Here is a 60,948-nt window from a genome sequence, read left to right as displayed (position 1 = left end):
GTTTATAGGCGTGCAATTCTGTATAGGAATTGTAACGAGAGTTGAACATTTGATATCATTGTGTCCAGATATTAGAGCACTATCTTATCAAAGTGTACCACTCTCTGTGCTTTGGTTAACAATTAATTTTTTTGCAGGCACTTAGAATATTACTGGCTTTTCTTTCTGTCCCCCCCCCCCCTTGTTATTTTCTTAGAGGAGGAGGCGGAAAACTGTTTGATTACCTTTTGTATGCTCTTTGACTGCCATAAGTTTTATATTCTGATAGTTTGACATCATAAAGGGAATATGCCTCCAAAGCCGCTCAATAGGAAATCTACGGGGCATTCATCACCTAAAAGCTCAGGCCCAAGCAGCCCCTCAGCAAAAATAGATAGATTTCTAAAAGCTTCCCCACATAAGACAAGGCAAGCTCAGAAGTCACAGACATCCCAGGAAACCCCTGGTATTGTAGATAAAATAGACTTGAGGTCTGAGACGGAAGGGATAATGGGGGGAGAAAATAAGATGGATGTGATTGATAATAAACTGGCAGACATATTGGCTGGGGTCCAATTGTCTAATCAAGCATTAAGGGACCTCTCCCTAAAGGTTGCTTCGGTACAAACTGACATTTCTATCATAAAAGATGAAATGAATAAAATACGAGATAGAGTTAAGGAGCTGCAGGATGTTACTAAGGAAATGAAAAAGGACCTGGACGTGACCTCAGGGAAAGCCAATATTTTGGAATCTGAGAATAAAATACTGAAGGATAAATTGGCCTCCCTGGAGGACAGGTCCAGAAGAGCTAATTTAAGGTTGATAGGATTCCCGGAGGGGGCGGAGGGTGATGCGGCGGAGGAGTTTATACAGGGTTGGTTATTAGATAATATCGGAAAGGAAGCCTTTTCGCCCTCTTTTTGTGTGGAGAGGGCGCACAGGATTCCAGCTAGAAAACCGCCGCCAGGCGCCCCCCCCCCCCCCGAGGACAATGTTGGTTAGACAGACGGATTGAGATTTATCCTGATTTCTCTAAAAATACCCAAGATAAACGCAGGGCATTTCAAGAGGTGAAAAAACATCTTGCATCCGTAAAAATAAAATACTCTATGATGTACCCTGCAACTCTTAGATTAGTATATGATGGAAAGACTTTGTTTTTCCCCAAATTAGATGGATTGGTATCATGGATGGAGCAGGAGGGCATAGCTTTTTAAATTTAGAGCGCTTATGGGCAGTGAGGGCGGGGAGGGGGGAGTGCAAATAGATAGAGGCTATCAGGGAGGGATGTTACTCTCTGATGACCAGGATGGGGGATTGGGGGGTGGGAGGCTGGGAGGGGAGTCGTTGTCTTGGGGCATAACTATGGCGGACCGGCAGGAGAGGCAGTACTATTTAGGACTGACCTAGAATCAGGATAATCACAAATTAATGACAGATAGACTTTTTGTATGGAATGTCAGTGGCCTAGCGGACAGGACTAAAAGAGTAATTGTGGCTGATATCATAAACATCTCCCAGCGATTGTGTGCCTAGTCGAAACGCACCTAACTCCTGAGAAAGTGTTGTGTATGAAAAAAAGGTGGGCACAGGCTGAGTACCACTCCTGTCTCTCCTCTTTCTCCCGTGGGGTCAGTGTGTATATACATAACAAAGTACAGTATGAACCTATTGGACAAAGAATAGATAAGGAGGGCAGGTTTGTGTTTCTCCACTGCAGATGGTCCCAGACAATATGTACATTGGCGTTTGTTTATATCTCTCCACCCTTCTCTTTGTATGTTATCTCCCAACTCTTTGACTTTGTAAGCCAAAGGGATATCTGTCCAATTTTATTGCTAGGAGATTTTAATGAGGTTATGGACCGCGGTTTGGACAGGGTCTCTTCAGGATTTCGGAACAGTTCGGGAACAGGAGGAATATCGCCACTAGCCAATATATGTCAGGAAATGGCGGTAATAGATGTCTGGCGACACCTGTGTGGTGATGCAAGAGCATACTCCTGCTTTAGCCGATCCTGTACTGCCCTATCCAGGATAGATCTGGCCTTTACAACGGTTAACTTTATTGAAAGGATTGTTCGTATGAAATATGAGTCACATACGATATAAGATCACTCTTCAATTCTCCTAGTAAAAAAAGGTGGGAGGGAGTCGGAAGGCCTCGTACTTTTAGACTGAACCCTCCTCATTGGTTTAATATACTTCAGGAACAGGGAGATATAGGGAGGGAGTTGGAAGAATTCTGGAAACTTAATGTCGGGACTACTCACGAACATTATGTTTGGGATGCCTTTAAAGCCTTTATTCGAGGCATTTTTTACTCCAGAATTCAAAAAGCTAAAGCTTGCTATATTAAAAAGGAGACGGCCCTGGAACAGTGCGTACACGCCTTACAAGGGAGGATAGCCACGGACCAAAGACCAGAGGTACAGCGGGGACTACTTAAGGCAAGGGAGGAATATAATCAGCACTTGCACGATAAATGTGAACAAAAGAGCTTTTTTTCAGGGCAAAGACAGTTTTGTGAAGCGGGTAAGCCAGGCAGATTACTAGCCTCGTTAATACAAAATCAACAAACTATCACTGTAATCAAAAGTATTAAAACGTGCACAGGCAAGATATGCACAGATAGGGCGGATATTGAAAAAGAATTTGCCAGCTACTTCGCTACTTTATATAGGTCGGAATTAAATGGACTACAGGTTGATCATAAGATATTCCTGGATAGGATTAACCTGCCCGTCCTCTCCCAGGAGGACCGAATGATGCTGGAGACCCCTCTCCAACCTTTGGAGTTGAAAGAAGCACTGAAAGCAACTAGAGGTAATTCCTCTCCTGGGGCAGATGGCCTCGCTTTTGAATTATATCGGCGGCATAGTGAGGTGTTGTTACCTCACCTGCTCCAGGTATTAAATGTGTCTTGGAAAGAGGGTCGCCTGCCAGCATCAATGTCTGAAGCTATTATCACATTGGTCTTAAAAAAGGGAAAAAATGAGTCGGAGATGGGGTCATATAGACCCATCTCCTTCCTTAATACTGACTATAAAATCGGCGCTAAGGCGCTGGCTAATAGACTTACAAGGGTAATAGCTAAGATAATTCATACTGACCAAACAGGTTTTATACCAAGGCACTCAGCCCAGACTAATATCTGAAGAACTTTAATGAATATCCATCTGGGAGAGGGAGAGGACCGCTCTATTCTGTCTTTAGACGCCGCCAAGGCGTTTGACAGGGTGGAGTGGAACTTTCTGTGGGAAGTGATGCACAGGATGAATTTTGGCCCTAATTTTGTCCAGTGGGTTAAGTTGTTGTATGCATTACCTAGGGCAAGGATAAATGTGAACGGCTTTCTGTCAGATCCCTTGGAATTACAACGGGGCACTAGACAGGGCTGCCCATTATCCCCTCTTTTATTCGCTATTTTTTTGGAGCCCCTAGCATGTCGAATCATACAGGACACGTGTATCTTGGGCTTTGGGACCCAGGATGTACAGGATAAAATTAGTTTGTACGCTGATGACGTCCTTATATATTTAAGGAATGGATATCTGGCCTTGCCCTATGTGATGCAGATAATAAATGAATACGGCCTCTTCTCCGGATACAAAGTAAACTGGCAGAAATCAGCTTTACTCCCATTACATAGAATGCCCCTAGTTAATGTTATAGATGTTAGATGTTTATCGTTAACAGACTCACTGGAATACCTGGAAGTTCGGATTAGTCCCATGGTGAAAGAATATATTAAACTGAATATTATCCCATTGATAGATAAAATAAAAAACAAAATACATGTGTGGCAAAAGTTGACACTGGGACAGGCGGAAAGGATCACATTACTCAAAATGGTACTTCTCCCGCAGATACTATACCAACTGACCCCCTGCCCGATATGGATCGAAGATGCACATTTTAAAGCTCTGGAGAGGTCATTTAATGATTTAATTTGGGTCAGGAAAAGAGTGCGCATTAAACAGAATTATTTATGGTTAGCAGAGGAGAATGGTGGTCTGTCCCTCCCTTGCCTACGGGGCTATTATTTAGCCTCTCAAATACAGTGGTATATTTCAGCCCCTTTGCATATATTTTCTAAACTTAATAGAAACTACAGAGTATCTCAATCCAATATATTTAGTGTTTTAGAAACTGGAAGGGGGTTAGAGAAGTTCTTTGTTTTGTTTTTTCTCTTATATGAGTTTGGCATTCATGAAAAGAAAACCTCTTGAGACACTAATTGCCGTTGACTTATTGGCAACTGTGTCTCATCACCATCATTCACCTCGCGAAACACTAATTCCCGTTCCCCACCGTCATCTTCTTCTGACTGTGGATGCTCAAGAGTTTGGGAATCAGTGCACAAGATCTCCTCATGTCCCTCTTCAAGCGGGAGTGGCGAGAGGTCCAAATCAAGGAATGGCGATGAAAAGAGCTCCTCGGAATATCCGAGTGTGGGATTACTTGTTTGCCAAGACTCTCCACGGCGGGAGGAAGGAGGATCAGGGTGAGGATTCTGTTGACCAGACTCTTGGCTACTGAGACTGGACTTTGTGGAAGACAGGGTGGTGCTTAACCGACTGGAAGCATTATGTGCTGCAATCCAACCGAGCACCTGGTCGCACTGGTCTGACTTTGAGAGCGTTGTCCTGCGCCGCCCTGCAAACTGGGACATGAAGCTAGGTATCGTGGATGAGTGTGTTTCTTGTGCTCTGGTAGCAGGCACAGTTTCACTACGCCCAGGGCCACGGCTTCTGCGTGCACCATCAGCAGCACGGCCACATCCCCGTCCCTTACTGCTCGCCTTGAGCATATTAAATGGTATATTTATTCTTGCAAGTATGTCACACGTACATTAGCGCAGGTTTTTTAAGTGTATGCGCAATTAAATTTAACTGACTATCACAGATATTTAGAATGCACAAACGTTATACAGGAGATATAGCGCAGGAAATGTCGCTGTCACCAGCGGCAAATTTTTTTTACTGAATGTCACTGACATTTAGGATGGGCAAACGTTAAATGGGAGATGAAGCGCAGGTAATGTCGCTGTCAGCAGCGCCAAAACAATTGCGCTGAATGTCACAGATATTTAGGATGCGCAAACGTAACACAACAGATGTAGCAGAGGTTGTGTCACTGTCAGCAGCGGCCAAGCAATTGCACGCAATTTAGCGCAGGTTGCGCTAATAATATATATTGTAGCCAGATAAAACAATAGTCCTTAAAAGGACTTTTGGGTATCTAACACCTTTCAAGACTAAACCCTGCCTAAAAAAATAAACATAAGTTCCTGTCACTACACTATCTGTCCCTTCTGCTGCAGCTCGCCCTAAGACTGAGCCGAACTACATGTCATCGGGTGCTATATAGCACCCGATGACGTGTTTCAGCCAGTCAATCACTGTAATGCCAGTAACCAACATGGCTACGGCCTTACAGTGAGTGCCAGTACTTCCCCGGACGTTTATGGGCTGCGTAGCAGCCAACAAACATGTGGGGAGGAGACTCAAGCATCGCGCTTAAGCACACATGATGTTCGGCAGAGCACTGTGATGTGCCGAGCATTGCGATGCTCGAGTCAAAATTGTGTTCGGCAGAGCATGCTCGCCCAACACCTGTCCAGAGCTCCTGCACTCTACAGGAGGGAAGGAAGCTGCCAAATGCAACACATGGCAAGACCCTGGAATCCTGGGTGGGCAGTATGTAGGGGGAATCTGTCATAGCACTGACCCTTTTATACTCTATGGGGGAGATTTATGAAAACCGGTGTAAAATAGAACTGGCTTAGTCAGATTCCACCGTTCATTTTTCAAATGAATGTGAACAAGGTGGAATCTGATTGGTTGCTATATGCAACTAAGCCAGTTCTATTTTACACCGGTTTTCATGAATCTCTTGCTCTGTACCTTAATATCTGTGGTACTATATAATTATATGGTACATCGCCCGTCTCTTTAGTGGATTGTACTTGTATTGTTTCCTCCCTCTACAGAAATAACCTATGCATTGTACACATGACTTGTAATACAGGGGTACATAATAGAGGGCAGGTAGTCAGAGGTATATAATAGAGGGCAGGTAGTCAGAGGTATATAATGGAGGGCAGGTAGTCAGAGGTATATAATGGAGGACTGGTAGTCAGAGGTATATAATGGAGGGCAGGTAGTCAGAGGTATATAATAGAGAGCAGGTAGTCAGAGGTATATAATAGAGGACTGGTAGTCAGATGTATATAATGGAGGACTGGTAGTCAGGGGTATATAATATAGGACTGGTAGTCAGAGGTACAGTCATGTGAAAAAATTAGGACACCCTTTGAAAGCATGTGGTTTTTTGTAACATTTTTAATAAAAGGTTATTTCATCTCCGTTTCAACAATACAGAGAGATTAAAGTAATCCAACTAAACAAAGAAAACTGAAGAAAAGTCTTTTCAAGATCTTCTGTAAATGTCATTCTACAAAAATGCCTATTCTAACTGAGGAAAAAGATAGGACACCCTCACATGTATTCCCTCTTAAATTGGCTCAGATCTCACACAGGTATATCACACCAGGTGCACATAATTAGTAGATCGTTACTCTGCATGTTGAATGAGGCTTGCCCTATTTAAACCTCAGACATTTAGTTTGGTGTGCTCCTGACTGTTGAAGTGAGAGTGAGCACCATGGTGAGAGCAAAAGAGCTGTCAGAGGACTTCAGAAAAAAGATTGTAGCAGCCTATGAGTCTGGGAAGGGATTTAAAAAGATCTCAAAAGATTTTGAAATCAGCCATTCCACTGTCCGGAAGATAGTCTACAAGTGGAGGGCTTTCAAAACAACTGCCAACATGCCCAGGACTGGTCGCCCCAGCAAGTTCACCCCAAGAGCAGACCGCAAGATGCTAAAAGAGGTCTCCAAAAACCCTAAAGTGTCATCTCGAGAACTACAGCAGGCTCTGGCTACTGTTGATGTAGAAGTACATGCCTCTACAATCAGAAAGAGACTGTACAAGTTTAACTTGCATGGGAGGTGTGCAAGGAGGAAACCTTTGCTTTCCAAGAGAAACATCGAGGCCAGACTGACATTTGCCAGAGATAAAGTTGACAAAGACCAGGACTTCTGGAATAATGTTCTTTGGACAGATGAGTCCAAAATTGAATTATTTGGACACAACAGCAGAGGACATGTTTGGCGTAAACCAAACACAGCATTCCAAGAAAAGAACCTCATACCAACTGTGAAGCATGGAGGTGGAAGTGTCATGGTTTGGGGCTGCTTTGCTGCAGCAGGACCTGGTCGGCTCACCATCATAGAATCCACGATGAATTCTACTGTGTATCAGAAGGTGCTTGAAGAACATGTGAGACCATCAGTTAGAAAATTAAAGCTGAAGCGGAACTGGACCATGCAACATGACAATGACCCAAAACATACTAGTAAATCAACCAAAGATTGGCTGAAAAAGAAGAAATGGAGAGTCCTGGAATGGCCAAGTCAAAGTCCAGATTTGAATCCCATTGAGATGCTGTGGGGTGACTTGAAAAGGGCTGTACGTGCAAGAAACCCCTCAAACATCTCACAGCTGAAAAAGTTCTGCATTGAGGAGTGGGGTAAAATTTCCTCAGACCGATGTCGAAGACTGGTAGATGGCTACAAGAACCGTCTCACTGCAGTTATTTCAGCCAAAGGAGGTAACACTCGCTATTAGGGGCAAGGGTGTCCTATCTTTTTCCTCAGTTAGAATAGGCATTTTTGTAGAATGACATTTACAGAAGATCTTGAAAAGACTTTTCTTCAGTTTTCTTTGTTTAGTCGGATTACTTTAATCTCTCTGTATTGTTGAAACGGAGATGAAATAACCTTTTATTAAAAATGTTACAAAAAACCACATGCTTTCAAAGGGTGTCCTAATTTTTTCACATGACTGTATATAATGGAGGACTGGTAGCCAGAGGTATATAATATAGGACTGGTAGTCAGAGGTATATAATGGAGGACTGGTAGCCAGAGGTATATAATGGAGGACTGGTAGTCAGAGGTATATAATGGAGGACTGGTAGTCAGATGTATATCATGGAGGACTGGTAGTCAGAGGTACATAATAGAGGGCAGGTAGTCAGAGGTATATAATGGAGGACTGGAAGTCAAAGGTATATAATGGAGGACTGGTAGTCAGAGGTACATAATAGAGGGCAGGTAGTCAGAGGTATATAATGGAGGACTGGTAGTCAGAGGTATATAATAGAGGACTGGTAGTCAGAGGTATATAATGGAGGACTGGTAGTCAGAGGTATATAATAGAGGGCAGGTAGTCAGAGGTATATAATAGAGGACAGGTAGTCAGAGGTATATAATGGAGGACTGGTAGTCAGAGGTATATAATGGAGGACTGGTAGACAGAGGTATATAATAGAGGACTGGTAGTCAGAGGTACATAATAGAGGGCAGGTTGTCAGAGGTATATAATAGAGGACAGGTAGTCAAAGGTATATAATGGAGGACTAGTAGTCAGAGGTGCATAATAGAGGGCAGGTAGTCAGAGGTATATAATAGAGGACTGGTAGTCAGAGGTATATAATAGAGGACTGGTAGTCAGAGGTACATAATAGAGGGCAGGTTGTCAGAGGTATATAATAGAGGACAGGTAGTCAGATGTATATAATGGAGGACTGGTAGTCAGAGGTATATAATGGAGGGCAGGTAGTCAGAGGTATATAATGGAGGGCAGGTAGTCAGAGGTATATAATAGAGAGCAGGTAGTCAGAGGTATATAATAGAGGACTGGTAGTCAGATGTATATAATGGAGGACTGGTAGTCAGGGGTATATAATGGAGGACTGGTAGCCAGAGGTATATAATGGAGGACTGGTAGTCAGAGGTATATAATGGAGGACTGGTAGTCAGAGGTACATAATAGAGGGCAGGTAGTCAGAGGTATAGAATGGAGGACTGGAAGTTAAAGGTATATAATGGAGGACTGGTAGTCAGAGGTACATAATAGAGGGCAGGTAGTCAGAGGTATATAATGGAGGACTGGTAGTCAGAGGTATATAATAGAGGACAGGTAGTCAGAGGTATATAATGGAGGACTGGTAGTCAGAGGTATATAATGGAGGACTGGTAGACAGAGGTATATAATAGAGGACTGGTAGTCAGAGGTACATAATAGAGGGCAGGTTGTCAGAGGTATATAATAGAGGACAGGTAGTCAAAGGTATATAATGGAGGACTGGTAGTCAGAGGTGCATAATAGAGGGCAGGTAGTCAGAGGTATATAATAGAGGACTGGTAGTCAGAGGTATATAATAGAGGACTGGTAGTCAGAGGTACATAATAGAGGGCAGGTTGTCAGAGGTATATAATAGAGGACAGGTAGTCAGATGTATATAATGGAGGACTGGTAGTCAGAGGTATATCATGGAGGACTGGTAGTCACAGGTATATAAAAGAGGACTGGTAGTCAGAGGTATATTATGGAGGACTGGTAGACAGAGGTATATAATAGAGGGAAGGTAGTCAGAGGTATATAATGGAGGACTGGTAGTCAGAGGTATATAATAGAGGACTGGTAGTCAGAGGTATATAATAGAGGGAAGGTAGTCAGAGGTATATAATGGAGGACTGGTAGTCAGAGGTATATAATGGAGGACAGATAGTCAGAGGTATATAATGGAGGACTGGTAGTCAGAGGTATATAATGGAGGACTGGTAGTCAGAGGTATATAATGGAGGACTGGTAGTCAGAGGTATATAATGGAGGACTGGTAGTCAGAGGTATATAATAGAGGGCAGGTTGTCAGAGGTATATAATGGAGGACAGGTAGTCAGAGGTATATAATGGAGGACTGGTAGTCAGAGGTATATAATAGAGGGCAGGTAGTCAGAGGTATATAATGGAGGACAGGTAGTCAGAGGTATATAATAGAGGACTGGTAGTCAGAGGTATATAATAGAGGACTGGTAGTCAGAGGTATATAATGGAGGACTGGTAGTCAGAGGTATATAATGGAGGACTGGTAGTCAGAGGTATATAATGGAGGACTGGTAGTCAGAGGTATATAATAGAGGGCAGGTTGTCAGAGGTATATAATGGAGGACAGGTAGTCAGAGGTATATAATGGAGGACAGGTAGTCAGAGGTATATAATAGAGGACTGGTGATCAGAGGTATATAATGGAGGACTAGTAGTCAGAGGTATATAATGGAGGACTGGTAGTCAGAGGTATATAATGGAGGACAGGTAGTCAGAGGTATATAATAGAGGACAGGTAGTCAGAGGTATATAATAAAGGACTGGTAGTCAGAGGTATATAATAGAGGGCAGGTAGTCAGAGGTATATAATGGAGGACAGGTAGTCAGAGGTATATAATAGAGGACAGGTAGTCAGAGGTATATAATGGAGGACAGGTAGTCAGAGGTATATAATAGAGGACAGGTAGTCAGAGGTATATAATAAAGGACTGGTAGTCAGAGGTACATAATAGAGGGCAGGTTGTCAGAGGTATATAATAGAGGACAGGTAGTCAGAGGTATATAATAGAGGACAGGTAGACAGAGGTATATAATAGAGGACTGGTAGTCAGAGGTATATAATAGAGGGCAGGTAGTCAGAGGTATATAATAGAGGACAGGTAGTCAGAGGTATATAATGGAGGACTGGTAGTCAGAGGTATATAATAGAGGGCAGGTAGTCAGAGGAATATAATGGAGGACTGGTAGTCAGAGGTATATAATGGAGGACTGGTAGTCAGAGGTATATAATGGAGGACGGGTAGTCAGAGGTATATAATAGAGGACAGGTAGTAGGAGGTACATAATAGAGGACGGGTAGTCAGAGGTATATAATAGAGGGCAGGTAGTCAGAGGTATATAATGGAGGGCAGGTAGTCAGAGGAATATAATGGAGGACTGGTAGTCAGAGGTATATAATAGAGAGCAGGTAGTCAGAGGTATATAATAGAGGGCAGGTAGTCAGAGGTATGTAATGGAGGACGAGTAGTCAGAGGTATAGGTCTGGGTATAACAATACCAGTTACATATATTACATATGACAGGACAGCTCAGCTCCTCACAAACATTTGACCTTCACATCTCTAACACTGATAACACTCGGCTCCGCCTAATCAGAACGAAGCGCTGCACATAGCCCCGCCCCTCCGTGTCAGCTGACGTGCCGCCGGCGTCACGTGACACCAAGAGCTCGGCAGTAGGAAGCTCTGTGTGTGCTGTCAGCTGATAGAACCGGAGAGAGAAGATGGCGGGCGGTCTGGTACGTGGTAAGCTGATCGCGGTGATCGGTGATGAGGACACCTGCACCGGCTTCTTGCTCGGAGGGATCGGGGAGCTTAACAAGAACCGGAAGCCGAATTTCCTGGTGGTGGAGAAGGAGACGAGCGTAACGGAGATTGAGGAGACGTTCAGGTGAGAGGCGCTGCATATACCGTGGTGTGGTAGATGGAAGAGGTGTTATATCGTGACAGCGCGACCAGGGGACGATAGCAGCAGCAGCCTGGCGTGTTATCAGTTCAGGCCCCGATCAGCAGAGCTGTGAGGGGAAGTAGTGCAGGCATCAGGTGCACTGACAGCCACTTAAAGGGGTGCTCCCCCGATACACTATATGAAGGGGAACGGTCCTGTTACCCATTTAGCACTGTCAGGTCGTCTGATCATTTAAAGAGCAATTTAAGGGGGTGATCTCCAGTGACCAGAGCTTGTCCATGGTGGGAGATCCCATAATCTAGAGAGATACCAGTCACTGGCAGATTTACAGAGGTTTGGCGGGTGGGGGACACAGGATCAGTGGGGTCTCTGCTCACTATTATATATTTCCAGTTTGGCTGTACATAGACAACTCACTAGCAAACATGATCCATGCAGCTTACATTCTGGTCTATGCTGGGAAAGCTGCCTGTGACCAGTGACCCCCATTGACCGTCATTAGATGCCATATTGCCTCCTTCATGTGACACATTCTTGTGAAATAACACTTGGAACAGTCTATATGTTTAAACGTCAAGGAACTAATGAGATTAGTTTTAAAAAGAATGGTGTACTTTCCCTGGTGAGCCCCTCCATTCCAGCATCATCACTGCTGGGGCATAAGGGCTCATTTATCAAACTGGTGTAGAGTAGAACTGGCTTAGTTTTAGTTTTTAATTAGCAACCAATCAGATCCCACCTTTCATTTTTGACAGGAAAATGAAAGGTGGAATCTGATTGGTTGCTATGGGCAACTAAGCCAGTTCTACTTTACACCAGTCTCATAAATGACCCCAAAAGTGTTCTAGCTGCAGCAATGACAAGCTATATATCTTGGACCAGCACTCCAGCTATCCTGAAACTACAACTCTCAGAATCCTCCTTTCACTTCTGTGGGAATTAGAACAGCCAAGTATGTTTGCATGCTGGGAGTTGTAGTTTTACAGCAGCTGAAGCGCCAGAGGTTGCTGATCCCTGCTGTGTACTGTCCATGCCCACTGCTGCAGCCAGTCACTGGCCTCTGCTGTATGCAGCACAATACCGCTTAGGACAGTGATTGGTGTCAGTGGTCATGTACGGTATGCAGCATATTACCACTACATTCAGGACCAATAAAGCCAGTGGGGATGAGGGGTTCGGAAGGTAAGTTTAGCATTTGTTATAACCTATGTTTCCTGCTGCAGCCATTGTTGTAGGCGCGGTGCCATCAGACCTCCGGACTGCGGTGTTTCTGCTCTTCCCCTTTCTGATGGGTCACATGAGTTGTAACCACAGCCTGCAAGTTTGATTTTCTACCCTGACAAGGATCCTGTGTTTCTATTCATAGCAGAAAGCGTGTTTACTGAAAACAGAGTCCTCCTTGTTCAGGACATGTCTGCCCTGATCTGGACTGGAGTGTCCTTTACTTCATGACTTCCTCCATTGCTGGGACATGAAACCTTTCTCTCTGAACGCACACTGCTTTACTAATTTACATCGTATCATGACTGCCATGTGTACCGGCGGAGTGCAGGCTGCCAGGCATTGTAGTGAAGATCCTGCTCACTGTCTACCACCCAGCGGGTTCTTACTGGATCACACCATAGCTAGCATAGAAGGGCATTTATAAATGCTATAATACCAGTTTAATCTGGTTTCAGGGATGTGGTGGTGGGCTGTATACCCCATAGGCTTGCATTGTGGTAGGTAATGTAGCAGATGTCCGCTCCCTCTGTCTGGCCTTCCCCCCCCCCCCTCAGCCAGCCCCCCAATCTTCATCTGGAAGCTCCTCCTATGTATTTAATTCCCCCATGTTACTTAAAGGGGTATTCCCATCTCAGACAATGGGGGAATATCGCTAGGATATGCCCCCATTGTCTGATAGGTGCAGGTCCCACCGTTGGGACCCACACCTACAACGAGAACAAAGTGGGGAGCGCTGTGGCTGGAGGACCCCGGATTTCCCAGGGTCCGTCCACCACCAAGCGCTGCTCTCATAGAAGTGAATGGGAGGGCGGCTGCACCTATCAGACAATGGGGGCATATCCTAGTGATATGCCCTCATTGTCTGAGATGGGAAAACACCTTTAAAGGGAACCTGTCACCTGGATTTTGGGTATATAGCTGAGGACATGGGTTGCTAGATGGCCGCTAGCACATCCGCAATACCCAGTCCCCATAGCTCTGTGTGCTTTTATTGAGTAAAAAAAAACGATTTAAAACAGGACTCACATACAGGACTCATCTCGGGTTAATTTGCTTATGTATCAAATCAGTTTTTTTTACACCATAAAAGCACACACAGCTATGGGGACTGGGTATTGCGGATGTGCTAGCGGCCATCTAGCAACCCATGTCCTTGGCTCTATCCCAAAATCCCGGTGGCAGGTTCCCTTTAAAGGCTATGTACACCCTCTGAGGCAATTTTTATTTATGATTGTGTTTTATTTTTAATAAAGACCAAAATGAGTACAGTGCAATAATACAAAATAAATTGCCCCCACAGATATACATAACCTTTAAAGGGGTTGTCCTCTCCCTTATTATCGTCGATCAGTATCACATCAGTGGGGATCTGGCACACCTTGCCGATCATCTTTTGCGCAGTAGTGAATGGTGTTGCTTACCGCTGAGGTGAATAGGAGCAGCGCTGCACTAACCAGCTCCATCCACAGCACAGTGTACAGCGCTGTGTATTTCCTGCGCTGGAGCTACTCCTGAACAGATACTTGTTGGGGGTGCACAATCTTGGTGATCAGATATCCATGGCCTATTAGTATAACGTAGTGGACGGCCCCTTTAAAGTGGCAGTAGCCCACCCTTTCCAGGCCCCACAGTGCCTTTCCAGTACTGCAGCATGCTGATATTTCCTCTAGTCATAGGACTAGTATTATCGACTTAATTCACCTAATAACCGGTTTCTTGTTCCTCCCCTCTGTCCAGGGGTTTCCTACAGCGTGATGACATCGGAATTATACTGATTAACCAATTCATTGCTGAGATGATCCGGCATGCCATTGATGCGCACAACCTCTCCATCCCAGCCGTGCTTGAAATCCCATCGAAGGAGCACCCATATGATGCCAACAAGGACTCTATACTGCGCCGCGCCAAGGGCATGTTCACATCGGATGACTTGCGATAATTTGCCCATCCCCGTCTGGAGCCTTCCTATCATGGTGTTGTGTAACTCCCTATATGATTTTGTAGCCCGATAGGAAAATGTAATTTCCCATTTTATTTACCCTTTTTTTGTGTTTTATTTATTCCTGCTGTCCACTCCTGTATGTTACTTACTGTGTGACCAAATTATCTAACGCTTGTTCAGCAGCCGTCTAGTCTTGTTCCATTGGTGAATGTGATGCTCGGGTCATGATGGTAAAGATTGGTGGAGGAGATGCTCGTGTCAGTCCCATCACTGCGTCCATGTACTAAACCACACAGAGTGAAAGTGATGAGACCGATGGGCAGCACTTCACGTCTTGTCTAGTTATTTTAGGTTACACCCATTTGTCAAGGCTTTGATATCCATGTCCTTCATTCTAAGAGATGTTCATACTATGGAATTACCATATCAGTCAGATGCATCCCAGGATTAGATTGTGAAGACCCGTGACTCTAACAATCCAGCCAGTTCCTGAGGCTTGTTCTCGGTGTGCTTAAGTAACCACCTCACCCAAAAAACCCTATTGGGTCTCTGCTTTGGCCTAGGGCTACATGGCGACTAAAATGATTGCAATGTCACATTGTGACATCCCAAGTGATGGTTGGGAATGTGGTCACATTGTGACTTAGAACCAAATATATCTGGAATGCAACAGTTGCAAAAACTCCAAACCTGATGGATTTTTGGTCACAAGTTGCACACATTTCACTTGCGGCATGTCTGGATAAAAAAAAATAATATGTATACATTAGGTAAAGGGGACCTAAACCTTTGGGGAAACCACGACTGTTCGGCAGCGCTCCTCAGAGGGCTCAGCGCCATTGGGTTTAATCTGCTTTCCCTGCTTATAATATATGGATCCATACTCTGGACCCTGGAAAAGCGGTGCAGAGCGCTCTGAGAAGTGCTGCTGCCCAATTGTGTGTTAACCAAAGGTTTACATCTCCTTTATGTGATGCCCGTCTCGCAGCCGCACCTTCAAATAGTTGTGACACCACACACATTCCTGTGCCATCTTTAAAGGGATTATCCTGGAAAGGATATTTATGACCTATCCGCATCATATTGGCAGGTGTCCAAGTCTTGGCACCCATGGCGATCAGTTGTTTCAGGAAGCCGTGGTGCTCATTGGAGATCCGGTGAGCGCTGTGGCCTGCCGGCAGCTCACCAAGCTAAGAGTGCAACTCGGCCCCATTGATTTGGCTGCAACTAGGCCATGTGACTGATGTACGGTGACGTCACTGGCCTAGGAATAGGCCGCCACGCTCACATGGCGCCTGGCCTCTTCTAACGGCTGCTTGACGGGGGTCCTTGAGGATAGGTCGTGAATATCTTTTCCCTAATATCCCCCTCAAGAGCACTTTAGTGTTCGAAACCTGTAGGCCGTAATTCTTGTGCTTGTTCGTGTGAATTTTACCTAGGATATTTAATAAAGCTTCAGAACTTCAATTTCCCAGACGCTGGGTTCCTTTTGCCACTATTTACATATCACACACATGGTTTGGTTTTCGTGTAGACCTTGGCTTAGGACTGTGGTGGGAGATGCCGCTACCAGACCCATGTCATCTTCTGGTACGTCCGATTGACCGCTCGGAGGATCCTGACATTGGAGTATCTTTCTTAAGACCGATCCGACATGTCCGACTTTTTAGTCTGGCGGCTTTTGCCGTGCTGCGCCGGAGCTCCGCCCCCGTCCCCATTATAGTCAATGGGGACGGAGCGGCGGCACGGCGAAATAGCGGCAGGACGGATCCGACATGGTGAACAGCCTGTCAGATCCGTCCTGCCGCAAGTGTGAAAGTACCCTAAGTACATTGTGTCAGATGTTTCACTGCGTATGACTGTATAGCTGTTTCCATTGTTCAGAAAATAGTGTGAGGGACCACGCTGCATATTTCTATAGAAGTATATAACAGGAAGTGGGGTACCGGGACCGACTTGGTGTGCGGCAGCTCGCCTGAATGGGCTTTGACATTTCCTGCATACCTTCCTCAGGATTTTGTGATCTTGAGTCTCCTTGTGAACGTTTTCTTATTGTATAGTTTCAATAAAGACATCACCACCAAGAATGACTTTAGTCTGGTTCTTACTGGTTTGATCTTTACCAGAAGCTGCTGTTTGCCAGAAGGTTGGTTTTCACTGAAAACAAAGCTTGTGTATGAAATGTCCAGTGCAGTCTTGTCCACACAGATATACTGGAGGTTTATTGTCATTTATGAAGTACTTAAATTCTAAGATCATTTTTATCAGATTCACTACTTTTAACTACAACTCCCTCCAGGTGTATAAGGCTGAGTTCACACGTCAGTGTTTGGTCAGTGATTTTGAGCCAAAACCAGGAGCGACTCTAAACACAGAAAACGAGCAGATCTTTCCCTTATACCTTATGTCTGTGGAGGCTCCAATCCTAGTTTTGGCTCACAACCACTGATGGAGATCACTGAAGTGTAAACTAGGCCTAAGGCTACATGCACACGACCGTTGTGTGTTTTGCAGTCCGCAAATCACGGATGGTGTCTGTGTGCGTTCAGCAATTTGCGAAACGGCACGGACAGCCTTTAATATAACTGCCTATTCTTGTCCGCAAAGCGCGGACAAGAATAAGACAGGTTGTATTTTTTTGGGCGGACCACGGAATGGAGCAACGGATGCGGCATTTTTTGCGGCCCCAATTAAGTGAATATGTCCGCATCCGAGCTCGATGCGGACCAAAACAACGGCCGTGTGCATGAGGCCTAAAGCAGACATTTTGACACAAATTAGTGGCATATGTGTAGTGAGAACAGCCTACACGGTTACTGAACGTAGGCAGGTAGAGTGGGTAGAAAACAGAGGTTAAGGGACTGAGAAAGAAAGGGACCACATAGGGTTATGTGTGGGCTGGGGCAACTTGTGTACAGTACTACAGCTGTTTTATTAGTCCATGTGATGCCAAGCATAAAGTACATGATTTGGGACACTTTCATCATTGTGTGCCATACGTGTTTGCCGACTCCATTAGACACATTAACCAGCATTAAAGAGGCTGAATGTAAAAAAGGGTTGTCCTGCAGCAAACATTTCTCCCCTATGCACAGGATAACTGCCAATCTCGGGAATGAGAGTCTACATAGTCTCCTGTTTGAATGGAGTCGCTATCTCTGCCAGCCCCATAAAGTTGAATGGGGCATGAATTAGGGCTGCAACGATTACTCGATTGAATCAAGTAATTCTACACCCACAAATCCTCAAAGCAAATTTTTTGGCATCGAGGATTCGTTTGTGTCACGTAACCACGGAGTGGGAGTGAAGCGCTTGATATTACTTACCGCTCCGTCAGGTCATAGTGCATGTAAGCGCACACTATCAGGATCGACAGTGCAGCGCGCAGAGAAGAAGATGGAGGAGATGTGGAGCGGCGCCCCTACAGGAAAGGTAAGTACTGTCACTGGGGACATGGCTAGGAGGGGGAGATGGTGGCACTGGGGGGCAAGCTGATGGCACTGGGGGGGCAAGGTGGTGGCACTGGGAGGAGCCTGATGGCACTAGGGGTCAGTTGGTGGCAGCTGGTGGTACTGGATTGCCAGCGGGTGGCACGGTGGAGCAACTGATGGCACTGGGGTTGGGAAGAGCTAAAAGGCAATGGGGGGAACGGAGCTGATGGCACTGGGGGGGAACTGGTGCACTTGGGCTGATCGCACAGGGGGGAACAAAGGGTGTTGGGGACTGATGGCAGGGGGTCTTATGAGTTTTTATAAAGAAAAACAGTCTATTAATTTATTTTTTCTTATTAGATTAATCGTAAAAAATAATCAATAGAATAATCGATTTCTAAAATAATCGTTTACTGCAGCCCTAGCATGCATGACCACTGCTACTCATATTGGGGGCACAAAGGGTCCCCATTCTTGTGAATGACGAGAGCCCCAGCAGTCGGAACCCCCCATGATATAGTTATTCTGTTTTCTGTGGATAGAGGATAATTGTCCCGGGACAACTCCTTTAAGGTTGACCACCAATTATTATTATTTTTTTTAGAACAGGGTTCTGATGACAAGCTGATCACAAGGTGTCCCGTTGCTAGGACCACTAGTGATCCAGTGATCTGCTGTAAACTGTGAAGGAATCTAGCAGCCAGTGCCACAACTGGGGAAAATGAAACATTACCCAGTTCCTATTGAAATCAAGGGGGTGTCCATGAAGAAGCGCTTTATAACTTCCTGCTCTGGCTAATAAGTCAGGGTTATGATTGGGACACCTCCACCTTCTATTAATAATGCATTTTGAGTGCTCCTATAACTGTCCCTTTAATTACCCTTTTTTCAGATGGGAGTTTTGCCAGTCATGTAATTAGTTGCAGCTAATATAATATGCAGTGATGTGGAGCAGGGTCATGGATAACTCATGTCCAGGCCTGTCCTTTATAGGTTGTCACAAATACCCAAATCTAGAAGTAATTGAAGCATGCAGTATCCACAGCGGCTAACAATGCAGCCGGATGAATCAGAGGCAGCCCCACGTAACTGGCGTATTCATACCATGTATTTATAAGCTCATGTGTCTCCAGCAGCCCTACACGACCGCTCATTGGCATCCCCTTATCGGATCATGTCTCGCCAGGCATAATCTGTCTTGTATAGAAATAGGTTCTTGGAATTTCAAACATCAATTTGGAAAGTGTGATTGAACGATATCATTTGTCTTTTGTTGCAATCATTTATGAAATTTTTCATAGCTTCACGTGGTAAATTTGACTTTCTGCTCAGCCTAAACCCCTGAACGGTGTATACAGAACGCAAAAAAACGGAATGGACTTATATTATGTGCGACGACGGATCCGTCTTGCTCTGCACCACATGGCGGACAGAAAAACGCTGCAGGCAGCGTTTTGGTGTCCGCCTCCAGAGCGGAATGGAGACTGAACAGAAGCAAACGGATGCATTCTGAGCGGATCCTCTTCCATTCAGAATGCATTAGGGCAAAACTGATCCGTTTTGGACCGCTTGTGAGAGCCCATGGCGGATTTCGGAAACGGAAAGCCAAAACGCTAGTGTGAAAGTAGCCTAAGTTATATGTATGCCCCATAATGCATAAACAGGGTTCTCATGAAAGGGGTCTTTCTACAAACAGCATAGGTCAGTGATGGCTAACCTCCGGCACTCCAGCTGTGGTGAAACTATGACTCCCAGCATGCTCCATTTATTTCTATGGAGTTCTGAGAACTGCCAAGCAAGTGTGTATCTTGGGAGTTGTAGTTTTACCACAGTTGGAGTGCCGGAGGTTAGCCATCACAGGCCTAGGGGATCCAAACACTGGGACCCCACTGATTACCAAAATAAGGGTCCTTTGTAAATGGAGCAGCGCAGTGGCGTAGCTAGAAATGACTGGGCCCCACAGCAAATTTTTGAATGGGGCCCTCCTCCCCCAGTAATTTTTTCACAACCCTGTAATACTGTTGAGGGGCCCCTGACAAAATCTTTTAGTCCTCCTCCTCCTGGATAGGCCCCTTTTGGGTCAGGGCCCCCCTGTAGTTACCCCCTGAAGCAGCGATCTTTTCAACTCCATGAGACTGCTGGAAATATCTGAGCGCTTTGCTCCACAAACTCATAGGGGAGGGAAGGGGGGGGGGGGGGCAAGAGTCTTTACATTTGTAGACGTTAGGTTGCCATAGAGGTGAGATGTAATTGCATAATATCATAGCGCATTATTACTTAAAGGGGTTTTCCCATGATTAATGTAAAATTGAAAATCAGCCATCTTATAGTACATGACAACCTATTTACAACAAAGCTAGAACAGAGATCTCCTCATTCATTGCTCTACTAGATTTATATGAAGCCGAGAGCTCAAGGGGAGTGTCTTCTCTGCTGCAGATAAGGGGGCGTGTCTCAGCTCTCCCAATCACAGCTCAGGATGCAGTTGAGGGATCAAACTGAGCATGTGCGGCCATCTCAGTGAGCAGGTCAAGTAAAAAAAGATAACTCAGTGGCTATGCAAAATTTTTAATTACATGCAATTACAAGAGTACTCAGATGCAGGTGCTGGTTTGAAAACTGTAGAATATTTTTCGTGAGACAACCCCTTAAAAGCGGACCTGTCACTCTGTACGTGCAGTCCAATCTGTAGGCAGCATGTTATGGAGCAAGGGGAGCTGAAAAGATTGATATATAGTTTTATAAGAAGAGATCCAAGATTCATTTTTTTCAATCAATACCATTTGATGGAGACGACACATTGACATACATTGTCTTGATGAAGATGCAATAATAAACAAATAGTTCCATGCAAACACTTACCACATTGACAAGTTATCTACAATGTTCATGTGCATATACAAAGACAGACACTGGGCACCTCACACTTTCTCCGCTCAAAAGAGGTGAAATGGTAGTGGATCGGCATAAGAGCTAGACAGCCACAAAAGCCAAGTATTATGTGTTGCCACCCTATGCTTTAGCAAGTAGGCGAACACAAACTCGCACTGCATATGAAAATTTACCAGTCTAACGACAACTTTAATTGAGGGGGAATGTACCTCCTTCCATTGACGTGCCATTACCTTTTTTGAAGCATTAAGGTTAGAAGCTACAATTCCCCTGACGTTGTGTGGTATCTCAGCTAATCCGATGCTTAAGATAGCCAATTCAGGGTTTAGAATCCGCTGGATCCCCGTTACCTCCTCAAGAACAGTAGATACAGATGCCCAGAAGTGTGTAAGTGAAGGACAAAGCCACCACATATGGTACGAGGTGCCTACTTGACCACAGCCCCTCCAACATAGGGGTGAATAGTTTGGGATGATATGAGACAATCTGTTCGGTGTTAAATACCACCGAAGTTTAATCTTTTATTCTGCTCTGCGTGATTGATACATCTCAAACTTTTCATGGACCAGTACATAGCCTCCGCCCAGGAGTCTAGAGTAAATACTTTTCCCATTTCAGCCTCCCATTTAGGCTCTTATCAGCTGACGTAAGAAACAAATACCAGACTGATAGACTGGAGCGAGAGGTAGTACCTTCTTTAAGTAGGCCGCAGAGTATGTCATTATCGCCTCTTTTTGCCTGAGACGGGAGGCTTACTGATTCTGGGTCGGGAGTTACCCCAGATGAAGCACAGCATATCCTCCTGTAATTGCTCGATGAGCTTTTTCTGTATTTTAAGGGGAATACATCTAAACATATACAGGATTCTTGGGAGTATTAACAGCTTAACCGTGTTAATTTTCGCTATCCATGAAAGTTGCACTTTGGAGTATTTACAATAGTCCCTTTGTAATTCAACTCTCAAACTCAAAAATTAAAGGGGACCATCTCAGATAATGAGCTGGTTAATTCCACACCCAGATACTTTATTGACTTAGACCAGTTAAATTGATGCCGAGCACAGATTTCATGCTTCAAAATATCCGGGACATTAATGGGCAATACATTTGTTTTATTGATGTTAAGTTTGTAATATGATATTGAAGAATATTGATGGAGTATCTTAGTTGCCGCATCAAGGGATCTAAGAGGGTCCGACAGCGTTAGGATAACATCATCGACATATAGCCCTATGCAATGGGAGCGCCTTCCTACCAAAATCCCTGAGACTTCGTTACAAGTGCGGAGCTTTTCCGCCAATGGTTCCATAACCAACGCAAATATCATGGGTGAGAGTGGGCACCCCTGCCTAGTGCCATTTGTGATCAGGAACAATTCTGATAAAAAAACCGAGGCCAGGACTTTTTCGGATGGTGCTGAGTATAATCCTAGGATAGCTTGTAGAATGTGCCCATGGAAACCACATTTCTTAAGGACTTGATTCAGGAACCCCCAATGAACTCTATTAAACGCCTTTTCAGCATCTAGGGAGACAAAGACAGAGGGGGTCCTGGACCACTCCGCAAATTGGATTAAGTTTATAATTCTCCTAGTGCCGTCCCTACATTGCCTACCTGGCACAAAACCAACCTGGTCAGGGACAACCAAGGAGGGCAACACAGCGTTGATGCGAGTGGCTAAAATTTTTGCAAATAGTTTGAGGCCTGAATTGAGTAGGGAAATTGGTCTAAAATTTTCGGGGGCAGTAGGGGATTTCCCAGGTTTGGGTAGAGTAACCACTGTGGCTGCTAGCATGTCAGGAGGAATATTTCCACATGACATAAACCATTATATAGCTTACCCAAGTAGGGAAGTAACGTGGAATGAAAGGTAATATTCCACTGGATAGCCATCCGGCCCGGGTGCTTTATTAGATGGGGTGGCTTTGATAGTTGTAAAGATTTCATTAGTAGTAATTGGTCTATTCAGGATGCATATATCATCTGAAGACAGTTTGGGGAGAGATATAGAGCCTAAGAATGACGAGATGGTGTCTGAAGAGGTGTTGCAGTCAAGGCGCAGATTATATAGGGAGGAATAATATGATGCAAAAACGTTAGCTATATCTTGTGGGTGAGTGAACACAGAGTTAGCATGATGTAGTCTGTCTATTCTAGATTCAGCCCTTCTACGGTTCAGTCTGCGAGTCAATAGTGCACCTGCTCTATCGCCTGTTTGAGAGAAATTAGACTAAGCGCTTCATTCCCAATTCTTGGCGGTATAAAGGTAGGGTTCTATGAGCAGATCTGCACTCTTGGAGGGAGACTAAGGTCTGGGAGTTATTGAAAAGTTTGTGGTTCATTAAAGTGTAGAAACTCTTGTAGCGTGGCAGAAAATCCCTCAACCCTTTCAGGGCATTTGAGAAGATAGGGGTTGATTCTCCATTGTGGGTGAGGGGGGCTAACGAGGTCATCTTCAATAATTATACTCACAGGTGCGTGGTCGGACCACGTCGCTCAGCCTATGTCGGACCTCAGGACCCTATGCTGCAGACTTCTCGATAATAATATATAGTCGATACGTGACTGGGACAGATGCGGCGTTGATATGAACGTGAAGTCGCATTCATCACTATGCTGATAACGCCAAATATCATGAAAGGGTGATTCATGAAGAGTCATTTAAAGATCTACACGGTGACTATCATGCGAAGACTTATAATCTAAGTCTGAATTAACCGGGACATTAAAGTCCCCCCCACCTGTCCGACATTGGGGGCGTACACAGACACTAATGTGAATGGTTTACATTCTAGTGTACATATCAGAATACCATACCTTCCTACCGAATCTACTATACAATCTTTTAAGGAGAACGCAAGTGTAGACTTTATACCAATAAATACCCCTGCCTTCCATTTTTGCTTTGTGTGAGAGTGATATATTTCAGGGAATCTCCTATGCAAACATCTGCCAGCATCCTTTTCTAATAAGTGTGATTCTTGTATGAAGACCACATCACATTTAGATTTGAGGACCTCCGACCATAATTCGGTTCGTCTATATGAAGAATTTAACCCACGAACGTTAAGTGAAAAAACTTTTATCCCCATGACCTATAGTTGTAAGTTCCCTGAAAGATGCACTGCCAAACTACAGTGAAACAGCAGTGGGAGACCATGCGGTGCACCCTAAAGAGCACATTAACAGCATTTGCAGAAACTTAAAAGCATAACATAAAACATGTAAAGGAAACATGACTGTTACGGTACATGTTAAGGCCTACATGGCAGAAAAGCCTGAACAGGCTTAGGGCCTGATTGGCCAAGGTGTCAGAGAGTGAGGAATCCGGGTTGGACAGAGAAACAAAAGCTCCCTACCTCGGACCAACACTATAATCTACATTTAACTACTCCCGATCATTGGGAGACTCACATATCAGACAGTGTCCCAGTCCGGGGGGATCTTGTCTGGACAAGATATATTATCCTTCACCAACTAGGAGTCTTCAGTGATGAGGCCTCATTCAAGTAGCTGACGAGATGCCTCTTGTGGTGAGTTAAGGACCTGCAGGGCTCCTTTGTAGGTAACAAGCACTTTTATCAGGAATCCCCAGCAGTATTTGATTTGGCGCTGTCTCAGCACTGTAGTAATTGGAGCAAACTCTTTCCTTTTGGCGAGCGTTGCTGTGGAGAGATCTGTGAAGATAGAGATGCCCTTGAAAACATCAGAGGGAGTAGGATCTTGTCTCAGGACCCTCAGGAATGCTTCTTTGACAGTGTAAAAGTGGATCCTCGCAATTACATTTCAGGGCAGGGATGCGTCTAGCACCTTTGGCTTAGGTACTCTATGAATGCAATCAATTATCAAGTTTCTTTCTGTGGACTCTGGTAATGCTGCTTTAATAAGCTGTTGGAGGAGAGGTTCAAGCTTGCCTGACTCCACTGACTCTGGAATCCCCCAGATTCTGACATTGTTACGGCGGTGTCTATCCTCCAAGTCATGTAGTTTGGCCGACAGTTTAGCAATGTCTTCCTCCATAGCCTCATGGGCGTCAGTATTATGTGAAGTGGCGAACTCCGCCATCTTAACCTCTAGATGGGACATGCGCTCTCCTATGCTGTGTATATCTTTTTTAAGATCTTTCAGTAGGACCAGCATGTCTTCCTTCATAGAAGATCTTAGGTTATCCAGCAGGGACCGCATAACATCTGCAGTGAGATGAGAATTATCATGGGCTTCCCGCTCTATTCCGCATCTATCTGCGGCGATGTGGGGCGACAATGCCGGCGTTCCCGCAGGGGAGGCCAGCGAACACGCCGGCGGCGAGGCTCCCCTCTGGCCTGTTTCTATTGGGCCCAACTTACCGAACAATTCGGTTAACTTCTCCGAGGCAGGACGCCTTTTCACTTTCCCCATGACTAGTAATCAGTGTGGGTATTCTGAATGCTGACAGGGTCGTCGGGAGTTAATGCTGTGATCAGAAGCGCTATGCGACCGGCGCTATCAGCGTGCAGGCCACGCCCCCCAAGATTCATTTTATTCATGTAAGTGTCGGCTCTCTCTGCTTAGGAGTCCAGTGGGCAGTCCTATCATTGACAGAAAAACCATCGCTCTATGCACAGTTAATCAGTGATAGAAATGCCCACTGGACACCTAAGCATAGAAAGAAAAAAGATTGAAATGTATAAATTACAGATGATACAGGATTTCCCACAAAAATATATCTCAATCTACTCAGGTCCTCCTGCCTTCTGTCAGTTTGGACCCAACTACAAAATGAGGCCTCTTTTAGTTTTTTCCAGGGCCACTTTAAGTTCCCAGTCTGTCCTTGGGTGCGCTACAATGGGGCCCCCAAAGTGAACAAGACCACACTGCGTATGTGCGGTCGCCATCCATTCATTTCTATTAAAGTTCCCGAAAATGGCTGAGCACTGGATCAACTATTTCCGTCCGTCCGGTAGAGGTGACTGATGCGGTGGCTGCTCTTGCACAATGTACTCTCCATTAATTTCTATGTGTCTTCCAAAAATAGCAAAGCGCGTTCTCTCCCATAGAAGTGAAAGGATAGCTTGCTGCTCATGGGCATCACTTTGGGAGCACCTGTTCTACAGACAGTTGCGTATCCCAGAGGTTTGACCTGCAGCTATCTGACATTGGTGACCTATCCTAGTGATACACCACCAATATGAGACAACCCCTTTAAGGTATAATGAGCTAAGATACCCTGCATTCTGTGTTTACATCTTATCTCTATGGCAACCTATTGTCAACAATAGCAAACTCTCCACAATGTATACAGTTACAAATCAGCCAGCTGTGACACAAGAGAAGGCATTACCAAGGTGCCCAGTGAACACACACTTAAAAGGGAGGTGAATGAGGCTGCCTAATCCACAACTACAGGTCTAACATCCAGCAGTTTAATTTATATCTCTGAAGACCTCATCTCCACAAGGAAGACCAGTCAAGTAACAAAAGCCATGGAGTAAAACAGGTAAGCACTGATTTTTATACGAGTTTAATAAAATGTCACACTGATTGCATCTTATGTCATTTGTCTTTTTTATTTTGACCTTGCAGGGTCTTGCTTTACTTCCATCCCACACCTTTAATGCAACATGTAAGACTTCACCAGTATTTCCACCTATGAGATCTCTAGTCATAAGACACTGTAATGGCTCGGGAGCTAAATTTGACCACTCAGAAACAAGAATTTATTAAAGAGTCTTACCTCAAAGAGATGCATACGCGCATCAACTGGTGGCGGCATTATAGAAAGAACTTGCAGCCTGCCCCACGGTTAAAATCAGAAGCCAATGTGAGAGATGATATCAAGCTGCCAACTATTACTGGTCCAAGCATTCAAGCGAAGGTAGACCATAAAAACTGCTTGGACATCCACAGTGTCCAAAATCTGAGGGACGGTAAATGGAGTGACCAAATGGAAACTAGCCCTACAGAATCCGAGATGAAGCCAGTCAGTCCTGGAACACGAAGTCTTCTCTACCACGGCACATCTAAGGAGGGAAAAGGGCGGTACCACTACTTGAAGATAAGGAATAGCTTTGGACCAGATGAGAAATACTGCTATCCTATAGCAACAAGTTGGATCTACGGGTGGCATTTCGGTAAGTCATCTGTTACAGACGTACTATGTCTTCTCCTCGCAGCCAGCATGTAGCCCATAAGATCCAGTAGAGTTCTATGCACGATTCTGGGCCACAGCTATAAGCCGCAGTATTTTGTGTCATCCCATGATTACTGATATTATGTTGCCCCTACAAGCCACTTATTGAATCTTTAATGGCACATTCTTATTACTTTTTGACAACTTACTATTAATTTTTAATGGTTTAAACAGAAAAGTTAAAGCTCAAAGGCAATTTTTCTGACAGTGCTCAAAGGGGTTCACATCGGCGTTCTTTATTTGCATTGTTCTCCATTTTTGTTCCATTGATGACTGACACAAATGGCACTGGATGACCACCATGTAAGGGAGAGTTCACATCTCCGCTTCATTTTCCCTTCTTCTGATCCATCAAAAGAACAGAAAAAAAACTGAATCCTGTAAAAAACTGATCCTGTGCATTACTGATGTGCAGGATATGTTTTTTTTTTCTCTTCTTCTGATGAATCAGAAGAACGAAAAATGAAACAGAGATGTGAACTCTCCTTAATACTGCAGTGACCGCTGCAGGGGAATTGCATGGCTGAGTGCGACCTCCAGTATGATGGAATCCCTGCATACAGAGCCTCAGACACAGGTGTAGGTCATCAGAGTGGGACCACCATGTAATACTGCAGTGACCGCTGCAGGGGAATTGTATGGCTGAGTGCGACCTCCAGTATGATGGAATCCCTGCATACAGAGCCTCAGACACAGGTGTAGGTCATCAGAGTGGGACCACCATGTAATACTGCAGTGACCGCTGCAGGGGAATTGTATGGCTGAGTGCGACCTCCAGTATGATGGAATCCCTGCATACAGAGCCTCAGACACAGGTGTAGGTCATCAGAGTGGGACCACCATGTAATACTGCAGTGACCGCTGCAGGGGAATTGTATGGCTGAGTGCGACCTCCAGTATGATGGAATCCCTGCATACAGAGCCTCAGACACAGGTGTAGGTCATCAGAGTGGGACCACCATGTAATACTGCAGTGACCGCTGCAGGGGAATTGTATGGCTGAGTGCGACCTCCACTATGATGGAATCCCTGCATACAGAGCCTCAGACACAGGAGTAGGTCATCAGAGTGGGACCACCATGTAATACTGCAGTAACCGCTGCAGGGGAATTGTATGGCTGAGTGCGACCTCCACTATGATGGAATCCCTGCATACAGAGCCTCAGACACAGGTGTAGGTCATCAGAGTGGGACCACCATGTAATACTGCAGTGACCGCTGCAGGGGAATTGTATGGCTGAGTGCGACCTCCACTATGATGGAATCCCTGCATACAGAGCCTCAGACCCAGGTGTAGGTCATCAGAGTGGGACCACCATGGAATACTGCAGTGACTGCTGCAGGGGAATTGTATGGCTGAGTGCGACCTCCACTATGATGGAATCCCTGCATACAGAGCCTCAGACCCAGGTGTAGGTCATCAGAGTGGGACCACCATGTAATACTGCAGTGACCGCTGCAGGGGAATTGTATGGCTGAGTGCGACCTCCACTATGATGGAATCCCTGCATACAGAGCCTCAGACACAGGTGTAGGTCATCAGAGTGGGACCACCATGTAATACTGCAGTGACCGCTGCAGGGGAATTGTATGGCTGAGTGCGACCTCCACTATGATGGAATCCCTGCATACAGAGCCTCAGACACAGGTGTAGGTCATCAGAGTGGGACCACCATGTAATACTGCAGTGACTGCTGCAGGGGAATTGTATGGCTGAGTGCGACCTCCACTATGATGGAATCCCTGCATACAGAGCCTCAGACCCAGGTGTAGGTCATCAGAGTGGGACCACCATGTAATACTGCAGTGACCGCTGCAGGGGAATTGTATGGCTGAGTGCAATTTCCCTCTGTCTTGAGTCTTGACCAGACTCATATTTATCATCTTCGCAATCCCTTTCAAAGACATCAAGGGTTAGAGTTTTTTTTCTCGGATCCTGCTCATTAATACAGGAGTGCCTCGCACTTGTTTTCGTGTGGATATAGCTGTTAAAACCATGCGATCATCTGAACAAGCAGGGCCCTTGGCACAGCATTTATACAGATAGCCAGTAACATCTTTCACAACCTGTTCCTTTTTTTTTTTTTTTTGCCTTACTTTTTATTATCAGGGAATTTAAAACTACACTGACATAATATTTGACTCGGCAATGATCATAATAGAATATTGTTTGCAGTTTAGTGCATGGAATCAGAAACAGCAAATTTGGTCTGGATTCATATTGTCTATAACAACTAATCATAGAGCAGCTTTTATTTTTCAGGAGTTGGCGGTCATATGTATTGTCAGGTGTGAGCATTCATTCCCAACATAGCCGCTCCGACAGACAAGCGGAGAATCGGCCGGCCACAAACCGCAGCATGCAGTGGTTTGTGTCCGACCGGTTCTCCGCTTGTCATTTGGAATCTGTACGTCTCATTATTAATAGAGCTGGCGGACATTCCTCCCACATATGGCAGTGCCGGATCTGGAGAATTCCGTCAGGCTGTCCTCTGCCGGAATTCACAGTGGAGATGTGTAAGCAGCCTTATTCTCTGTATTGAGCTCTATATAATTCTGTTCTGGTCTATTCCTTATTAACAGTATGGGATTATCAGTTTTGTACTGTGTTACTAACTTGTGATCTTTCTTTAGCAGGTAATCTCATAGACAACAGCTGCCCCCAATACCGACGTTGCCGTATTGTGAGTGACACCTTCTACAGGAAGAATGGTATACTCGCTCAGCCAAACCATACAGACATGGCCTTGTAACCTTAGAGAGGTTTTCACTATTTCCTAAGTTGTCATTTGTTGCTTTGTAAGATGGCAGTATCACCGGGGACAGTGTTATCCTCATTTTGATGTGTAATTAGCTGGCAATAACATATTAGAAACAGAAATGGCTTCAGTTTTGTGTAATAATTATAAGTTAATGATGCTCTGTGTTCAAATCTTACTTTATGTAAAATGTGACTATAAACCACCAAATGTTATATACAATCTTCAGAGGGCACAAGTGGAACACCCCAATAGCTGCAGCCATCAGTGTTGGCACCAGAATTTTTGTATTTGAAGAATGTCCCATAGCCATTTGGACGGTGGTTCTCTGAGACCTTCAACACTGGAATATCAAGTCTTCAGATCTTGTTTGGAACATATAGAAGACATACTACCATGAAAACTAGCATATATTATTTTAGTATAGATATTATTGTTTTCTGAGCATGACCCAAGTGTGCATATATATATGGTTAGGACGCTATTTTGTAAGTTTTCTTAAACAGGTATGTGATAAATACTAATCAAAATGCGTCAGAAGTCTAGAGTAATCCGTGCCAACAAAACTGGTATACACGTCTGCACCATATTTATTGTTTTAGAGACTTTTTCATCCCCATCTGACAAGGGTGTGTAGTCTACCAGAAAGGGGATGTGACTTAAAATGCAACAACGTTCGCCAAACAAAAGTGCTAGGTTTTTGCCGCACAATTCTGGGGTAAGATAAGCCAACTATTAGATGGTATAACCTTAGACTAGAGGTGTAGCAGATGTATCATCGAGCGTCAGCCACTTTCAATGAAGGGGTTGCCCAGCCGTTAATATGATGATCTATTGTCAGGATAGGACATCAATATCAGATCAGAGGGGGTCCGACACCCGACACACTGCAGATTAGCTGTTTGAAGAGGAGGTGGACCTCCATGTGAGCACCGTTTCCTCTTCATTACACCGCACTTCATCTTGGAAGTGCGGTGTAATACCAGTGCCCACTGCATTAAAGTGAATGGAGCGACCGCTTGTAATCACACTACACCACCGCTCCACAGGAGACGAGGTGTAGTGTGAAGACCACATGGAGGCGCTCACATGGAGTCCCAATCTAATATTGATGACCTGGCCTCAGTGGTCACATATGCTTGAATAGCACATCACTGTTGGCTTCTAGGCCGAACAACCCTTTTAATTCTGGAGCTCTTTTAGACTGTCTGTCTTTACACTGTCTAAGGGGCTATTCACACAACCGTATCTTCAGTTCACATCCAATCTGCATTTTTTGTGGATTGCACTTGTACCAATTCATTTCAAAGGGGTTGCAAAAAAATGGCAACAGCACACTCTGTGCTGACCGCATCCGTATGTCCATTCCAAGGCATGCGCAAAAAAGATAGAGCATGTCCAATCCATGTTTATTTTCAGGACCACAAAACAGATATAGTCATGTGTTTAGCCCCTAAATCTTTGACACCTAGTAAATCTGCCACAGTATCATAATCATCATTTGGAAATAACTATGTAACTATATACCATGAATAAAGATTACTATATACATGTGTGCGGGAGCCATATTCGTCACGATCCTCAGCATTGTAATGGATGTGCCATCATTACAGACCACCACAGGTCCAGAACTGACTAGTTCACATTACACTGTCTACATACACTGTATATTTGCTTTAAAATTAAAAGCTCGATAAGCAGTGTCAAATATAGATGAGGAAATTGATTCTAAAAGAATCAAATGCGTCTCAAATTTTCCAAAAATTTAGCTGTCGTTTATGATTCGATTCAGACTAATCACTCAAAATGGTGGCCACTGTCTTACAGGTCAGAAGTAAGAGAAGAAGACATCTGCCACCAAAATGGAATAATTTGTGAACCATGTTTTAATCAGAAAATCAGACAGTGCAGTGTGTTATTAAGCAGGCTGTTTGTTACCACGACTAATATCCAAATTGAAACAGCACTACTGTTAGGTCCTAATCGGACAGTCCATGGGGTGGCGGTGCCAGAAGTGTCAGGCCCTAGCCCAGCGGGCCCCTGGTAGTCAGGAAATATGGAGAGAATACTGCAGCACTTGATGTCTTCAATGCAAGTTCTGAGTTTATTCCCTAAAGGTGCAGCGTTTCGACTACAATGAGTCTTAGGCCTCATGCACACGGCTGTTCCGTGCATTGAGAACTGCAATTTGCAGTCCCCAATGCACGGGCAACGTCTGTGCAGCGGCTGGGACGGATTGAGACCCATTCAACTTGAATGAGTCCGTTATCCCTCCGCACCACAAAAAAAATAGAACATTTTCTTGCGGTGCGGAGGCATGGACAGAAACACCACAGAAGCACTCTGTAGTGCTTCTGTGGGGTTCTGTGCCTCTGTTCCGCACCATAGGTCTGCATCCGTGATGCGGGGAGCACACGGCCGGTGCCTTCATATTGATGACTCGCTGTTTGCGGGCCGCAATACAGCCACCGCTGGGCAACGACCGTATGCATGAGGCCTTACTCAGAGAGTTACTCTGCTTGAAAAAGACTCATTGTAGTCGAAACGTTGCACTTCTGGTGAATAAACTCAGAACTTGCATTGTAACCACCGGCTGCCATCTACAGTGGATATAAAAACTCTACACTCCCCTGTTAAAATGTCAGGTTTCTGTGATGTAAAAAAATGAGACAAAGATAAATCATTTCAAAACTTTTTCTACCTGTAATGTGACCTATAAACTGTACAACTCAATTGAAAAACAAACTGAAATCTTTTAGGCAGAGGGAAGAGAACAAAAAAAACTTATAACTGGGGCTGTATCTGTGTTCAGAATGAAGCAATCACATTCAAAATCATGTTAAATAGGAGTCAGCATACACCTGCCATCTAATAAAGTGCCTCTGATTAGCCCCAAATAAAGTTCAGCTGCTCTAGTTGGTCTTTCCTGACATTTTCTTAGTCGCATCCCACAGCAAAAGACATGGTCCACAGAGAGCTTCCAAACCATCAGAGGGATCTCATTGTTAAAAGGTATCAGTCAGGAGAAGGGTACAAAAGAGTTTCCAAGGCATTAGATATACCATTGAACACAGTGAAGACAGTCATCATCAAGTGGAGAAAATATGTCACCACAGTGACATTACCAAGAACTGGACGTCCCTCCAAAATTGATGAAAAGACAAGAATAAAACTGGTCTGGGAGGCTACCAAGAGGCCTACAGCCACATTAAAGGAGCTGCAGGAATATCTGACAAGTACTGGCTGCGTGGTACATGTGACAACAATCTCCCGTATTCTTCATATGTCTAAGCAATGGGGTAGAGTGGCAAGACGAAAGCCTTTTTTTACTAAGAAAAACATCCAAGCCAGGCTACATTTTGCAAAAACAAATCTGAAGTCTCCCAAAAGCATGTGGGAAAAAGTGTTATGGTCTGATGAAACCAAGGTTGAACTTTTTGGCCATAATTCCAAAAGATTTGTTTGGTGCAAAAACAACACTGCATATCACCAAAAGAACACCATACACCATACACCATATAACACCATACAAGCATGGTGGTGGCAGCATCATGCCAAGGGGCTGTTTTTCTTCAGCTGGAACTGGGGCCTTAGTTAAGCTAGAGGGAATTATGAACAGTTCCAAATACCAGTCAATATTGGCACAAAATCTTCAGGCTTCTGCTAGAAAGCTGATCATGAAGAGGAACTTCATCTTTCAGCATGACAACGACCCAAAGCATACATCCAAATCAATAAAGGAATGGCTTCACCAGAAGAAGATTACAGTTTTGGAATGGCCCAGCCAGAGCCCAGACCTGAATCCGATTGAAAATCTGTGGGGTGATCTGAAGAGGGCTGTGCACAGGAGATGCCCTCGCAATCTGACAGACTTGGAGTGTTTTTGCAAAGAAGAGTGGGCAAATCTCTCCAAGTCAAAATGTGCCATGCTGAAAGACTCATACCCAAAAAGACTGAGTGCTGTAATAAAATCAAAAGGTGCTTCAACAAAGTATTAGTTTAAGGGTGTGCACACGTATGCAACCATATTATCTTCCCTCTACCTAAAAGATTTCAGTTTGTTTTTCAATTGAGTTGTGCAGTTTATAGGTCACATTAAAAGGTGGAAAAAGTCCTGAAATGATTTATCTTTGTGTCATTTTTTTTACATCACAGAAACCTGACATTTTAACAGGGGTGTGTAGACTTTTTATATCCACTGTATGTCACTGTCACGTTGAAATTACTAGTGCTGTCTTGGCATTAAAGAGCTTGGAAGGAGTTGGATACAATCCTAGGAGACCTCAGAGTGTCCTACACAACTTTTCTGGGCAATCTGAACACTTTCAATTTGGGTCAAATTTATTCAGACCTGAATTAAATCTGCCATCTAATTCATTAGAATCGGACCCAAAATGAACTTCAAGAAATTTGCTCATCTACTAGCGTTGCAGAGATTAAACAAATGCATAAGTAAGCAATTACATAGTGACCATAAGAATTGCATGCACTGCGGGCTCCATCACCGAGGACTACTGTACGTATTTCACTCTACAGCTGGAATCTCAGCAGACGCAATGGAAAGCCTTTGAGGCACTATGTGTTAAAGGGAATGCATCATATAGATTTAAACCAATGTCTTGATTTACTGACAGATACATTTAGATACACAGTAAGTAAAAGTGAAAAATACAGCAATCATGATCATGTACTGCTTAGAGGCCAGGCAGTGCTGAATTTCCATTGTCTATCGTGTGATATTTTAAATATTTCTATATTGAGTGCTAAGAATTTTTTAAACATGTTTCACATATATTTTTCCACTGACATATTTATCTTATTAACCACTAAAAAAATCTCATTCCATGTAAACTGCTTGTCTCACGCTGAATGTAGCATTTCACATTGCCTTGACGTGTCCAAAGAAGCAGGTCCAATTAAAATATACTGTATGTAAACAGCAGGTAGGTCAAGATCCAAAAGCAGGTCAGACCGGCACCTCATAGCCCCTCTACTCCTTTCAGCTCTGATCCACTGTCCTCTCGGTTTTTCCCAGCCAGTACAGGATCCAGCAACTCTCTGAAACTGGTCATGTTTCTGTTATTGGAGAAAAGATTGCACACGTTCATTATTAAATTACTGTTATATGTGATATTTCATAGTAGAAATATGGCTTACTATGGGGTATGGCTATGGTGGGTGGGGCTTGTTCCTCGGGGGTTGGGGGCTGGAACAAGCCTCTCTGCCTTGCCAGAGGTATTTAGATAGAAGGTAAGGGCAGTAAACTGAAGCTTGGCCCTAGGTGAAGAGAAAGCTACAGTAGTTAAGACTCTGTCTCTTTCATACCATGGCACAGATGTAGCAGAGTAAAAAAAAATAGTATTAGATGGGAAGCGGTTGTAACTATTTGTTATATACTGTAAATCTTAAAGTTTAGATTAGATTAGTTGTAGGGTAAAAATAAATTTGAGAAGATTTCATTAGGCATTAGAAGACTAGACAGGAGCATATATGTGCCTTTACCTGTTTCTTTTAGTTTGCATGATGTATGTGCGTTCACGTTTCACCTTCTCCAGATGCTCCTTCACTGCTGACTTTTGTCGCTCTACATCTCCCTGTGCATGTTAAGGTTAGACATTAATATATGAGGCATATACTGAGATGTTGAAAAGAACAGATAGATGTGAGACCTACCTCTGTTGGCTACAATAAAGACCCTCTACGAGGAGCGCAATTTAATACTAGAGATGGCCTTGCAGTTCGCCTGGCGGTTGTTTCGTGGTGAAATTTGCGCATTTGCGATTCACCAAACATGCAAACATATGCTGATGTCCACCGGCGCCATATTCTTTTGCATTGCGCCGAACTTTGACCCATGACACATCCATCAGGTGAGACAGGACAGCCAATTGAGACGTTTCAGCACATGGACACACCCCCTACCCTATAAAAAAAAACCCGATCTGGCAGCCATTTTTCATTCTGTGTTTTGCCAGTGTAGGGAGAGGTTGCATTGTGGAGCAGGGACAGTCTGTTAGGGACACCAAACGCTAGCTAATAGGGCCAAAAAAGTCCTTTTAAGGACTGGTATAGGTGTTCTATCGATAAGTGTGATATACTGAGGGGTGTGATATACTTATAATATACTTTCTAACATAGAAAGTATATTATAGTTGTATTGTGGAGCAGTTGTGTGCGGTTCTGCTGCGATACCGCAGCTATATATAGAGGGAAAAACGCTATTGGAACAACTAATTGCAACAGGTGTGATATACCTGTTGCCCCCCAAAAAACTGATTGAGGGGTGTGATATACCTGCTTCCACAAAATACTGATTGAGGGCTGCAATATACCTGTTGCCCCAAATAAACAGGGTGGTGTGATATAACTGTTGTGGCAAAAAAATAAAAATTGAGGGCTGTGATATACTGTACCAGCTTCCACAAAATACTAATTAAGGGGTTTGATATACCTGCTTCCACCAAATATTGATTGAGGCCTGCGAAATACATGCTTCCACAAAATACTGATTTAGGGGTTCGATATACCTGTTTCTACCAAATATTGATTGAGGCCTGCTATATACCTGCTTTCACAAAATACAGATTAAGGGGTTCGATATACCTGTTTCCACCAAATATTGATTGAGGGGTGCGATATACCTGCTTCCACAAAATACTGATTAAGGGGTTTGATATACCTGCTTCCACCAAATATTTATTAAGGGCTGCGATATACCTGCTTCCACAAAATACTGATTAAGGGGTTTGATATACCTGTTTCCACCAAATATTGATTGAGGGGTACGATATACCTGCTTTCTCAAAATACTAATTAATGGGTTTGATATACCTGCTTCCACAAAATACTGATTGAGGGCTGCGATATACCTGCTTCTACAAAAATACTGATTAAGGGGTTCAATATACCTGTTTCCACCAAATATTGATTGAGACCTGCGATATACCTGCTTTCACAAAATGACAAAATACTGATTGAGGGGTTTGATATACCTGTATCCACCAAATATTGATTGAGGACTGAGATATACATGCTTCCACAAACTATTGATTAAGGGGTTCGATATACCTGTTTCCACCAAATATTGATTGAGGCTGCGATATAACTGCTTACACAAAATACTGAGTAAGGGGTTTGATATACCTGCTTCCACCAAATATTCATTGAGGCCTGCGATATACCTGCCTCCACAATTACTGCTCTTCTCTGGGGAGTTAGGCACAGGGTCATTTTGAAAATGACAGGCAGAGGAAGACTGCCCACTGGGTGAACCTTCTGATGGCAGTCAAGCATGTAACCCGTGGCGCCCATGTGGATTTGGTGTTACTGCCAAGGATTGCATGTAGGGCTGCCTTTTCTTCTCCTCCTCCTACTCCATCTTCCGTCTCCTCCTCGGCTTACTCCTCCTTTTCCATCTTTACCGCCTCTTACGCTGTGCCCCCAAGCTCCCCAGAACCTATTCGACATTCCAGGTGAGACGTTGCCATGCTGTGCTGCGGCTGTTGTGCCTGGAAGCCAAGAGCCACACCGGTCCTGCACTGCTTTCAGTTCTGCGGTCACAGGCCGATCAGTGGCTAACCCCGCTCAATTTGACAGTTGGTAAAGAGGTGTGTGACAATGGGGGCAAAACAGGGCAAAATGACACACGTGCCATGCATTGCACACGTCCTAAACTTAGTCGTGCAGCGATTTGTTGCCAAATACCCCGGGGTCCAGGACGTCTTGCGGCAGGCTAGAGAAATCTCTGGCCATTTTAGAAGATCTTACACGGCCATGGCTCGCCTTGCTGAGGTTCAGCGACAACACCACTTGCCCGTCAGACGTCTGATTTGTGACAGTCTGACATGCTGGAACTCCACCTTGTATATGCTTGATAGGCTGCTCCAGCAGCAATGTGCCGTTAATGACTACCTGTACGAACTCTGCAGCAGGACAGGTTCTGGGGAGCTTGGCTTCTTTTCACCGTGCCAGTTGCTGCTCATGCGCGACGCATGCAGACTTCTGCGGCCATTTGAGAGAGATCACCAAACTGGTCAGTCGCAGTCAGGACGCCATCAGTGACATCGTACCTTGCGCCTTCTTTCTGGAGTATGCATTACGTTATGTCATTGATCAAGCCGTCGAGGAGCTGGAGCAGGAAGATGAGGAATTCGCAATGCTGAATGAATTCCCAGGGGGGCTACTCTGAGACAGCAGGAGTCTGAAGAGGAGTCAGAGGAGGATGGTGCCTGGGGGGAGGAGGAGCAAGAAGAGCAGGGTTTCAGTGGGACTTTAAACTTTTCGGAGATCCCTGGTGTTGTCCATGGCTGGGGGGAGAAGATCGAGGACGACATTCTCCTGGGCGATTAGCAGGAGCAAGGGCGCTCCACCGCTTAATGTACCTCCAGCCACATCATCACAAGTTCTTTTCTGTTATTTTTGGGGCCTGTACTCCCGTGGCCTAAAATAAGTTTTTTCTAGGCTCCAGCAGGGCACATTTTTGAGAGTTTCCCTTTAAGAAGCATAAAAATGGCCCCTGATTAAAATACATATTTTATGTGGGAATTTTTGTCAATGATCCCACTCTGGTATGTCACTGTCCATGTTGTGGGACTATTTGTGCACTTCTAGTAAGTATTTGGTGGCTGCAAATATGACCTGAAGGGTTTTCAGGTTTGCCTGCCATTAAAGTCAATGGGGCCCACCGCGAACGCACGGTTCGCAAATATTTGATTGTGAACGCGCGTTCGCGAACCGTCCCAGCCGATGTTCGTCCATCACTATTTAATACTACTCATCCCCCGCTGAGACCAATGCTGGTGGTCATATGTAGCTTCCCTTAAAGGGAACCTGTCATGTGGATATTTGATTATAATCTAACTAATTATATACAATCATTAACTACTAAAAAGTACCTTAGATGTATTCACTTACTGGTGTGACAGATGGTTACCTCATAATATACACACAAAGATGCCACATGCTAATGAGCTGATTTGAGTCCAGCGTGATGTAAGTGAGTCCAGCGTTTATTTAATTCAGAACTATAGCCACTCCCCTGCCCACCGGCTGCTGATTCATATGGAAAATAACTGTCAATCAGCAGCAGGTAGGCGGGGAGAGTCAGGAGCTCATGAATATTCATGACTCCTCATTATCAGCTGGAGCTTTTCAATACAAGATGTTGGCAGATCGACTGGGTCAATTAAAGAAAGTGACCCAGCATTTTGCTAAGCGAATCAGTCACTTATTTATGTTGCCCTTAGTTAGGACACCATAAAACTGGTGACAGGTTCCCTTTAACAATAATTTGGCAGCTTGGGCCAGAGAATGGGTTGTTCAGCCGGGATAATCTCTTTAAAAAGCATCTGTCAGCAGATTTGCACCTATGACACTGTCTGACCTGTTCCATGTGCCCTTGGCAGCTGAAGACATCTGTGTTTGTCCCATGTTGATATGTGCTCGCATTGCTGAGAAAAATTATGTTTCAATATATGCAAATGAGTCTCTAGGCGCAATGGGGGCGTTACTGTTACTCCTAGAGGCTCTGCTCTCTCTACAATTGCTTTGCCCTCTTCCTTTTTTTGAAAGGGTCAGGCATGATGATGTTTTCATTGCCTGGTCCTGTCCAAGTGCAGAGGGTGTGGCAGTTGCAGAGAGAGCTCAGCCTCTAGGTGTTCCTAGAGGTTAATTTGCATATATTAAAACATGATCTTTCTCAGCAATGCGGGCACATATGAACATGGGACCAACACAGATGTCTTCAGCTGCCAAGCCCACATGTAACAGGTCAGACAGTGTCATAGGTACAAATCTGCTGACAGATGCCCTTTAAAGAGTAACTAAACTTTTATCTAAAGTTTTAATATGTTCTCCCTAATGCCTTAATAATACTATGTCTAATATACTTTATTAATTAATTTTCTATTTTTACTACACTTTCCCTCCCTAAAGCGCACCATTCCCTATGTGCTTAAAACTCAGTTCTCTGTACACCGCGGTGTACGGAGTACAGGCTGTAGATACTTTATGAATGGGGCCGCACAGCAGTGAGTACAGGCAGGAGAGCATATTGCTGCTCCTGCCCGTGCCCTCCGGAGGATTACTAACTCCTGGCATAGCACATGGATACCCTGTACCCATATACTATGCCAGGATTAGCTTAGCGGAGCGGGCTCCTGCTCCTGCCTGCTCCGCTAAGCTAAGAGTCCTGCATGTCAGCAATATGCGCTCCTTCCCGTACTCACAGCGCTGCTGCGGCCCCATTGATAAAATGTACTCCGTACACCGCTGAGCAGTCAGCGGTGTACCGAGAACAGAGTAAGGAATGGTGCGCTTTAGATGGGGAATAGTCTAATAAAAATACAAATTCCTTTAATAAAGTATATTAGAGTTAGTTTTATTAGGGCATTAGCGAAAACATATTAAAAGTTCAGATAAAGGTTTAGTTACTCTAAGGCCTCATGCACACGACCGTTTTTTTTTAAGGCCCGCAAAAACGGGGTCCGTAGGTCCGTGATCCGTGACTGTTTTTTTGTCCGTGGGTCTTCCTTGTTTTTTGGAGGATCCACGGATATGAAAAATGAAAAAAAATCTAAGTCAAGTTTGCCATTGAAATGATAGGAAAAAACGGACACGGATCACGGACACGGATCACAATCTTGTGTGCATCCGTGATTTTTCACGGACCCATTGACTTGAATGGGTCCGTGAACCGTTGGCCATGAAAAAAATAGGACAGGTCATATTTTTTTCACGGCCAGGAAACACGGATCACGGATGCGGCTGCCAAACGGTGCATTTTCCGATTTTTCCACGGACCCATTGAAAGTCAATGGGTCCGTGAAAAAAAACGGAAAACGGCAGAACGGCCACGGATCCACACAACGGTCGTGTGCATGAGGCCTATGTGTTATTTTTTTAAGCAGATTTACAACTTTTCTCCTAACGTGCAATATAAACAAACAAAGCCATTTTGAAATAGACTGGCTATTGAAATATCGCTGACCAGGTTTGCCAACTAGAATTTTTCTTTTTCCTGGTCAATTTATCTAAAAATCATAAACAGCCAAGATTTTTTCTGACAAATTGGAAAGCCATAACGATGAAAAAGATTATAAGTAATACCTGTCTATAGATCAATATACTTATAATATTTGCATGACCAGCTTATTAGTGTGAGCTGTTGTTACATGCTGAATATTGCAATCACAATGGCCTATTCAAGTGCTCTCAGCATCCCACAAAATCGTTTGGACTGACAGGTGGCAAGTGTGTGGCGACTGCAGAAAACTGCTGAAGCCAGCTAGAAGAAAGGAAACAATTAATAAATGATTGCTGGCCACTGCAAGGTGTTCTGGGGTATGTAACACCTCCACACCAGCACTAGTACAATGCTGGTGATGCTAGTGACTCTCCTGTGCCCCAATGTAAACATTTTCTTTCTTAAAAATATAGGGAATCCATCACCATGAACATACAGTGCAATCCGCAGGCAGCATGTTATACAGCAGGAGAACTGGGCAGACGAATATATAGTGTTCTGGGAAAAGATTCAGATTAACTTGTCATTCATTCAATTAAATCCTGCTCCTTCTGTGCTTCTGAGTCCTGTGGGCTATGTTACCCAGTGATTGACAGCCTTGCCTGTCTGATTAGTCCTGCATTGGTAGCTGCCCATCACAGGGCAGAACCACCCACATGACTCCTAGACACAGAGCAGAGAAGACATGAAGACATTTTTGTAGAATCTTTTCCCACAACACTACACATCAATCTGTACGTGACATTTCTATGCCAGAAAAGTGGGGTGGGGGAATGAGTAATACCCCCTTATGTGTATTGTTACTGTATTTGGTCACACACCTCTGCTGAAGGCTCTGGGGACATCTTTGGAGATCTTCTTTGTGTAATGTTCATAAGATCCAACTCAGATTTTTGGTTCTGGGCTATGGAAAGCCGTTCTTGAAACTAGGCAGGACAGGAAAGTAATCATTAATGAAGCCCTTTATATACTTCTGTCTGATAATGTAATATTAGGCAATTGAAGGCAAACTGAAGTGTCTGGATCTAAAAGAGCTGATAGGTTTGATGAAATATGAACTATAATAACAAAATACATTACAACGATACATTCTGACAGAAGAAAATATTTTTCCCAGTAAATAGTTTTTATAGCATAACTGTTTTATCATTTATTGTTTACTTAAAGAAACACTCCAGGACATCTAATAATAACCAGCAATTTGTTTCATCACAGCTCAGTTGCATCCATACAGTGGTGTCGTCAGGGGGGGGCCAGAGGGGGCCACGGCCCCCCCTACATTATGCTGTGCCCCCCCAACTAAAATGCCCCCGTTCCCCCTCCCCCAAGTGAGCCGCCGCCGGGCACAGGGAGATGAGCGCTTCCATTGCGCTCATCTCCATTGTAATCTGCCTGTGCTGCGGCGGTGCAGGGGAAGGAGAGGTGTGTCCCTTCCCCTTGCTCTGATAGGCTGCTGGCGCACTAGGCCGGCAGCATATCAAAGGCCGGCGCAGGCGACGCGATGATGTCATCACGCCGCCTGAGCCTTACAGCGTGGGACACAGGCCAGAAGAGGCCTGCATTGCATCGCTGACACTGAGGTAAGTATAAGTGTTTTTTTTTTTTTTTTACAATACTGGCACATGATGATGATGGGGGGGACAACTTAATATTGGCACATGATGATAATGGGGGGGACTTAATACTGGCACATGATGATGATGGGGGGGATGACGACTTAATACTGGCACATGATGATGATGGGGGGGGGGACTTAATACTGGCACATGATGATGATGGGGGACGACGACTTAATACTGGCACATGATGATGATGGGGGACGACGACTTAATACTGGCACATGATGATGATGGGGGGGCGACTTAATACTGGTACATGATGATGATGGGGGGACGACATAATACTGGCACATGATGATGATGGGGGGGCGACTTAATACTGGCACATGATGATGATGGGGGGACTTAATACTGGCACATGATGATGATGGGGGGGACTTAATACTGGCACATGATGATGGGGGGACTTAATACTGGCACATGATGATGGGGGGACTTAATACTGGCACATGATGATGGGGGGGACTTAATACTGGCACATGATGATGGGGGGGACTTAATACTGGCACATGATGATAGGGGGACTTAATACTGGCACATGATGATGGGGGGACTTAATACTTAAAAAAAACAGTATGGGTACATTCACTTGGTCAACCAGAGTTCAACAGATTCATCTTTGTAAATTGCACTATCCTGCCTAACAAAAAAGCTGAAAACTATTGGAAAGCAGGTTAAACAGAGTCCAAAGATTAATCTTTTGAAGTCAAGGTATATGTTTGTATACTGTTTTCCATTGTTCGAACGTATACCCCTGATGAAAGCCTCAGCATGGTGGTCCATCCATCTGCAATTTTTGACTCATTTTATTATTGAAAGCATCATCTGTTCTCCTCACTCTTGGATGACTATACTTTTAGTAACAGAAATGAAAGTTCAGCCATTCAGTTTTTTTTACTTGCCCTTAGCATCTGTCTTCTCCTGTCACTGGCGCATTTTAACTCCGCCTCTCTCTGCAAATCCGTCAGTCTCTGGATGGCTTCCTGCTGCTCCCTGAGAGACAGGCGGATGAACACTTTCTCCCTCTGAAGTATTGCCTGACCAGGCGGCAGAGAGCAGATCTGTGGGAGGTAACTGCTCACTGCATATTCCTGCAGATGTAGGGAAGAAGTATTATCATTTTGACTCTTCTGGTATACGGTATTTGGATTTCTCCTACAACTATCATTACGTAAGGGCATTAACATTCTATAATAGTGTTGTATTTCATGTTCACCATGTGACCATCAAGCAAAATATAGTATTGCTCTATGGTTAACTATTCTTGGAAAACTAGACCTATTTCTATGAATGTCACCCATACCTGGGGTATTACAATTGTATATAGTTTTATATTGTATTATATTGTTGTGTATTTTTCACGTATTTGGCCGTATCTACCAGTAAGGTATGGATGGAAAGGGTTAACCAGGAACAGGGCTAATCACCCTTTTTCTCCCCTCTTGATAGCAGTGGGCTGGTCCTGCTTCCTGCCAGGAGGGGAAAGGAGGCACAAGCCTGAACTCCTCCTCCTAAAGAAGTTTTCCATTGAAGATTTATTTTTCTCAAGCCTCAAGTGAATCCTCGAGAAGAAAGACAGCAGAGTGAGCCACTACATCAGCATTTACAGACACTGCTGTGAGGTGAGGGACTATGGCTAAGACACCCGTCCCCAGACTACTAGGCCAGTAGTATATCAGTGCTAATGTTGCAGCCATATAACTTGCCTCTATATCATTACTAGTGGCAGAGAAGATTGCAATGCTATTGGATGTATTTGAAGCTCTATGTTGCACCTAGTAAAAGACACTTTTATATGTTTAATTCTGGCCTAATTCTTTAATATTGCATGTCCACTGCACCTATCCCCAGGGAGCAAAGCCTAAGGGAGTACAATGTGACACAACACTTCATCAAGGCCACTACCACTCCCATCTTCTGCATAGGCTCCTCATTGTGTGATTTGCCTCTTAACATGAGCACACCTCACCACACACCATCGCTCCTTTAACAATCAGGCAGAGCACATCTGAACTGCTCTATCCAATCACAGAGAGAACCGTGCAACCGCAGTTACAACTGTAAAGTCCTCTCCTTTACCTAACCAGGAAGGATAAATAAGATTGCAGGCAGTGCTGGATGCTGGAGAGGTGAGTAACTCCTGGAACCAAAGTATGCAGCATAAATTCTGCCAACACCCTCCACCTAGAATTGACCCCTGGCTGTCCTAAAACACCAGTTATGCCTCATTCACACGTCAGTGATTTCCATCAGTGATTGTGAGCCCAAACCAGGTGTAGCTATAAACAAACACAGAACAGGGTCAGATCTTTCCCTTTTACCTCATTCACACATCAGTGTTTGGTCAGTGATTTCCATCAGTGATTGTGAGCCAAAACCAGGTGTGTCTCTAAACACAGAACGGGAGCAGATCTTTCCCTTATACCAGGCATGCTCAACCATCGGCCCTCTAGCTGTTGCAAAACTACAACTCCCAGCATGCCCGAAACAGCCTAGAGCTATCAGCCTACAGCAGGGCATTGTGGGAGGTGTAGTTTTACAACAGCTGGAGGGCCGCAAGTTGCGCATGTCTGCCTTATACCTGATCTCTGTGTAGCTCCAATCCTGGCTTTGGGGCACAATCACTGATGGAAATCACTGACCAAAACACTGATGTGTAAATGAGGCTTTATACTGATAATAACCCCTTCACTGCTATAGACCCCAGGGATTAACCCCTTTACTGCCCAAGAATATTAGATATCCTTACATTAACCACCTCCCTGTCTTAGAACATTTGGTATTCTCATTAACCCCTCCACTGCCCTAGACCAGAAAGGATTCTGACTAACTCATTCACTGTCCTAGACCACAATATTTTATTGTAAAGGTTAGGTTACTCTAGTCTAAAATGAAATTTTATCTGCACAGATTCCTGATCAGGGGGAGACTGATTGCCCTGAATGATTTTAGAGATACATTTGACCTCCCTGGTAGTGAATCATTCAGGGCTAATCAGGTTTTCTTATTTCTCCATTCTTTACAGACTGCCAATCAAAATCTGGACTTCACCCCCTTCTCTCTGTATAGACAGGGATTATTGTCCTAGACCTCTCGCCTGAGGGGATTCGACTCCCATATATGGCGGAATGGGACAGAGATACACAGTTAGACTGTCCATTATCCGGGTGGTTCTCTCGCTCTCAGACTCTGACAAAGACTTCTTGGCAGACCACACTAGCGGAGACCTTTGTGAAGATTCTTCATAGAACTCATCTGGTGCCTTTTCGGTTGCACCGTATATATCCGGATGTGTTGCCATTATGCTTTAGAGGGTGTAATGAGGATGGTACAGTATACCATATCCAGTGGCGTAACTACCGGGGAAGCAGCTGCTTCGGGGCCCGGGCTGCCAAGGGGGCCTGGCGCCCCAGCAGCGTGTGTGACAGTTTATTTTCAAGTTAGTTAAATCTCGTGTTCAGGGCCCCTTCACAGCAGCCGCTAGTGTGATCTAATTTTACTGTCTGCTAAAGTCTCCTGGTCAGTGGCAAAGCATTTACCCTCACAGCCATAAAGGCTGCATTACAACTGACTGGGAAAATAAATAAATAAATACATCTATACACATGACAGCTGCCCAAACACACCTAGCACTGCTATATCTGTATATGACAGCTGTCCCTGCACACTCAGCTCTGCTATATCTCTATATATGACAGCTGCCCCAGCAAACCCAGCTCTACTACATCTATACACATGACAGCTGCCAAAACACAGCCAGCTCTGCTACATCTATACACATGACAGCTGCCCCCAACACACCAGGCACTGCTATATCTCTATATGACAGCTGTCCCAGCACACTCAGCTCTGCTATATCTCTATATATGACAGCTGCCCCAGCAAACCCAGCTCTACTACATCTATACACATGACAGCTGCCGAAACACAGCCGGCTCTGCTACATCTATACACATGACAGCTGCCCCCAACACACCAGCACTGCTATATATCTATATGACAGCTGTCCCAGCACACTCAGCTCTGCTATATCTCTATATATGACAGCTGCCCCAGCAAACCCAGCTCTACTACATCTATACACATGACAGATGCCTAAACACACCCAGCTCTGCTACATCTATACACATGACAGCTGCACCAGCACACTCAGCTCTGCTATATCTCTATATATGACAACTGCCCCAGCAAACCCAGCTCTACTACATCTATACACATGACAGCTGCCGAAACACAGCCAGCTCTGCTACATCTATACACATGACAGCTGCCCCAGCACACTCAGCTCTGCTATATCTCTATATATCTATCTACTGTATAGCAATACTTAGAGATATATAGATGTAGCAGGGCTGGTTGTGCTGGAGCAGCTATCATATATAGAGATATAGCAGGGCTGAGTGTGCTGGGGCAGCTGTCATATAGAGATATAGCAGTACTGGGTGTGTTTGGGCAGCTGTCATGTGTATAGATGTAGCAGAGCTGGGTTTGCTGGGGCAGCTGTCATATATAGAGATATAGCAGGGCTGAGTGTGCTGGGACAGCTGTCATATAGAGACATAGCAGTGCTGGGTGTGTTTGGGCAGCTGTCATATGCATAGATGTAGCAGAGCTGGGTTTGCTGGGGCAGCTATCATATATAGAGATATAGCAGAGCTGAGTGTGCAGGAACAGCTGTCATATAGAGATATATCTGAGATACTGCTATATCTGTATATGACAGCAGTCTCAGCACATTCAGCTCTGCTACATCTCTATATATGAGCAGCTGCCATGTGTATAGATGTACACTTAGCCAGCTATAACAGTAGAAGTCTCATATTTTTTCAGTCAGCATCAATGCAGCTCGTATGGTCTAGTCCATATCTGGTGGACATGTCCCCAAGTCCAGCTGTTCTGGTCTAAAATTGGTAGGCTACTCACCACATTACTGGGATGCTCTTACCAAATTACGCCCGCTTTGTGCCTCCTAGGAGATAAACCTCCTGAGCTAACCTTCGCCAAATTCAAATTATCACAACACATCTTAATGGTTGCCAGATATCATGTAGCGTCCAAATGGAAAACAAATACATTAAGCTACCAGGCAGTTTTAGACAGAGTCAATAGGATATTACTCTATGAAAAACTTTCGCAATTAGGGCGGATACTTTTGAGGCTTTTGAGAAGTTGTGGGAGCCTTGGATCTCCTCGGCCTACTCCGCCAATGTGCAACGTAGTCTATCACTGTAGTGTCTCATGTAGCTTTACAGGACTGACCCAAAGCAGAATTATTCAACCAGTCTACTTAGGTGTTCTATTATGTTGTCGCCTCCTAATTCTCAGCTGCTGATTACCGCTGGATTCTCCATTGATGTACGTTTCTGTTATTGTCGTACTATTTCTGTACTTAATGTATGACCATAATACATTTGTTATTCCATTTGTGTTTGCATATCAAGATGTTTTTATGGTGATGGAAATATTTTTCAATAAAGCATTTGAAACATAAAATGAAATTTTAAAAAAGTCACCTGCTTCTTTGCCCCATGACTTGTCTCTGAGATATTCTTCAGAGTGGATGATTTCACTTTTGCATCATCAAAGGGATGTGACGGACATGACAGCTGTTTCTAGTAAGTAATTGAATAAATAAATGCAATTTGTTTAAAAATGTGGAAAGTTATGACAGACACCACACTGTCGTCAAGCTTTGTATTAATCATCAGTACAAGCGAATATAAAAAACTTTGTAATATATCTTATGCACTGAGCTCAGTGTACAAAGGAAGCTGCAGACATAGAGATGAATAGGGAGATTTATCAATGTATTTACGTCAGTTGTGTGGTATAAATGAGTGCAGAAATACAGTGTCAGAATGATCATTACATTTATGAGGCACCTGGTCCATTTTCTCCGACATAGAATTCCGATAAAGTGGGTGAGGCGGAGGGCAATTTTTTTTTATTACAATTTTTTTTAAATTAAAATGTCTTCCACCTAGTTAAAATTAATGGGGTTAATTTACTAATCTGTGGTCAGTTGTGCCGCTATCTGTGACTTTTTTCTGCTTACGCCAGGATGGGGAAGGGGACGGACCAGCAGGCCCATCTCATTCATAATTTTCTACTCCTGTTTTAGGGCTCATGCACATTAACGTATTTTCATTCCGTGTCTGTTCTGTTTTTTTTTACGGACTGTATACAGAACCATTTATTTCAATGGGTCTGCAAAAAAAATGGAAGGTACTCCATGTGCATTCCATTTCTGTATGTCCATATTTCCGTTCCGCAAAATACTAGAACATATACTTTTATTGTCCGCATTACGGACAAGGATAATACTGTTCTATTAAGAGCAAGCTGTTCCGTTCCGCAAAATTCAGAATGCACACGGATGTCATCCGTATTTTTTGCGGATCTGTTTTTTGCAGACTGCAAAATACATACGGTCGTGTGCATGAGGCCTTAGTCTGTCAATGATTGTCAAAAGATCTGTAATTACCTTATAATAACAGCTTTTATTAATGTCCTCTGTCCCTTTCCACTGCTCGCTGAAAAGACCGTTGCTAGAGCTTGTCTGTCTCCCAACTTAATGTAAACAGAAGACAGAGGGGCGGTCCTGCATTAGGCTTCAGAGTGAGGAGGCGTGTCTCTCAGTAATCCAATCTGATTGGCTGGCAGGAAGCTGCTGGCTACAGCAAGTGTGTATGGGAAGTGAGGGAAGGCAGTTTTGGCCTCTGGCAGAGGGGCCATCTTGAGAAGGTCCTCATATTGTAAATGTTTACACAGCCGTAACTAAGGGAAAAACTCAAGGAAAACAGTGGTATGTGAAGAAACTAAAGATTGCTTTATGCATAATACTGCTGCAGCAGTAACATATGCTAAAATTGATAAAAAAAAAAAAAAAACATGCCAGATACCCTTTAAACTATCACTGTCCTGTAGGTGAGATAAACAGTTACCAGATAGGGATGAGCGAACTCGAACTGTATAGTTCGGGTTCGTACCGAATTTTGGGGTGTCCGTGACACGGACCCGAACCCGGACATTTTCGTAAAAGTCCGGGTTCGGGTTCGGTGTTCGTCGCTTTCTTCGCGCTTTTGTGACGCTTTCTTGGCGCTTTTTGAAAGGCTGCAAAGCAGCCAATCAACAAGCGTCATACTACTTGCCCCAAGAGGCCATCACAGCCATGCCTACTATTGGCATGGCTGTGATTGGCCAGAGCACCATGTGACCCAGCCTCTATTTAAGCTGGAGTCACATAGCGCCGCCCGTCACTCTGCTCTGATTAGCGTAGGGAGAGGTTGCGGCTGCGACAGTAGGGCGAGATTAGGCAGATTAACTCCTCCAAAGGACTTGATTAACTGATCGATCTGCAGCTGTGGATCATTGAGCTGCTGATCCTCAATTGCTCACTGTTTTTAGGCTGCACAGACCGTTTGTCAGTCACATTTTTCTGGGGTGATCGGCGGCCATTTTGTGTCTTGTGGTGCGCCAGCACAAGCTGCGACCAAGTGCATTTAACCCTCAATGGTGTGGTTGTTTTTTGGCTAAAGCCTACATCAGGGTGAAGCTGTCACACCAAGTGCATTTAACCAGCAATAGTCTGTTCATTTTTTGGCCATATACAAAATCAGGGGCAAGCTGCGCCTGTCACCAAGTGCATTTAACCCTCAATGGTGTGGTTGTTTTTTGGCTAAAGCCTACATCAGGGTGAAGCTGTCACACCAAGTGCATTTAACCAGCAATAGTCTGTTCATTTTTTGGCCATATACTAAATCAGGGGCAAGCTGCGCCTGTCACCAAGTGCATTTAACCCTCAATGGTGTGGTTGTTTTTTGGCTAAAGCCTACATCAGGGTGAAGCTGTCACACCAAGTGCATTTAACCAGCAATAGTCTGTTTATTTTTTGGCCATATCCCAGTCTAATTCTGTCACTAAATCCATACCGGTCACCCAGCGCCTAAATACTAGGCCTCAAATTTATATCCAGCTAAATCTGTCCCTAGTGCTGTAGCTGGGCGAGTTATTTAGTGTCCGTTCAAGCACATTTCTTGTTCTGGGTTGAAATACAATTCCCAATTTAGCAATTTCATAATTTAGTGGTTTCTGCTATATCAGAGCTATTTGAAATCTATCCCTAAAAGGGTATATAATATTCAAGGTGCACATTGGGTCATTCAGAATAACTTCACACACACCCGCTACTGTGTATTTCCAAGTCTAATTCTGTCACTAAACCCATACCTGTCACGCAGCGCCTAAATACTAGGCCTCAAATTTATATCCAGCTAAATCTGTCCCTAGTGCTGTAGCTGGGCGAGTTATTTAGTGTCCGTTCAAGCACATTTCTTGTTCTGGGTTGAAATACAATTCCCAATTTAGCAATTTCATAATTTAGTGGTTTCTGCTATATCAGAGCTATTTGAAATCTATCCCTAAAAGGGTATATAATATTCAAGGTGCACATTGGGTCATTCAGAATAACTTCACACACACCCGCTACTGTGTATTTCCAAGTCTAATTCTGGCACTAAACCCATACCTGTCACCCAGCGCCTAAATACTAGGCCTCAAATTTATATCCCGCTAAATCTGTCCCTAGTGCTGTAGCTGGGCGAGTTATTTAGTGTCCGTTCAAGCACATTTCTTGTTCTGGGTTGAAATACAATTCCCAATTTAGCAATTTCATAATTTAGTGGTTTCTGCTATATCAGAGCTATTTGAAATCTATCCCTAAAAGGGTATATAATATTCAAGGTGCACATTGGGTCATTCAGAATAACTTCACACACACCCGCTACTGTGTATTTCCAAGTCTAATTCTGGCACTAAACCCATACCTGTCACCCAGCGCCTAAATACTAGGCCTCAAATTTATATCCCGCTAAATCTGTCCTTAGTGCTGTAGCTCGGCGAGTTATTTAGTGTCCGTTCAAGCACATTTCTTGTTCTGGGTTGAAATACAATTCCCAATTTAGCAATTTCATAATTTAGTGGTTTCTGCTATATCAGAGCTATTTGAAATCTATCCCTAAAAGGGTATATAATATTCAAGGTGCACATTGGGTCATTCAGAATAACTTCACACACACCCGCTACTGTGTATTTCCAAGTCTAATTCTGGCACTAAACCCATACCTGTCACCCAGCGCCTAAATACTAGGCCTCAAATTTATATCCCGCTAAATCTGTCCTTAGTGCTGTAGCTGGGCGAGTTATTTAGTGTCCGTTCAAGCACATTTCTTGTTCTGGGTTGAAATACAATTCCCAATTTAGCAATTTCATAATTTAGTGGTTTCTGCTATATCAGAGCTATTTGAAATCTATCCCTAAAAGGGTATATAATATTCAAGGTGCACATTGGGTCATTCAGAATAACTTCACACACACCCGCTACTGTGTATTTCCAAGTCTAATTCTGGCACTAAACCCATACCTGTCACCCAGCGCCTAAATACTAGGTCTCAAATTTATATCCCGCTAAATCTGTCCTTAGTGCTGTAGCTGGGCGAGTTATTTAGTGTCCGTTCAAGCACATTTCTTGTTCTGGGTTGAAATACAATTCCCAATTTAGCAATTTCATAATTTAGTGGTTTCTGCTATATCAGAGCTATTTGAAATCTATCCCTAAAAGGGTATATAATATTCAAGGTGCACATTGGGTCATTCAGAATAACTTCACACACACCCGCTACTGTGTATTTCCAAGTCTAATTCTGGCACTAAACCCATACCTGTCACCCAGCGCCTAAATACTAGGCCTCAAATTTATATCCCGCTAAATCTGTCCTTAGTGCTGTAGCTGGGCGAGTTATTTAGTGTCCGTTCAAGCACATTTCTTGTTCTGGGTTGAAATACAATTCCCAATTTAGCAATTTCATAATTTAGTGGTTTCTGCTATATCAGAGCTATTTGAAATCTATCCCTAAAAGGGTATATAATATTCAAGGTGCACATTGGGTCATTCAGAATAACTTCACACACACCCGCTACTGTGTATTTCCAAGTCTAATTCTGGCACTAAACCCATACCTGTCACCCAGCGCCTAAATACTAGGCCTCAAATTTATATCCCGCTAAATCTGTCCTTAGTGCTGTAGCTGGGCGAGTTATTTAGTGTCCGTTCAAGCACATTTCTTGTTCTGGGTTGAAATACAATTCCCAATTTAGCAATTTCATAATTTAGTGGTTTCTGCTATATCAGAGCTATTTGAAATCTATCCCTAAAAGGGTATATAATATTCAAGGTGCACATTGGGTCATTCAGAATAACTTCACACACACCCGCTACTGTGTATTTCCAAGTCTAATTCTGGCACTAAACCCATACCTGTCACCCAGCGCCTAAATACTAGGCCTCAAATTTATATCCCGCTAAATCTGTCCTTAGTGTTGTAGCTGGGCGAGTTATTTAGTGTCCGTTCAAGCACATTTCTTGTTCTGGGTTGAAATACAATTCCCAATTTAGCAATTTCATAATTTAGTGGTTTCTGCTATATCAGAGCTATTTGAAATCTATCCCTAAAAGGGTATATAATATTCAAGGTGCACATAGGGTCATTCAGAATAACTTCACACACCCGCTACTGTGCATTTCCAAATCTAATTCTGTCACTAAACCCATACCTGTCACCCAGCGCCTAAATACTAGGCCTCAAATTTATATCCCGCTAAATCTCTCGTTACCGCTGTCCTGTTGTGGCTGGGAAAGTTATTTAGTGTCCGTCAAAGCACATTTTTTGTTCTGGGTTGAAATACAATTCCCAATTTAGCAATTTCATAATTTAGTCGTTTCTGCTATATCAGAGCTATTTGAAATCTATCCCTAAAAGGGTAGATCATATTGAAGGTGCACATAGGGTCATTCAGAATAACTTCACACACACGCTTCTGTGCATTTCCAAGTCTAATTCTGTCACTAAATCCATACCGGTCACCCAGCGCCTAAATACTAGGCCTCAAATTTATATCCCGCTGAATTTGAATACAATACATTGGGCCAAATAATATATTTGTTGTTGTGGTGAACCATAACAATGAGAAAAACATCTAGTAAGGGACGCGGACGTGGACATGGTCGTGGTGGTGTTAGTGGACCCTCTGGTGCTGGGAGAGGACGTGGCCGTTCTGCCACATCCACACGTCCTAGTGTACCAACTACCTCAGGTCCCAGTAGCCGCCAGAATTTACAGCGATATATGGTGGGGCCCAATGCCGTTCTAAGGATGGTAAGGCCTGAGCAGGTATAGGCATTAGTCAATTGGGTGGCCGACAGTGGATCCAGCACGTTCACATTATCTCCCACCCAGTCTTCTGCAGAAAGCGCACAGATGGCGCCTGAAAACCAACCCCATCAGTCTGTCACATCACCCCCATGCATACCAGGGAAACTGTCTCAGCCTCAAGTTATGCAGCAGTCTCTTATGCTGTTTGAAGACTCCGCTGGCAGGGTTTCCCAAGGGCATCCACCTAGCCCTTCCCCAGCGGTGAAAGACATAGAATGCACTGACGCACAACCACTTATGTTTCCTGATGATGAGGACATGGGAATACCACCTCAGCATGTCTCTGATGATGACGAAACACAGGTGCCAACTGCTGCGTCTTTCTGCAGTGTGCAGACTGAACAGGAGGTCAGGGATCAAGACTGGGTGGAAGACGATGCAGGGGACGATGAGGTCCTAGACCCCACATGGAATGAAGGTCGTGCCACTGACTTTCACAGTTCGGAGGAAGAGGCAGTGGTGAGACCGAGCCAACAGCGTAGCAAAAGAGGGAGCAGTGGGCAAAAGCAGAACACCCGCCGCCAAGAGACTCCGCCTGCTACTGACCGCCGCCATCTGGGACCGAGCACCCCAAAGGCAGCTTCAAGGAGTTCCCTGGCATGGCACTTCTTCAAACAATGTGCTGACGACAAGACCCGAGTGGTTTGCACGCTGTGCCATCAGAGCCTGAAGCGAGGCATTAACGTTCTGAACCTGAGCACAACCTGCATGACCAGGCACCTGCATGCAAAGCATGAACTGCAGTGGAGTAAACACCTTAAAACCAAGGAAGTCACTCAGGCTCCCCCTGCTACCTCTTCTGCTGCTGCCGCCTCGGCCTATTCTGCTGCTGCCGCCTCGGCCTCTTCCTCCGCCTCTGGAGGAACGTTGGCACCTGCCGCCCAGCAAACAGGGGATGTACCACCAACACCACCACCACCACCTCCGTCACCAAGCGTCTCAACCATGTCACACGCCAGCGTTCAGCTCTCCATCTCACAAACATTTGATAGAAAGCGTAAATTCCCACCTAGCCACCCTCGATCCCTGGCCCTGAATGCCAGCATTTCTAAACTACTGGCCTATGAAATGCTGTCATTTAGGCTGGTGGACACAGACAGCTTCAAACAGCTCATGTCGCTTGCTGTCCCACAGTATGTTGTTCCCAGCCGGCACTACTTCTCCAAGAGAGCCGTGCCTTCCCTGCACAACCAAGTATCCGATAAAATCAAGTGTGCACTGCGCAACGCCATCTGTGGCAAGGTCCACCTAACCACAGATACGTGGACCAGTAAGCACGGCCAGGGACGCTATATCTCCCTAACTGCACACTGGGTAAATGTAGTGGCAGCTGGGCCCCAGGCGGAGAGCTGTTTGGCGCACGTCCTTCCGCCGCCAAGGATCGCAGGGCAACATTCTTTGCCTCCTGTTGCCACCTCCTCCTTCTCGGCTTCCTCCTCCTCTTCTTCCACCTGCTCATCCAGTCAGCCACACACCTTCACCACCAACTTCAGCACAGCCCGGGGTAAACGTCAGCAGGCCATTCTGAAACTCATATGTTTGGGGGACAGGCCCCACACCGCACAGGAGTTGTGGCGGGGTATAGAACAACAGACCGACGAGTGGTTGCTGCCGGTGAGCCTCAAGCCCGGCCTGGTGGTGTGTGATAATGGGCGAAATCTCGTTGCAGCTCTGGGACTAGCCAATTTGACGCACATCCCTTGCTTGGCGCATGTGCTGAATTTGGTGGTGCAGAAGTTCATTCACAACTACCCCGACATGTCAGAGCTGCTGCATAAAGTGCGGGCCGTCTGTTCGCGCTTCCGGCGTTCACATCCTGCTGCTGCTCGCCTGTCTGCGCTACAGCGTAACTTCGGCCTTCCCGCTCACCGCCTCATATGCGACGTGCCCACCAGGTGGAACTCCACCTTGCACATGCTGGACAGACTGTGCGAGCAGCAGCAGGCCATAGTGGAGTTTCAGCTGCAGCACGCACGGGTCAGTCGCACTACAGAACAGCACCACTTCACCACCAATGACTGGGCCTCCATGCGAGACCTGTGTGCCCTGTTGCGCTGTTTCGAGTACTCCACCAACATGGCCAGTGGCGATGACACCGTTATCAGCGTTACAATACCACTTCTATGTCTCCTTGAGAAAACACTTAGGGCGATGATGGAAGAGGAGGTGGCCCAGGAGGAGGAGGAGGAGGAGGAGGAAGAGGGGTCATTTTTAGCACTTTCAGGCCAGTCTCTTCGAAGTGACTCAGAGGGAGGTTTTTGGCAACAGCAGAGGCCAGGTACAAATGTGGCCAGCCAGGGCCCACTACTGGAGGACGAGGAGGACGAGGATGAGGAGGAGGTGGAGGAGGATGAGGATGAAGCATGGTCACAGCGGGGTGGCACCCAACGCAGCTCGGGTCCATCACTGGTGCGTGGCTGGGGGGAAAGGCAGGACGATGACGATACGCCTCCCACAGAGGACAGCTTGTCCTTATCCCTGGGCAGCCTGGCACACATGAGCGACTACATGCTGCAGTGCCTGCGCAACGACAGCAGAGTTGCCCACATTTTAACCTGTGCGGACTACTGGGTTGCCACCCTGCTGGATCCACGCTACAAAGACAATGTGCCCACCTTACTTCCTGCACTGGAGCGTGATAGGAAGATGCGCGAGTACAAGTGCACGTTGGTAGACGCGCTACTGAGAGCATTCCCAAATGTCACAGGGGAACAAGTGGAAGCCCAAGGCCAAGGCAGAGGAGGAGCAAGAGGTCGCCAAGGCAGCTGTGTCACGGCCAGCTCCTCTGAGGGCAGGGTTAGCATGGCAGAGATGTGGAAAACTTTTGTCAACACGCCACAGCTAACTGCACCACCACCTGATACGCAACGTGTTAGCAGGAGGCAACATTTCACTAACATGGTGGAACAGTACGTGTGCACACCCCTCCACGTACTGACTGATGGTTCGGCCCCATTCAACTTCTGGGTCTCTAAATTGTCCACGTGGCCAGAGCTAGCCTTTTATGCCTTGGAGGTGCTGGCCTGCCCGGCAGCCAGCGTTTTGTCTGAACGTGTATTCAGCACGGCAGGGGGCGTCATTACAGACAAACGCAGCCGCCTGTCTACAGCCAATGTGGACAAGCTGACGTTCATAAAAATGAACCAGGCATGGATCCCACAGGACCTGTCCGTCCCTTGTCCAGATTAGACATTAACTACCTCCCCATAACCATATATTATTGGACTCCAGGGCACTTCCTCATTCAATCCTATTTTTATTTTCATTTTACCATTATATTGCGATGCTACCCAAAGTTGAATGAACCTCTCCTCTGCCTGTGTGCTAGGCCTAAATATATGCCAATGGACTGTTGCAGTGGTGGCTGACATGAAGCCTGATTCTCTGCTATGACATGCAGACTAATTCTCTGCTGACATGAAGCCAGATTGTCTGTTACGGGACCTCTCTCCTCTGCCTGGGTGCTGGGCCTAAATTTATGACAATGGACTGTTGCAGTGGTGGCTGACGTGAAGCCTGATTCTCTGCTATGACATGCAGACTGATTCTCTGCTGTCATGAAGCCAGATTGTCTGTTACGGGACCTCTCTGCTCTGCCTGTGTGCTAGGCCTAAATATATGCCAATGGACTGTTGCAGTGGTGGGTGACGTGAAGCCTGATTCTCTGCTATGATATGAAGACTGATTCTCTGCTGACATGAAGCCAGATTGTCTGTTACGGGACCTTTCTCCTCTGCCTGGGTTCTGGGCCTAAATTTATGAAAATTGACTCTTACAGTGGTGGGTGACGTGAAGCCTGATTCTCTGCTATGATATGAAGACTGATTCTCTGCTGACATGAAGCCAGATTGTCTGTTACGGGACCTTTCTCCTCTGCCTGGGTTCTGGGCCTAAATTTATGAAAATTGACTCTTACAGTGGTGGGTGACGTGAAGCCTGATTCTCTGCTATGATATGAAGACTGATTCTCTGCTGACATGAAGCCAGATTGTCTGTTACGGGACCTTTCTCCTCTGCCTGGGTTCTGGGCCTAAATTTATGAAAATTGACTCTTACAGTGGTGGGTGACGTGAAGCCTGATTCTCTGCTATGATATGAAGACTGATTCTCTGCTGACATGAAGCCAGATTGTCTGTTACGGGACCTTTCTCCTCTGCCTGGGTTCTGGGCCTAAATTTATGAAAATTGACTCTTACAGTGGTGGGTGACGTGAAGCCTGATTCTCTGCTATGATATGAAGACTGATTCTCTGCTGACATGAAGCCAGATCCTCTGTTACGGGACCTCTCTCCTCTGCCTGGGTGCTGGGCCTAAATTTATGACAATGGACTGTTGCAGTGGTGGCTGACGTGAAGCCTGATTCTCTGCTATGACATGCAGACTGATTCTCTGCTGACATGAAGCCAGATCCTCTGTTACGGGACCTCTCTCCTCTGCCTGTGTGTGCTGGGCCTAAATATATGCCAATGGACTGTTGCAGTGGTGGCTGACGTGAAGCCTCATTCTCTGCTATGACATGCAGACTATTCTCTGCTGACATGAAGACAGATTCTCTGTTACGGGACCTCCCTCCTCTGCCTGGGTGCTGGGCCTAAATATATGCCAATGGACTGTTGCAGTGGTGGGTGACGTGAAGCCTCATTCTCTGCTATGACATGCAGACTAATTCTCTGCTGACATGAAGCCAGATTGTCTGTTACGGGACCTCTCTCCTCTGCCTGTGTGTGTGCTGGGCCTAAATATATGCCAATGGACTGTTGCAGTGGTGGCTGACGTGAAGCCTCATTCTCTGCTATGACATGCAGACTAATTCTCTGCTGACATGAAGACAGATTCTCTGTTAAGGGACCTCTCTCCTCTGCCTGTGTGTGCTGGGCCTAAATATATGCCAATGGACTGTTGCAGTGGTGGCTGACGTGAAGCCTCATTCTCTGCTATGACATGCAGACTAATTCTCTGCTGACATGAAGACAGATTCTCTGTTACGGGACCTCCCTCCTCTGCCTGGGTGCTGGGCCTAAATATATGCCAATGGACTGTTGCAGTGGTGGCTGACGTGAAGCCTCATTCTCTGCTATGACATGCAGACTGATTCTCTGCTGACATGAAGCCAGATCGTCTGTTACGGGACCTCTCTGCTCTGCCTGTGTGCTAGGCCTAAATATATGCCAATGGACTGTTGCAGTGGTGGGTGACGTGAAGCCTCATTCTCTGCTATGACATGCAGACTGATTCTCTGCTGTCATGAAGCCAGATTGTCTGTTACGGGACCTCTCTGCTCTGCCTGTGTGCTAGGCCTAAATATATGCCAATGGACTGTTGCAGTGGTGGGTGACGTGAAGCCTCATTCTCTGCTATGACATGCAGACTGATTCTCTGCTGACATGAAGCCAGATTGTCTGTTACGGGACCTCTCTCCTCTGCCTGTGTGCTAGGCCTAAATATATGCCAATGGACTGTTGCAGTGGTGGCTGACGTGAAGCCTGATTCTCTGCTATGACATGCAGACTAATTCTCTGCTGACATGAAGCCAGATTGTCTGTTACGGGACCTCTCTCCTCTGCCTGGGTGCTGGGCCTAAATTTATGACAATGGACTGTTGCAGTGGTGGCTGACGTGAAGCCTGATTCTCTGCTATGACATGCAGACTGATTCTCTGCTGACATGAAGCCAGATCCTCTGTTACGGGACCTCTCTCCTCTGCCTGTGTGTGTGCTGGGCCTAAATATATGCCAATGGACTGTTGCAGTGGTGGCTGACGTGAAGCCTCATTCTCTGCTATGACATGCAGACTGATTCTCTGCTGACATGAAGCCAGATTCTCTGTTACGGGACCTCTCTCCTCTGCCTGTGTGTGTGCTGGGCCTAAATATATGCCAATGGACTGTTGCAGTGGTGGCTGACGTGAAGCCTCATTCTCTGCTATGACATGCAGACTAATTCTCTGCTGACATGAAGACAGATTCTCTGTTACGGGACCTCCCTCCTCTGCCTGGGTGCTGGGCCTAAATATATGCCAATGGACTGTTGCAGTGGTGGCTGACGTGAAGCCTCATTCTCTGCTATGACATGCAGACTAATTCTCTGCTGACATGAAGACAGATTCTCTGTTACGGGACCTCTCTCCTCTGCCTGGGTGCCGGGGCCTAAATATCTGAGAATGGACTGTTCCAGTGGTGGGTGACGGGAAGCCAGATTCTCTGCTATGGAACCTCTCTCCAATTGATTTTGGTTAATTTTTATTTATTTAATTTTTATTTTAATTCATTTCCCTATCCACATTTGTTTGCAGGGGATTTACCTACATGTTGCTGCCTTTTGCAGCCCTCTAGCTCTTTCCTGGGCTGTTTTACAGCCTTTTTAGTGCCGAAAAGTTCGGGTCCCCATTGACTTCAATGGGGTTCGGGTTCGGGACGAAGTTCGGATCGGGTTCGGATCCCGAACCCGAACATTTCCGGGATGTTCGGCCGAACTTCTCGAACCCGAACATCCAGGTGTTCGCTCAACTCTATTACCAGACAGTAGCTTTGTTTCTCATTTCTGTGTATTTGGTGTTGAATAAGGCTACTTTCACACTAGCGTTCGGGTTTCCGTTCGTGAGCTCCGTTTGAAGGAGCTCACGAGCGGACCCGAACGCAGCCGTCCAGCCCTGATGCAGTCTGAATGGAGGCGGATCCGCTCAGACTGCATCAGTCTGGCGGCGTTCAGCCTCCGCTCCGCTCGCCTCCGCACGGACAGGCGGACAGCTGAACGCTGCTTGCAGCGTTCGGGTGTCCGCCTGGCCGTGCGGAGGCGTGCGGATCCGTGCGGATCCGTCCAGACTTTCAATGTAAGTCAATGGGGACGGATCCGTTTGAAGATGCCACAATGTGGCTCAATCTTCAAGCGGATCCGTCCCCCATTGACTTTACATTGAAAGTCTGGACGGATCCGTACTAGGCTATTTTCACACTTAGCTGTTCTATGCTAAAAATAATGCAGACGGATCCGTTCTGAACGGAGCCTCCGTCTGCATTATTATGAGCGGATCCTTTCAGAACGGATCCGCCCGAACGCTAGTGTGAAAGTAGCCTAAATGGAGTCTGAATATATATGCAAATGAGTTGCAAGTGCCCAGGGGCGTTTCTCCCCGAATGCAAGCGCCCATGCCCTCTGGATACTGCTGTTATCTCTTATGCTATGTTTCACTGAAAGCCAGCCGAGGGCCCCTACGTC

General features: G+C 45.0%; 2 protein-coding genes across 3 annotated transcripts; both read left to right on the top strand.

The window, feature by feature from the left end:
* The first annotated feature begins 11,155 nt into the window (after positions 1-11,155).
* Positions 11,156-16,655, top strand: ATP6V1F (ATPase H+ transporting V1 subunit F). Its single transcript, XM_044283426.1, has 2 exons — positions 11,156-11,387; positions 14,367-16,655. The coding sequence occupies exons 1-2, from the start codon at positions 11,221-11,223 to the stop codon at positions 14,566-14,568; spliced, it is 369 nt and encodes a 122-aa protein (XP_044139361.1). The 5' UTR covers positions 11,156-11,220; the 3' UTR covers positions 14,569-16,655.
* A 9,565-nt stretch (positions 16,656-26,220) lies between these two features.
* ATP6V1FNB (ATP6V1F neighbor) lies at positions 26,221-31,376 on the top strand. 2 transcript variants are annotated; one of them, XM_044283425.1, is made up of 3 exons: positions 26,221-26,369; positions 26,456-27,003; positions 29,700-31,376. In XM_044283425.1, exons 2-3 carry the CDS (start codon positions 26,550-26,552, stop codon positions 29,813-29,815), a joined length of 570 nt encoding a protein of 189 aa, XP_044139360.1. In that variant the 5' UTR covers positions 26,221-26,369; positions 26,456-26,549; the 3' UTR covers positions 29,816-31,376. The 2 variants fall into 2 exon arrangements, with proteins under 2 accessions (XP_044139360.1, XP_044139359.1); XM_044283424.1 differs by having other exon boundaries at positions 29,697-31,376.
* The last annotated feature ends 29,572 nt before the right edge of the window (positions 31,377-60,948 follow it).

The sequence above is a fragment of the Bufo gargarizans genome, chromosome 2, assembly GCF_014858855.1.
Source record: "Bufo gargarizans isolate SCDJY-AF-19 chromosome 2, ASM1485885v1, whole genome shotgun sequence".
Classification (NCBI taxonomy): Eukaryota; Metazoa; Chordata; class Amphibia; order Anura; family Bufonidae; genus Bufo; species Bufo gargarizans.
The sequence above is the reverse complement of the archived record's forward strand: the minus strand, read 5'-3'. Positions and strand labels throughout refer to the sequence as shown.

Coding starts and splice junctions, on each gene's coding strand:
- ATP6V1F (XM_044283426.1), top strand. CDS start 11,221: ATGGCGGGCGGTCTGGTACGTGGTAAGCTGATCGCGGTGATCGGTGAT. Junction 11,388..14,366: donor GAGATTGAGGAGACGTTCAG/GTGAGAGGCGCT, acceptor CCCTCTGTCCAG/GGGTTTCCTACAGCGTGATG.
- ATP6V1FNB (XM_044283424.1), top strand. CDS start 26,550: ATGGCTCGGGAGCTAAATTTGACCACTCAGAAACAAGAATTTATTAAA. Junction 27,004..29,696: donor GATCTACGGGTGGCATTTCG/GTAAGTCATCTG, acceptor ATCTTTCTTTAG/CAGGTAATCTCATAGACAAC.